The following is a 71,289-nucleotide window of genomic DNA, read 5'->3' on the forward strand; positions in this document are numbered from 1 at the left end:
TATGAGAAACATATGTTATTTGAACATCAAAGCATGTAAACCTATTCTAGGAGACGCCAGGACTACAAATATGATGCTGAAAAGGAGTATATGGGGCTCTTTAAATGTATACTTTTCACACAACAGTGTCATTTGAACCATCACTAGCGTGTTTTCAAGTATTATCTTACTTAGTAATGGTGGGTAACATGTGTTAGATGGATCCCGCTGCTTTTTTTTACTATGAATATGAAAAAAGACAAACAGTCAAGACATTTTTCATCCTTTATTAAACATCCAAGAATTGCTGGATATTTGCAAGTTGTTATTATTTTTAGGTTAATCATTCTGTGGAAGATCACGTAAATCAATTGGACATACAAAAAATCATATAATTTTTTTCTTCAAGCATAATTAAGTTTATAGGATTCATAGGGACCAATAACTATACAAAATCTATATATAACTACACATTGTTTAGTATATAATAATTGGTCATCTGGGCTACTAACATTTGCAGTCCACCACTTACTAAATTTAAGGATTTCAAAGAACTTCACACTTACATGTAAGCTATTTATCCATTTACATGGGAGAGTTAAGGTGTGAATGGGCCTGTTTGTGCTGTTAAGGATTTACATTATGATGCCATGAACTATATATGTATCATGATATAGAAACTGGATGCTAAAGTATCCTATGTTTAAAAGGTGTCCACCTTTTTAGATCAACAAAAAAAACCCCACACTCCACTCTGACCCCAAGTCTGATAAAATGTGTCGTATGTTGATAACATTCCTTATTATGCTGTTATATACTGAAATCATATGCTACAATAAAACAATACAAAGAGAGGCTACTACTTGATTTTTGAAACTTACTGTAAGAATATTGTTTATTTGATAACAATGTGTTATTGTGTACTGTCTAACGCTGTGGTTAGACAACACATTTTTAAAGAAATTTCAAAGTAATGCCATTTTTAAGGTAAGGTTTATTATGAATAATAATCATATGTGAAAACACATAACATTTGTATTGTGCCTTCTTCTTATTATTATGATTTGCACAAGTTAAATTGATCAATTAAATAGTGTCTTAGTCATACACAGAATTTCATTAACATTAAGGAGCAGCCATAGCTTATTACATTTTAAAGCCTAATCTAAACCAGGAATATACCACTTAAATTATGTTAGTAAATAAAGCAATAAATAATTCTTACTTCTCTATTTAAATGTCATACAGACTTCTATCTTTATTTAATATGCAAATCTGCTGGTGAGAAGGGCGTCCAGTTAATCTACAGCCACCCACTAATCTCTAACTTGTCGTGGGGGCTGTGTATTGAAGAATGGTCCTCTTGTTTAGAGGATTAGTGAAGGACTCTGGATACAGAGGTCACACATGACTGTACAGAACATGACAAGAGTGGCATACACACACTGAAGTCATACAATCCTTGACATGAATCCTCTGCTAGCTGTGATATTACTTTCTTTATAGGACTGTTAAATCAACCCTGAAACTAATAGAAATTTTGGGCATCTTGAATGACGTCTATTTACAGAAAGCATTTCTTAGGGTAAACTCAAATAAAATTAATCCCCTAGTTAATGAGAGAAATGACATTACATTTCCCATTGACTCGAGAAAACCAAAAAATCCCAATCCCAAAGAAATCCTGTGTTTGTTACAGAAGTGGTCAAGTCCAATGTTTTTTGTTGCATTTACATAGTAGTAGTAGTAGTAGTAGTTCACTTAGTAGTCCCTTCCAAGAGGAATTGTTTGAACATTTTGTTAACTTTTAACAATATAACAATTCACTTTTTCGGTTGACAAAATCCTTTACAAAACACAACTGCAGAAACAAATGACAGCAAATTCAGGACAGATGTTTACCAGGGACAATGGCTACCACTGTTTCAGACACGACGCATGCATACACACCCAGACAGAAACATCTAGGTATCTAGATGTTGCTGAAGCCACCAGGACACTAAGTGTGTGTAATTATTCATGCTTAGTTTATTTGGACTTGTTCTCAATTTGAGGCACATCAATCTTTTCCCCAGTGAGGAACTGCCAGATGCCTCCTCTGTAGTTCTCATTTCCCAAAGCGTACAGGAAGACATTGAAGGTGGGAGAGGTCTTAGCCAGGATAGGAGCCATCTGTAGAGACAGGTGCATGCATGACAAGGTTGTTAGTACTTAAAAGACCTCAATATTCAGATGCAGATACTCATGAAAATGAGCTAAAGATATGTATATGATTATATCAATATTCTAATTATTCTGATGGTTTTTGTTTGTAGAAAAATGAGAAATGACGGCATGAATTGCTGTCTGCTACAGTGTCTTTTTTTAATACTACCACTGGGGGTGGCAAAGTCAAAAATCTTCATATTTGTTTTAACATTTAAGATATTTTTCTGTATATATTAACTGTATGTGTATGTATGTCCAACATGTGCAGGTTATATGATCTGCATTTCAAAATATATACATTATGTTTTGGAGAGCTTTTGTGAGCATGTATGTGCTGGCTGTCCTTACCATCCTGAGCTTGGGGGACACCAGGTTGGCATTCTCCACAGCGGCGTAGAAAGCCAGGATGCCATAGGGGCACCAGCAGAACAGCAAAGTCTTAAGAGGAGTGTTGGGGTTGAACTACAGAGGGTAAAGGTTAGAGAGAGGCAGAGCAGGAGGGATACACATGAATGATTAGTAACAATCAACCATAAGGAGTGAAGGAGACATAAATGCTGTGTGTCATGAGATCCAGTCACACGCCTGGGATAATGTCTGTCTGTGTAAAGATCATACCTGCTCAGCTATGAAAGGGAAATAGCTAGCGTGTAAAGGGGCAGTTTGCTGTAATCCAGTGGTCAAAACAGACATTTAACAGGTTCGCCTCTTAGCTTGTTTCAACTCGGCATGGAGCTATAGGATGGTTACACTAAGTGAAATATTCACACCCACAACTCCTTGTTTTTATGGCTGCATTTTTCATGAAATGGAAATATTATAGTTGTCTTGTGTAATCATTGTATACACATTTGGCATTTCTGGAAACTTTGGCACCTCTACTTCAACTTAAAATCAAGTAGGGTTTAAACAAAGACACTGGACAATTGTATCCCTCCAGGTTTTTATGGCATACATTGTATGACTATACATTACATTCATTACATAATTACATTGCACAGCATAGTGTCTCTGCAGCTTTTGTGTGTGTAATGAAAGAGTCTCCAGAAACTCAGATGACTGTGAGTAATAGGGTTTTGCAACATAAAGTGAGGCAACCTGATTCAGCCCCTGAGGAACTCCACTATTGGACTACCATTCACAGATACATTGTTCTTTTCAATGCACACCAGCTACTGTCCACATTCCCAACTAAAGCACCCGGTCTTCACCCCTTGGCAATGACCTATATATGTCACAGCCCGCATGCTACCCATGCTTTTTTGTCACTCTGAATAAGGACCACGTGAGAAAGTTGTGCTTACACTAGAAAAAGATTAAATAGAGAATTTCCTCTTCCATTGGGCAGTAGTGGATGAAGTGTTCAGATTCTTTGTTTTAGAAAAAGTACTAACACCATTCTACACTCTGAAATACTCTGTTACAAGTCAAAGTTGCATAGAAAATGTTACTTAAAAAGTATGTGACTATAATCAGGAAAATGTACTTAAAGGTGCAATATGCAATACTGACAGCTAGTGTTTAAAATAGTTACTGCAGTACAAATTCAAAATACTGGAGAGTGTCGTCTCCCCCGCCCCTTCCTCCCCAGACTTGAAGTTCACGGAAGTTGCCAGGCTGAGACCGGAGCATCCACAACAATGTTGCTAGACGCTTGTCTCACATAGCCAGACATTACATCACAGCACAGTGGAGTAGCTAACGTTAGATGCTGGCTATATTGTCATAAAAGCCTGTGCTCACGCGGAGCTCTGTACCCAACTGACAGACACATTTAATAACACAAAATAACACTACCTTGCCATCCACTCCACCCGACTGAACACACTTTATTGGCTTAGAATTACAGCAACAATCGCTAAACACACTGCAAACTCACAGTCCTCTCTTTCCGATTTACAGCCCCCCCTCTCTTGGCTTTAAATAACTCACCGTTGTCGGCTATGGCCGCTGAACAGGCTACACGTTGTAAACAGTCTTGGCGTGGCCATAGTAGGAACATTTTTTTGGCAGTGTCAGTTAAAGTACCTAAAATGTGTACTTAAGTCTAGGGTTGCACGATATGAGGATAATATCTAATTGGGATTATTTTGACCTATATTGCGATATGATTCACAATATTGGAGGGGAATGATCATTTTTGTATCATTATTCTCATTTTCATTGAAAAATATTAAAATAAAAAAATTAAAAATGATTATAGTGTGATTTTTGCGAGGATTTAGTCTGTAGGATAGGATTTTCAGGCTGGGACGTCTCTGTAGCACCACAATACTTAATACGGAATGGTTTGACACATATTTTGCCTTTAACAAATATTGCGCCCTTCTGCAATTTGAATATTGTACTAGTCCATATTGCGATTTCGATAATGTTGCGATTAATTATGCAGCCCTACTAAGTCCTGTACTTGAAAATGTACTTAATGTACTAAATGTACTTAGTAACATTCCACCACTGCCAATGCGTAGCTTCAAAGTAGGAATAATTGCATATTGGTAAGGATTTGTGCAGTAGTTTTCTCTGTTACTTAAGACCGCCAGTGTTGGGTTTCACAGTTAGTTCTGAATTTCTCTGCATCAAGCATGTTAATTCATTTGGGTTTGGAGCAACTGAAGTAAAACAGAGCCAGTCTGTCTCTGTGTTGGTTTGAAAACATAACATTGCTATGTTAACTTGAATTGGAAATCTCTGTGTATCACTTTACACTAATCCCATGAGTATTTAGTTATTTTCACTTACTCTGGGGTTTCCAGTCTTCTTGAATTTCTGTGCAATGGACTGGTAAGAGGACATGACAACAAACACCTGGATGGCCATGTTGAAGATGGCCATGGGGATCAAGTAGGACACATAGTTTCTGTGGAGAGAAAAATGTACAAAAGGCTGTAAATGTAATATAAACTACTCCCTGTGAGTGATAGATAATGTAATCTGTATTTAGTGTGTTTGTGTGTGTGTGTGTTTTTGTGTACTGTATTACCTGTCTCCCTTGCTGTAGTCCAGAGTGCAGCATGTCCTAAGGGGCTCGTAGTCGTACTCTCCCCAGCCAATGAGGGGCATGGCAGACCAGAAAGCAGTGAAGAGCCAGATAAATACAGTCAGAGTGATGGCGCTGCTCCACTGCAGTTTTGTCCCTGATAAGAACAGGTTCAAAACATTCACCATTACTACTTCTAACACCTCGAACAAAGGTCACACTACTGCAGACCATTGTGGACCAGCTGGCCTCTTCAGAATAGCAGGTCTTAAGATCAGCTGGAGACCAAGAACCTGCTTAGTGTATACTTAGATGGCAATGCATTGATTATTGTAAGAGCAGCTGTGGATTCTCAACATGTGAGTTTGTCTGTGTGTTTGTGTGTGTGTGTGAGAGAGAGAGAGAGAGAGAGAGAGAGAGAGAGAGAGAGAGAGAGAGAGAGAGAGCCTGTGCTCTGTATGGGAGGAAAATTAGAATCCATTTGGTTGTAATTGTGCTTCACCTATCAGGGACAGAAGCAGGTGTTGACTTACTTGTGCAGTACTGGTGGTATCTGTCCCAGGCGATGGCGGCTATGAAGTGGAGGCTGGCGAGAGCTGTCACGAAGCCATGAAAACCATGAGTCTGGCATCCTTGAGAGCCATAAGGCCAGTACCTGGAGACAGTGGGTGATTTCATAAATGTATTCCTTTATTCACGTTAAAGAAATTAGTAAAATTGAGCTCACTTCAGCAGGATGTGCTAAAACAGATTATGTCCTTGAACAAACTAAAACTGATAGAAGCCCTGAATGATCAAGCAATTCATCAATGTACTAGTAGTAATAGTAGGCTACATATAATCCCTAGACTCATGAACAATGAGAGCAGCATCTCTCATCTCGTGATTACAGCTTGAAAACCCCAAGCACATGATGACCCTCGCAGTGCAGCCTATTGACCCCTGTTCTCTGCATCCCTGGTTGTTCGTGCCTGTATCGATAGCCAGGTAGGCTATTATCTGTTCATTTCTCACATTTAATTTGGTCACATTTGGTCAAACCTTGATCATTACGAAAGGGGTGGTTAGGCTGCATCACTAACCTCAGGAAGCTGGAGAAAGCGGCGATGGTGGCGTTCATAGAGATCCCCATATCAGCCATCGCTAAGCTGAACACTAAGAAATTGCTTGGGGTCCTCAGCTCTCTCACTTTGAGGAAAGCAACGATTGTCACCGCATTTAAAATGAAGCCCAGCAGACCTTTGGTGGAAGACAAATAAACAATCGTGAATGAAGGAAGTGTACGGCGATGAATTTGAATCAGTGCGCACAGCGATGCTGATTGCGCCACATGCAGCACCGTGACATTTCATAAACATGCTCCTTTCAAACATCGCAGTCATGTCTTTGTTTACAGACTATACGTGAAGGTTAATTGCAAGCTTAAAGAGACTATGAGGAAGGAGAAGGAGCTACTGCCTCCTACAACATAGCCATACTGTCATTGACCGGGAGCGTCAGGTCCTGTCATCTAGGTTAAAGCGGGTGCTGTCTTGTGCCTCGCAGTGTTTTTGACTTAGATCCAACACAAAACAAAAACACTCACCCTCCACAAGCAGACACGATCCTAGGGAGAACACATCAAAGTCGGAGAAGCCCTCCGGTAAAGGGTAAGACGAGACCATCCTGAAGTCGTACTGACACAATAAAGTGCAGCTGTTCCAGACTTTTCACTCCACTCAGTTCGCTCGTTTACGATGTGCCTTAATGTGGCCGAAGGGAGCCCGCTTTTATAGGGACATTTCACGTGAAAAGCATGCACTTTATTGTGTAAAGCCCTCGAATCTCTGTCGCCCCAATCCGTGCAGGAATGTCTTAATGAACGTAACCACACAAACTGCAAAAAAAACCTTAATGCCACCGCAACCAGTAAAGCCCTCAATTAGTTACACAACAAGCCTTTGTGTCTCTGGGTCCCAGTGATGATGCAGCCGTTGTTGATATCAAAGGACGAGGCGACGCGTGTGATGCAGCCCACAGCTCTGCATCGCTCTAAGGAGACAACAGGTGTCTGCAGAGCTCCAGCCAATCATTACTACACTCACATTTAAGAGGAAAACGAAGCCCTCCAAATACAACATCAAAGAAATTCCCTCCATTAACAGCAACAATAATAACCCTATTATTCTTAGACTTCCATGTTCTTGCCAAAGGCAAGGGTGTTTGAGTCACGTTACATCCAGTGGCTATAGAGCGTTACAAATGTACATGTGAATTAAGTGTAAAGAAATGTGGTGTCTAATCTCCGTGCAAAATATTCGACTTTATCATTTCCAGATGTCCAGCACACCAATGCATTTCATCTTATGCACAGTTTATATTAAAATGAAATGTATGTGATGCTTTTCAATTCATTAACCCTGCTCATTCGCTGGTTGATGACACAAAGTGATTATTGTGACACTCCAGATGATCCATGTGAGTACTGTTGATCTGTATCTGAATCCTTTGTCCCATATGGCAGGACTCTGTTTTGAAGTGTGGATGTGAAACTGGACAGTCAGCGTTTGTTTTGTGGATATTTTTAGTAGGGAATACAACTTTTGATAGGCACACTGACCTCAAGAGATTAAACCAATATGACATCTGTCTGAAATAATAGACAAAACCAAATTGCCCTTTTGGATCTGCAGACACAACATGTGTCAACAGAAGATTGATTCAGTCTGGAGTTTCCTGTGTGATAAGGGAAATATGTGGCATACAATAAAAGCCTGTATTCCAATTCAGCTGTAGCAGTAGATGACATGACATCCAGCCATCATCCCCTGCCTTCAATAGATTGGTCATGCTTCAGTTGCTAAATCATTTGCAGCTTTTCATACCGTAGGGATAGAGGGGACACAAGACTGCCATTGTGTGGCTAAAGTCTTTCTCAGTTTAGGGATTATAAAATCAGAAATCTTAGTAAATATAGGTGTAAATGAGTTAAAAGTGCAAAACCATTATGGGAATGCAAATGGTCAAGATCCAAAAAGGTACAGTATACATATATATTCATAGATTTTTAATTTTATGACACTTTCTATCCTACTGAAAACAAATGGCTCCCAACAGAACATGAGTTTAAGTGTGCAGTTGTCACATTTCTGCATGCTCCTGGCTTTTTCCCCTCCAAATTTCCCATCTTAAAAAATGGTCTCACTAAAAACTGAAAACACTTCAATGCTTTAACAAATTAATACCTTTTCCAAATAAAGACGATCGCAAATGTAAATAAATGCTGACACAAATAAGTACATACAATAGCATTTGGATGTTTTTGATGACTTTTTCTGCTGAAAGTGTGCACTAAAGCAAACTCTAAAGTTTCATCTGACAACTCTTGCTTCATTTAAACTTGTCATTGTGTACTAAAACCTTTGACCTGGCTCTGTGGTTAAATTCTTTGGTTCTTGCTGCCAAGTTTTCCAAACACATTCAAGGCCTGTGTTTCACCATCTCTTCAGTTCAGAGTCAGCACACTTTGCAGTGCCAGCCAAGTGTAACACTGAACTTCCAGAGTGATTAAATACAAAGGGGGACACAAGGAACACGTGCCAAACAACACATGGATTTACCTTCATTGCAAAACAAAAGCTTTACAATTGGAGGTATTTTCCTCGAGTAGTATTGGACTCCAAATGGGTTACTGAGGTGAAACCTAAAGGCCATTGTGAGTCACTTTCATTCAAACTGATTAAACATACACGTTTTACTACTGAAGTCTTTCTCTTTATTCTGACCAGTTGTGTTTGTTCAGAAAATACTACTTTGTTTCCTGTTGATGGATAGTTTACATGTGCAATTTATGTGCAGGTACATAGCTGTGATAAAGTGGGGTGGGGATTGCCAAAAAGGGGAAAAACTTTAAGGATATGTATTTTTTTCTGTGATAAGAGACATTTTGCAGTGAAATGATTTAATTCACTGTTACAAGTTTTTCATCAGTGGTTCAGGCCCCACCAGCAGGGTCATTTCCTTTTCTCTTATTTTGCATGAAAAAAGGGATCTGTCTATTATTGTTTAGTTTAAGTCAAAGTCTCTGTATCTGCTTTCCAACTACAGTGATATTAGTTGTTTTGTGATACAAATATAAAAGTTCTTCAAATAAAATAAGGATGGCACATTACATTTGTTTAAGTGAGTAGCTGTTGAGTGCAAAGGCCCCAAGGAGCCTCAAGGTATAGGGGCCACCTTGTGGTAAAACATGTGCTGTCCACTTATAGATTAACTGTCACTACAGAGCTCAAATGAACAAGCAACATTTGAGGGAAAGAAAAATCCAAACATCAGCGGATTATGACCATTTCGGAAGTGTTTTTCTGTGATAATAAATAGGGACGTCTCTGCGCAGCCTATCGGATTCCGGGATGCAATACGCATCCAAATGAAAAGAACGCCAGTCCTTTCGCTAATCCTTGACTATCCTTTTTATCTCGGGACTCATATCAGTCGGATCACTATGGGACAGCGAAGCGGTGGGACAAAGCCATGCGGATGATATTCCTGTAAATGAGAGAAAAAAGCAAGTCTGTTTGACTTAAACTGGGCGCATGTAGGCAAGCTGCGTATGCGTAAAACTGGGCCAAAATGTTCCTCGTCCTGCTCATGGGGCTCTACGTGGCCACAGGTGAACTTCTCTCCACAGTGAGCTCCTGCCCGTCGCAGTGCAGCTGTTTTTACCACAACCTGAGTGATGGATCAAAGGCCAGGTAAGCAAGATGTTTAAAATGAAAATGATTTTATATCAAAAACACACTATAATGTGCTCTGGTTTGTGCGCACAGACGCATCTTTTCAGACGGACAGGTCGAGTCCTCAAATGAGGACAGCATAGGTAAACACGTGTACAAAAGATAATTTAGGGAGTGCATGTCGGTCCAATTTTATTTAATGCAGGATTATCTCTCAAAGGCACTTTCAACCTCCTCATGTATGCTTTTTATGTGAGTTAGGATAGATTGGGAAATCAGTATTTTTTTCAGAATTATTAGCCATACCATTGTTGGTGCTTGTGAACTTACCATCTTTTTTTGTATCCTCTACAAAACATTATTTAATCTTAGACTTTAATGCTAATTTATATATATCTAATATATATAATATTTACTTTGTGAAAAAATTTTCCTTAAATGCGTAATTTGTGAAGGATGATTTGGAGGTAAAACACAAATTCACCAATGATGTCTCCCTTTTAGGAGCGTGATTTGCAATGATCCCGAGATATCTCTTGTGCCTGTCGGGTTTCCTGTTGACTCGTCCAAGCTGCGGATTGAGAAGACAGCCATCCAGCGGATACAAAGCGAAGCCTTCAACTACCTCTCCAGTCTGGAATTCCTGTGGATGTCTTTCAACACGCTGTCCGCTTTGAGCCCGGACAGTTTCCGGGGACTGCTTAACCTGGAAGAGCTTCGTCTGGACGGGAATGCCCTCGCCGCCTTTCCCTGGGAATGTCTCATGGATATGCCCAGTCTCAGACTTCTCGATTTGCACAACAACCAGCTCACCTCGCTGCCAGCGGAGGCCACCACTTACATCAAGAACCTCACCTACCTGGATCTGTCCAGCAACAGCCTGCTTACCCTGCCGGCAGAGGTGCTGTCCACCTGGCTGGCGGCGAAACCAGTGCAAGGGCCAGAGAGCTCCAAAATGATACTTGGTAAGGACTTTAACCAAACCTTAACGTGGTTTATGTCTGCCTCAATTCAAAATACCAAAAGCGCGCTGTTAAACTCTGTGCGTCAATGGAAAGTGTGTTAATGAATTATGCTCAAAGTAACATTCTTGAACAGCGGCGGGACAAAACAGTTGCTAAGCAACACATACTTTATTATATAGTAGAGGATGGTCGGTAGTATTTAATAAAAAAATGCCCCATTTTGCTTTGGAAAACCAAAGACCAAACCATTTGTTTTAATGCACCCTATTTAGCATTTATAGACAGTATCTACACATTACAAATACAGTATACTATGAGGTAGTTCTAAGAAGTTATAATTGCAGAGTAATACTGTACATTTATAAACACTTATATCTATCTATCTATCTATCTATCTATCTATCTATCTATCTATCTATCTATCTATCTATCTGTGAATTAAAAAGTTCATTTTACACTTGCTTATCTTCTGTGACCCATTCTCATAGTCAGAACAGAGGACAGCTGTTCCAAGGTCAGCTCTAAAGGCTGATGCTTTTGGCAAGGACAGGGGGGTGAAATGGCAGCTAAACCTGACCTTGATCACTGGACCATCATCATCATCATCATCATCTTCATTGCCGTGGTCATGGTCATGGTGTAGTTTATGAATTAAATGTTAATCCTCTTACAGGATTAACATCCACACCAGCCATCTGCAGGCTGGTCTATCACTTTGCACACAGCTGGACGTTCATCTTACTCCTGTAGCCTCACTTGTACCCTCACCCTCAGGTCTCCATGACAACCCCTGGGTGTGTGACTGTCGGCTCTATGACCTGATCCAGTTCCAGAAGTCTCCGACTCTTTCAGTGGCATTCATTGACACAAGGCTCCGGTGTTCAGCTCCGGAGAGTGTGTCAGGCGTCTTGTTCAGTGATGCAGAGCTGCGCCGCTGTCAGCTCCCACGTATCCACACAGCTGTGGCACGAGTCCGGAGCGCTGTTGGGAACAATGTGCTGCTCCGCTGTGGGACCATCGGAGTCCCAATCCCAGACCTGACATGGCGCAAGGCGGATGGGCGACTCCTTAATGGAAGAGGTGAGTCAGCAGGTCTTTGAATGTCAGGGTCTTTCTCTGTGTTGTGTCTGAAATAAGATGCTTTACTTTGCACTGTGTGCTGCTGTTAATTAAACAGAAAGCTGGAGATAGTCAGGTTTTAAGTCTGACTGACAGCTGTGGCTACAACAGTGAACTATGCAACACTGCTGATGATCATTGCAACATTGCATAATCACCTGCTTGGCATCAATAAAAGGGGATATTTCTCAGATGCCACATAGTTTATATATTTTAAATATTTTTATTATTATTTTTCATATGTTTTCCTGTTGTAACCATTGTGTAATGTCCATATTCTCCTCTCTCTGCCGCCATAGTCCAGCAGGAAACCTCAAAGGAGGGAATCACCTGGTCCATCCTCAGTGTCCCAGCTGTGTCCTATCGGGATTCAGGGAAATACATCTGCAAGGCCACTAACTATGCGGGGAACGCTGAAGCTGTCATTTCTCTCGTTGTCTCTAACTCACCAAAACCAGAGGTGAACCAAACCAGCAACGACAAGAAAGCCAAAGTCAAGAAACCCAACCCGATGGGAAAAGCTGCCTACCAGGAGAAACTGGTGGCCAGATATGTGGTTCCAACCTCCACCCCTTCATCTCTGCCTGCCCTAGATCCAGGCCTACCACCTGGTCTTGGTCCTGATCCTGGACTAGTCAGTTACAGTTTGGCTGACAGAGCCACCCCGTGGCCTGCCACCTCCTCCAACGCAGATGCACTGTTGGATCTGGAGAAGACTAATCTAAGCAACCTGGCGGCCAACACGTCGTCGCTGCAGCAGGACCCGGACAGGGTGGTCCGCTCTGTAAAGGTGGTGGGGGACACAGACAATACAATTTATTTAAACTGGAGAGCCCCTAAGGCCAAGAACACAACTGCATTTAGTGTGCTGTATGCTGTTTTTGGAGAGAGGGACATGAGGAAGATCAATGTTGGGGCGGGGCAGAACCGTGTAACCATCGATGGGCTGGTGCCAAGGACCAAGTACATTGCCTGTGTGTGTGTGAGGGGCCTGATCCCCAAGAAGGAGCAGTGTGTCATATTTTCCACTGATGAAGCAGCCAGTGCCACTGGGACCCAGAGGCTGATTAATGTGATTGTGATCACAGTGGCCTGTATCATTGCGGTCCCGCTCACTGTCATCGTATGCTGTGGGGCTCTGAAGAGACGCATTCAGAAGTACTGGGGAAAGAAATCCAAGGACATCCAAGATTCATATGTGACCTTTGAAACACTGTCGCCTGGCACGAAGGCCAAAGGGCTTGAGGGCGAGTATTTGAACAGACTGAACCCAGAGGAATCCAACAGGCTGCTGTCAGCCCGCTCCAGCCTGGACTCTGAGGCCACAACTAAGATAGAGGGACAGCCTAACGAGTACTTCTGCTGACGTCATGCTCCAGCTCCAGCTTCTTCTCCACGCCATCTTCCTCGCTCTCACCCACATCCACATCCACGTCCCAGTCCGACCCCTAATACCCATTCACATCCCCATCCTCACCCCCATCCCCATCTCCATCCACATTCGTATCCTCATCACTGCCCGTACTCTCACCCTCAGCAACATCCTGACGTCAGTCCCCCTCCCACGCGCACACCGTGGGATTCCCCCCCACCTGTCCCTCCTCGCTGGATCATGACACCAACTCCACCACCACAAAGATCCAATTTCTATCAAAGGACTTTTGCACGCTGCACTATAATGGAAATATCAGTTTAGAGGAATATTTAACATTTTAATTAACTTGTTTTTCCCAGATATTTGTAGATTATCTCATGTTTCTTACAGATAGAGTGAAACTCACTTCACTGTCGTACATGTATCCATGCATTAATAGTAAGACAACATTTAAACACACTCATGCTTTTATGTCTAAAAGAATGTTTTTATCAGCCTGGAAGAGATAACATGTCAAATGCTGAAAGAGCATAACAATTACTGTAAACTATATTTAATCTTAATCTGCATGTCCCAGCGAAGAAACCTCTGCAACCTGATCAGACTTAAAGGAAACTCAAAGGTCAATACTCCATTGTCTATATCCTATATGCATGTGTATAATTTGTATATACTTTATGGATGATGTACACTTACATATACAGTTAAGTCTGTGCCTCTGTATATATCTGTCATATGTTCTCAGAGAAGATATACACATAGGCATGGTTCAACACTCTGGTGTATGGAGAAAAGCTGGAGCTGGAGAGAAGTACAGAAAGGACTGAACTATGACACAATGTAAATAGATTGGAAATGATGCAAAATGAAATGTTAGATGATTTCTATTCCAAGCAATGAGACATACTGAAATATCTTTATGTACCTGTTTCGTGCCACCTAGAGGCATCATTACCCCATTAAATGTAGATCTATTCATTCCAATATTATTTGAAAATAGTTGAATAAACTTTTATATATACATATCCAGTTAGCAGTACTGTGTGTTCTTATATCTGTACTTTCACTTCACCATGTTGATCGATTTTGGGTTTCCATTCAGCAATTTGAAAAGAGTAATACAGATTATACCCTTTTTATACTCTTAATGTGGCTGGTTTGATAGTAGTTGACTAAACTTATTTACAGTAATGAGTTCACGATTAGCCAACTTAGTGTCTGTCTCAGGTGGTCTAAGACTTAATGATAAGTCACTGTTTATAAAAAAAAGTTTGCAAGTTATAATGGCTTTATTAATGTTAATAAATAATTTACTAATGCTTTATAAATCAGTTATAAGCGATGATAAGAACAACATTTGGGTTGCCAGTTTGTACAAAATTCCTCCAGATTTTCCAGCAGGACATTTTTCTTTTTAGCTCTTTAATTCACTGGTAAGACCCTCTGTCAGTTATTTTATGAAAACAACATGCAGAGAATCTAGACCAAAACTGATTTATTAACGTGTTAACTTGTATAGCCACAGACTTGATGAATGATTAGAGAGTAAAACGCACAACTATGTATTAATGGATTGCCAACTTTTATAACTGCTTCATTACCAAATAGGAAGGGTAAATACCAGTCAGAGGGATTGTTCACAAACTGGCAACCAACAAACGTGTTCTTATTAATGGCCTATAAGTGAACTATAAAGCCTTAGTAAATGATTGGTTAAGTTACACACATTCATAAAGGTTGACTAATCAGAAAGTGGTACCGACTTAAACATATAGTTTAAGTCGGTACCAGACCAGGTATCAGACCTTTTGACACTGTCCACTGTTAATCATGTCTCTACCAAGAATTAGATGCCACTTGTTCAGTGCGCGGTACGTCAGGGATTAAGCGTAATAGGCTTCTCTCGTCTGACGCACTCGACATGTCTTGAGCACGAATGTAGCCCTCAATTTTAGGAATTTTCGCGGACTATGGACATAATTTGTTACCTGCTAGTTATAGTTTTGCTCAACATCCAGGCGTATGAAACGTATTCTCAATGTTTAAGCGGGTGCAGCTGTGTAGAAGACCGTCATGGAAGGTAAGACCTGATTTCATGTAGTTCGAGCTTCACCAAGGCAGAGATATTGTTAATCTAACTGTGTCAGTGGGTGACGGTACATTAAGACATATGTGAAAAGTACGTTGTTTATAAAAGTAAAAAAACTGGGGCTGGATTGAATTCTGTATCTCTAATTCGTGGTCCTAGTATATTGTTTTTATAAAACATCAGGCTGCACAGTAACCAAATGTTCATTTAAACTCTTCCCTATAACCATAGGTCGCTCATATGTATGGAGGAGAACGCGTTCGGGGCCATACCAGACAACCTTCCAGATGATATGACCAAAATACGAATAGAAAAATCTCACTTCACTGAAATATCCAGAGGGGCATTCTCAAACACGCCCGCCTTGGAGAACTTGTGGTTGAACTTTAATGATATCACAGTGATAAACTCAAAGGCTCTGGAGGGTTTGGGTAACTTAACCGAGCTCCGTCTGCAAGGTAACAAGCTCCGTTCAGTACCATGGACAGCGTTCGAGGACGCGCCGGCCCTCAAGATCCTGGACCTGAAGCACAACCAGCTGGACGTCCTGCCGGAGCATGCGTTAAAATTTTTGCCAGGTCTGACTTACTTAGATTTATCCTTCAATCGGCTTACGGTCATATCGAAGGAAGTCTTCATAAACTGGCCTCTCTACCAAAAACTACAGAGCACGGAGGAGCGAGACGCGACCGCTTTCGGGCCGAACGTCGTCCTGGCGCTGCACGACAACGCGTGGCTCTGCGACTGCCGCCTGAAGGGCTTCGTGGAATTCATCAGGTCCCTGCGCCCCCCGATTATACTGATGAACTCCTACTTGACCTGCTCAGGGCCGGACTTTAAAGCGGGCAAGTTCTTCCATGAGGTAGAGCTGCAGGCGTGCGTAAAGCCCATCGTCACCACCCCTTTCTCCAACCTCAGTCTGCCTCAGGGCGCAAACATCACCCTGCGCTGCCTCGCCAAGGCCAGGCCAGACCCCGCGGTGTGGTGGACATATGGCCTGAAGATAATCAGAGGATTTCATGGTAAGAGTGTGATATCCACGATATGTCACCCACACGCCTAGCTCGAGTGATATCTTGTGGTAAATTAGATACTTAAACGCATTTTAATCGCAGACCTATAACCCCTCCTCAAGATGAGGAGAGCTAAATCTGGATATTGGACCGCTGCGAAATAATCACCACTGATTCTGACAATCTGCACAACACCATCAGTGTTGACTAAAAGTGTTGGAGATTATAGTGAACTAGGCTACCTAATATCAGCCGTGTCGGGCTACTGTGTAACTAAGTTGACTTAACCTTTAGAGTTAACCTGCTTACTGCAGATCATGACAGCAAGTAATCATAAACAAATTTATAGCAACCAGGCTGCTGCTGCTGTATCCTGCTACTATACCACCACTCCATCTATCTCATCATTTTGGACAGAAACCAGAGGTGGGTAGAGTAGCTGTCACTAAGTAAGAGTAAAAACAAGTAAAAATACTTTTGTACGGATTTGTACCATATCATACATTTTCATAATAGAAGTAAAAGTAGCCATCAAATCAATGAGTTAAACACTAGAATAATAAGGCATCTTTTATAAAGGGTTTATAAATTGTAGCTACTGGCTTGATAAGATAACAGATAAATAAACCTTTATTGTCATTGCACCATTGCACAGAGACCCATGCAATGAAATTGTGAGCACCTAGTCAGGGAGCCAAGAGCCACTGCGACCGTGCACGCTGCCATCATACTGGTTAATTAAAATAAATAATGTCTTAATGTTTATAGTTCTGTTATAGGCCAATGCTACTAAATATTATCCCAAAAAGTAACATATTACAATGTCCTTATATTCTGACATAATCCCCCAAACATGAAAAAAATAGCCAAATGACAAACATTTTCTAGTTTTAATTTCTCAATTGTGCATATTTGCTTTTTTTCTTTGTCTTATTTTATGATAAATTGAATATCTTTAGGTTCTGGACTGTTCAGAAAAAAGCAATTTGTTCACATCATCTCAGAATTACACAAATTGTGAGATGTGGCATCGTTTTCTATTTTCTGACATTTTAGTGATCAAAGAAAATAATTGACAGATAAATTGATAATGAAAATAATTGTTACTTTCAGCCCTACAATTTGCACCTATCTTAAAGCTGTTGATGTCTTGTATATGTCTGTGCCTCTATTTTTTTGTGTGTCTCTGTATGCGTGTAGGGGTCAGATTTTCTTTTTAATGGGCACAAGTATCTTAAAGGTCCCATGACATGCTGCTTTTTGGATGCTTTTATATAGGCCTTAGTGGTCCCCTAATACTGTATCTGAAGTCTCTTTCCCGAAATTCAGCCTTGGTGCAGAATCACAGCCACTAGAGCCAGTCCCACAATGAGCTTTCCTTAGTATGTGCCATTTCTGTCTGTAGCTTTAAATGCTATTGAAGAGGAGAGAGGGGGGGCAAGGTGGAGGGTGGGGGTGTGGCCTTGACCAACTGCCACTTTGCTTGTTTGCAAGCCATGATGTCTCTCTCTCTCATGGGTGGGCCAAATTCTCTGGGCGGGCAAAGCAGAGAAAGGGGAGGTAACCTTGCTCCTTATGACCTCATAAGGAGGAGATTCCAGATCAGCCCATCTGAGCTTTCATTTTCTCAAAGGCAGAGCAGGATACCCAGGGCTCGGTTTACACCTATCGCCATTTCTAGCCACTGGGGGACCATAGGCAGGCTGAGGGAACTCATATTAATTAAAAAACCTCATAAAGTGAAATTTTCATGCCATGGGAACTTTAATTAATTGACTTCTTTTTCCACCTCAGATTATATTCTGAGGAAAAAGTTATCTGAATAATTTGTGTTCAACTTGTGATGTGTGGAAATATCTTAAGATAATTAATGAGTTTTCCCATACTGACTTTTATTGTCTAAGCTCGCATGTCTTTTCAAATAACATTGGATATCCCTGTTTTACTCTTAGAGTCTCAGGAAAGAGTGGGCGAAGACACCATCAGATCGCTCCTGGTGATCCCCTTCCTTCACGCAGCTGACCGTGGTATCTACACCTGTACTGCCGTCAACTTCATTGGAAACTACTCTGTCAGCATCCTCCTGGACGTCCAATCTCCTGAAGGCTCCCAGTCATCACTCCTCCCTGGCAACCCAGCTCCACCACCTGCTGCCAGTAGTGAAAATGTCTACATTGACATCCGCATCGCCAAACAGACAGTACGTGGTATCATCATTGAGTGGTACGCTGCCTTGGACCGCCCAGCTGAAACATGGTTCACAATCCACTTTGGCGACGTAGGTACTGATAAGAAAGAAATGGTCTACATCGGCCCTGGGATTCACTCTTACTCCGTCTCTGATCTGATGCCTGCTACCAAATATGAAATCTGTGTAACCCTTAAGAACCAGATACCGCGTCCAGGCCAGTGCATTGTGTTTGTAACAGGAAGTGACATTACTGAGATGGAACAGAGGGAGAAGCTGATTCATATAGTGGTGATAGTTTTAGCCATGGTGCTTGCTGTGCCTATAGGTATGTTTGCCTGCACCACTGACACTAAGTTTGCCTGCCTGGAGGGTATCATGGAGTCCTGGAAGAACCGGCAGAGGGAAAGAAGCTCCCCCCGGGTGGAGCGGGAGAGGCAGGGCACCTTCGACAGCCTGCAGGCCACCAGCGACGAGGGCCTAGTTAATAAAGATTCCAGTGAAGACAGGAAGGTGAGGAGGAGGTCAGAGGACAGACAACATAAAGGCAAAGCCGACCACAGTAAACAAACAGCTGAACTATATTAAATTATTTGTGAAACCAACAAGGGAAAACATGAAACTGACCTTATAATAGACCAGTGTTTCATCTTTTATTAGTTCTTTTTGTAAAATATAATAGAAAACTTTAGTACTCATATGAGTACAATATTCAGAAGAATGACCATGTTGTCTGCCTTGGTTTTAATCTCATCTCTTCCTCTGTTCTAGGCCAGGGAGTTTGATGCAAAGATGTGAATGATGACCATTATGTCAAGAGTGTAATTCAAGGATTTGCACCACTGTTTGCAGTTTATTTTCCTGTCTGAAATATGACATGTTTGTCTTGTTATCATGATATGTTTAAATGTCAATTATCACTCATTCTAAACTGCTGCTTTATATGAAGCCTTTGTGATTGATTTAAATGTAGGAGCAATTGTGAGCAACAATTGCTTCTGATGAGTATATTTTTTACCAAGTCTTTCAGTAGTAAGTGCATAATTTATCTTTATGTAATTCTTTGTTAGCAATTTAATGTTGTTTTATGTTTTTATCTATTTATCAGACTAATTTCTTTTTGGCTCAACATTGTCAATTCAGTTGACATATTTGTACTGTAACATAATACTGGATCTGGAACAACAAGAAAATATCTTAAACCAGATGGTGATTATGTGAAATAATAATGTGATTGTGTCAGAAGATTTATTTAAATGATTTTAAAAACTAGTATTTTAAACTACTATACGCTATGTTGCTAATATGTGTTGAGTTATTTTATTGCTCTTTGAAAGAGCAAGAAGACACATATTATCTATCAGTGGATTTGGGTAAATAGACAATATAAAATCTTTCATTACAGCTTTTCATTTAAAATGGAATTGTGCATGTGTGTGTGTGTGTGTGTGTGTGTGTGTGCGTGTGTGTGTGTGGTATGTGTACAGTCATACACACATGACATTTACCTTTGGCATAGTTCTTTTGAAGCAGCATTATGAGTCACAAAACGTCAAACTGTCTTTTATGTAGTTCATAGTAAAAAGGTAACACTAAAATTGGCTTTGAATTAAATAGTTAATAATTAAACTGTGCATTTTATGTCAATCTTTTTCCAATTTGATGATGGGGGACAAAATCCACAGTTTTTGTTACAAAAATGCATTCCAAACTTTATTTAAAGCTTGAATGAGGCTCAGCAGTTGAGTTAGTCAATATCACGTGAATAGTTTGTGACAGTGTTTTTAGTACAAAAATGCTCTCTTTTTGTTACTGTCCCTCCACTGCAGCTCAGCAAGGAAACACTGTCAGGGGAAACACAAAGAAAATATTTCATAGTATGATTGTAACTTTGGAAGATAACCACTTGATTTGATTAACTCAGGATGTTGAAGCCTCATATTAACATACATTTTTGAACAGAATGAGGACTGTGGATTTTGTTCTTCATCACTTACATTGAAAATGCATTAGAAAGAGATTTCTTAAAGCAACACCAAAGATTCTTTTGTACCTTAAAATAATGTTTCCAAAATCATTTCAGTGGTTCATCAACTTGTAACAGGGTGAACAGTACTTCTGCATTCATTTTGTGGCCCTCTATCGGCTATAACCGCACTATGCAAGTTTGCCAGATCGGGTAGCAGATCTGTGGTTCGAATGAGACATACGACAGCGGTAATGGACAATTCTGCTTCCAACCTGTAGGGGGACCGAAGAGGAAAAGTGCTTTGGTGTTGCTTTAATGGCCAGTATGAACAGGAGGAATGATTACAGCAAATAAAACCAGTTTCATATGGGCACCTGACAATTGATTTAAGACTAGTCTTGCATTGCCAGACCTATCTCAACAGCGCAATACATACTGAAAGAGGAAAAAAAACACTCTGGGTTGTTTGCATTTCTTTAAACCAATCACAATCGTCTGGGCTGCGCTAAGTTCCAGACGCAGCGATGATGGGGCTCTGCAAAATATTCTCTGGAAGGAACTTGTTTTGGTGGAACAGTTGCACCCCACAAAAGAAAACCACACATGCCAAATATTAATAAGAAAATGTTAAATGAAGTTAACTGTCCACACAATACAGTAACGCAAGCTATATAAATTAGCTGGATACACGGTTAAACATAAGTTTCTCTTAACAGTGTATAGAGCTCAACAGTGTGATTCCGGAAGTAAAAATTCCATTCATTTCTCCATAAGGATTTTGATCAGCCATAACGTCTTAACCATCCAAGGTAGACTTACCACGAGCTCAGAGGTTGTGAAACAAAAGTTTCTGCTTATGAAGAAGATAGAAGTTCATATGAAATCAACCTTATTTTAAGAAAAAACATGTTTTATTCACGATCCTTTGAAAAAATACTACACTACCCACAATCCTAAGCGTAACAGCGACGTCTCTGATTGGTGGAACTCGCTGTTACCATTGAACTGTTTACCTCCCCCCCGAACCTGCAACGGCTAGAGCGAACTTCTATCATTGAAGTTTGTGATAGTTTCTGTACAGTCTTGTACCTTTGCCTTTTTGCCATTTTCAAAATGTTATTTTGCACCGAATCAAATGTTTTATGGTCAAATTATTAAAACTCAAGCAGTTAATGAAACATCAATTGAGATATTGAATGGGGAAAACACTTCCCAAACCAGAGCCGTTAAAAAAGTGGGCGATCACTGTTGATCTCTATTGCCATGTGTATTTCTTTCACAGCAATTCCATCATCCAATCTGTCCCAAAACGTCCTAGTTAGATTGTAAATGCCGTAAACATATTCTTTGTTAATCTTTACAATCATTCACCAAAAGATCCAAGCAGGCCTGCCTTATTGCATGATTCAAATTTTCTTCAAAACCTGCCATTTTCAGCGTGTAGCTTTGTAGCTTGAAGTTTTTTGTTGTTTCCCGTAACAAAGGGACTTTGAGAACGACACCACAGTCAGGCTTTATCCTGGAAATGTACTTTTGTTGATCCAGACTAATTTAAGATAGACTTGAAAAATTGTGAACCTGTCCTTTAAAGGCTTAAAAAACCCTATAGCATATAGTATGTCTGTTTGCAGGGATTTGCAAGGACTGAAAATTGTCAACACTGGAAAGTTTCCCTTTTGCAGGCAAAGGACTGAATTTGATTATCACAGTTAGTTACCACTGAAGTGACTGAAGTCATTTGATGCAGTCATATTTCTATACAAACTGTAACTGTAAAGTTCCATTAACATGTGTTTAATCCTCTCTGCGTCACTGCACATGTACGTCACTTTTCCACGTCTCCCACTTCTGCGAACACAACACATGGCAGGCAATGTGTCCCACATGATCTGTGGCGACCAACACAGACAGATGGCATCTCGGATATGCCTCGGTCAATGGCATTGTTCATTTGACATAATACTCAAACGCTGGCATCCTCTCCAATATCCCCTCCTGCAGTCACTTTATGATCAGATCACACAAGCCCCTTCCTCCATCCGTCTCCTGTGATGCAAACAGTTCATCTCTGCTGGGCTATTGACTTAAGATCAGGGTTTTAAACGACTGGCTGAGATTGGCAGCTCTCATTTTCTGGAGCACAGACACATCTGCTTTCTTGCCTGTTCAGGCGTGTTCATATGATTTGCGGGTGGGGGATTGATGCTGCTTTTTGTTGTAATCCTTATGCACTCTGTATGACACAAGACAATAGGAATTCATTCATCAACTCAATTTCAGCTATTTCAGCACAGATCACACATGAATTTCATCTTTATTTGGATATATCTTATTTTCTCTTACATAATGCTGCATGAAGCAGCATACTATTTAAACACTACGCTACATAAAATCTGCTAATCTCCTTTGCAGTAACATTCAAAGATAAGGAGTTAATGCTGTAGCCTACATATGGTGTCTTTCTTAGTTTTCTTATCCATAAAAGCAAATATTTAATTTACCTTTTAACACCTCTGTTGCTTCAAACACATACCGGGGTTTTTGAACCCTGTGTGTGTCTTTCATTCTAAAGCATCAATGCTCTTTGCAACTTTTAACTCTATAATCCTCAGTAATCCCAGCTGCCTCTTACATGGCATAATGCATGGTCATTTGGGCTGCTGCTCCTCATATTCCCTCATTTCATTTTAGAGCATTAGCAGCATGCGACACTGAAAAGTTTTTGCCTTTACGTGACAATTTGGATTTAAAATTTGGGATTTGTTCCTCAAGAATTGTTGGGACTATACTGGCCTGAAAAAGCAGCACATCACACATTTGTATGTATAATATGACTGAGTTCAGGAGGCAGTTTGTACTTTGTCAAATAAAAAAAATAATCCCCAGAGTCTGCTCTGCATCATCATAACATGTGAAATGTGCCAGCAGAGGCTGCAGAAAGTCCAATGCTAGTCACACACATCTTGTCATTCCAAACTAAATCAGGGCAGATGGACTTTTGGTTTTCAGCCAATGATGCAATGTTGTACAAAGATGAACAAGTTGGTCCTTGGATTAGAGAGGGTAATCTGCAAATTTCATGTTTTATGTAATTTTGAAATAATGTGCATGTTTGCCACTGATGTCTACACAAATACCCAGTGAGTGGTTTAGTGTAACTTCATAATTGGTAGTGCTCACATTGATATTGCAGCTAAGAGGAGCAAAAGGGGCTTGTATCAGGATGATATATTACATATTTTCAGAACATCTGGTGATGTTTTACTAAAAACAACAGCAAATGTAATACACATCGTATTCTAACTCCCATCATATGCATATTTGTGTTGTTCTACATTACTATTATTCAGTGTTTGGATCCACTGCTTTGTTCTTCATATTGCTCTGAAGTTTACAATACTGAGGATTTGGGAACAGTGATCTCAAACCTTGTTTTACACCCTCTTTATCTTTCACCCAAGTTCCGCAGCTTCTCCTTCTGTCGCCAGAAGGGGGCATTAGAGTACATTTGCAGGCTCATTAAGTTGGCCGAGTTGGCCTTAAAGTGTAACTCTCGCCAAAATGCAACCTAGGGTGTTAAGTTTCGTTTAAAAGCATAATTAGGACGGAAGTGCCACTTTTAAGATTTACCGTATTCTTGTTTTTCGGTCAAATGGCCTTTTGAATGGTAGTGCTAGGGGCCCTACTATGCCCGCATCAAAATCACTATTTTTAAAACACTAGAATATATAGAAAGAATCGATCTCCGAATGTGAATGAACGGATTCCATAGAAGGAAATGTCATTCCTATATGAGGCTCCTTTTTCAACTACAAGGTCAATATTGTTTTTCACTAACGACAAAACAACAAATTATCCGTGCATTTATATTGAACTTTTTTTACTGAAGTACACAGGTGTAGATATTTCCAGATTAATATTTGATGTAGCATTTGATCATTATACAAAAGATGATGCACTGTTATAAATCAAACTGCCTAAAAGTAAAGCAGATCAGCTTCACCTTGTAGTACTGATTCAGTAATTACATCAGTAAATATGTAATTTACCATGTAATAAAATTACTGGGGCCACTTAACATGCAGTTATGAGTACTTTTGATACTTGCTACTGACACATCTGTGCTTGTAATAGAGTATTTTCATAGTGTGGTATTGCTGAATGCTTCTTTCACCACTGTTGAAATTACAAATTAAGTAACTTTTATTGGTAGTCAAATGTGTCTTTTGACAGCAAAAGTTTTTTTTGACAAAAGACACCAATTGAAACAGAAAAACCACCACATATAAAAGTAGTAAACAAATGAGACGCAGTCCTTGAAATCAGAAATTAAACATATCGTGACTGCTTTACACCTGCGTAAACGGATTAAAGGTCTTCCTAACGTTATAGCTTTGGTTCCCTTCCCTCAGGCTGATCTCTTTAGTCAGTTCAAGTGTCATGAAATCTCTTGTAAGGAGCTTGGTTGGATCCCAAATAAACAGTCTCGCTTGTTGAAATCTGAATGACTTCATTCTTCCCGACAAGGGATCTGGGGTGAGGAACTTTAAGCCACTAGTGTGTCAACAAAGTGTTCAAAGGGTGGGATTTATCTGTAACAGAATGACACAGAAACTTGAAACAAACAATGAATGGTCGTGGATTGAAAACATGGTCTGAATGATGATACACATGAAGGGAATATCTTTCCCCATCACATTAAAATTACATCATTGATACACAAGGAATTTAGCTGTATCAGTGTATCTGAAAACACACACACACACACACACACACACACACACACACACACACACTTGATTGAGTTTCAAAGTTCATTCTTGTCCTTGGAAACATCAGTCGACAAAACAATCTCACCTCAAGGACCATTTAGCGGCTATTCTGGAGCTTTTGATTAGATCACGCCATCTTCATCATTTTCAAATGAAGTCTGCCCACTTGTGTTTTTATTTTTTTATTTGTCTATGCAACAACATGGATGAAAAAAAGAACGTATGGTGATATTGAACATCTACATTTCCATGACAACTTGGCAGATTGGATCTGCTGATAAAGATCATGAAAGCTCCAGGGCAGCTACTAAATGGACCTTCAAGTGTGACTGTTTTGCCAAGCACTATTAGTGTTTCAGCATCTTCTTCTGCTCCAGTTTCATCTTGAGCTCTGAAACCAGCGCTAAGTTCACAGTGTCCTGTCTGTTCATAAATGGCTTCTTTCTAGGTTTGGGTGCCACTGTTGCTGAGACGGTAGGTACCGCCCACTGCCTTTCACCTGGGATGTAAGTAGGTGGTGGAGGGGGAAGAGATGGGGCACACGGCGGCAGAGGCCAGTGTCTCACAACATTGGTCACATTGTTGTTATAGTTGACATTATCCACGATGACCTCTGGCTCCGGCTCTTCCTCTTCCACTCTGAATTTCTCTCCGGCAGTTTCTGGTGTCTTGAAGGGGTTTTTGAAGTTCCAGGTTTGCTGTTTCCGTGCCCTCCTCCTCACGCGGCGGTTGGGCAGGATCCTGTTGGACTTTTTGTTGCGCATGAATGTTGCAGTGGAGATGATGACTGTGACTATGACCATGAGACTAATGACACCAGCAAGCATGCCTAGGATTTGCAAAGGCTTGTTTCTATTCTGCATCAAAAATGATCCCAAAGGCCCCCCACTGAGTTGGGTCTGTAAAAGAGCACAGGGAGAATTCATCCATGGGACTGAAGTCATAGTCTGTCACACAAAGATTAACTTCCAAATATTGTCCCGCATATGTACTGTAGTACTGCATGTATTCATCATTAGGCCAAAAATTTCATGTGAGGTGCAAAATAAAAAACTCTTTAAAATCCAGGTATAAGTTACTGCAAATAATACTGTTTGTATAAAAAGATAATATTTTTAGATGTCTTGCAAATTAAACCTACTGAGCATACTTCAATTCATGGTTATACTGTTTTATATTTTGTCAAGACAAGATCAGAGAGGTTGATTGGGAAACCTATAGCTGAGACCATCCAGCATCTGAGAATGAATATATGGATTGGTGTGAAAATGAAAAAAAAAACAGAACTAATTTGGTTATTTTGGTTCTGGTTGTGGTGTCATAATGTTAGTACTAAATCAAAACATTGGGAAAAAGCATAGAGAAATTGTGCTCCTGTACTCTTTTACAGACACTTGTTCTACATCAGAATTCTACAAATTATTGGTACCACAGAGTAAAAACAACAGTAGGCTACAGCTGTGCTGATGATCTCAAGGCAAGCTTCACTTATGGCACAGGCCTCCTTATAATCTTTCTGATCTTGCCCTGAGATTGTACACGGGACTTTTTCACAGAGTTCCAGTATATAAAAGTTGAAATGAAGATTGTCAGTGAAATGGCGAAGGTGACAAAGGTCAAACAAATCCCAAACACAGCCCCTGGACGTTTCCTTAGGCCCAAGAAGTGTGAGACAAATCTGGATTTTATCTGAAAAACATGACAATTGCATTTGTGTGAGATTCAGATTTTTTTCTGACTACAAATAGTGAATTGCTACTTAAGCAAACAACTGGTGAACCTGCTATTCTGGGCTGTGATGAAATGGGTTATTCTTCAGAAAAGCTGCACCTCCATATATAAATTGATCAGATGTTTCAACACTTGATTATTTGCTTGCATTACAGTCCGTTGATAGAAAAATATCATTAATTGGAATATGGAGGGAATGCGGGGTCACACTATCAACTCTATCAACTAATGGTTGCAACTTTGCACATTCTAGTTTTAATGTATTTGAAGTGTATAACTTTAGAAAAAATTGTATTATTAATGATAATGTATCACACAGTATATAGAAATGCCCCCGTCATATGGGTTTGACTGACATATTGCTACACATCTACTTTGTTGCAACTTACAGCTTCAGTGATGTCTATCTTGATGACCGCAGTGGTGCTGAAGGACGGCTGGCCTCGGTCCCTGGCCTGCACCACTAGCGACCAGGTGCAGTCTCTCTGCTTGGTGATGTTCTGAATGATGGCCATTGACTTGATGTAGGACTTGAGCATGATCTCCCCCGTGTCAGCATTAATGTCAAAGATGTTGTTGTCTGGCTCCGCTTTCATGATGGCATACTCAATGACATTGTTGGGTACTTCTGCATCGTCGTCTACAGCCTGTGTAGATGCATTTCATTGAAAAATGTAATGGTATTGAGTTTATTGTTGAGTTTCACTTTATCCGAGTAGTAGTAAGTATAATAATAGTAAATCATGAAGGAGCAAATACCTCTATTTTCACTGGTGCTCCAATCACCATAGTCTTCTCGAGGAAGTTGTCATTGAATGCAGGTGGGTGGTCATTCAGGTCCAACACAGTCACAAAGACCTCAGCCAGGCTGTACTTCCCCTCTGCGTCCTCTGCCTTCACATAGAAGTTATACTTGGACCTCACCTCCGCGTCCAGGCTCGCCCACGGCTGGGTGTAGATGATCCCAGACACAGGCTGGATCAGGAATCTGTAAATGTGATGGGAATTTATTAATTAAATAAACAGATTTACCATATGCATGCGATTGAGAGCCACATTTTTCCACACAGTCTTGAACATTGTGTAAACGTGTGTAAACCTTTATTTTCTTCTTAGGCTTACTGAGAATGTGTACACTCTATTTTCAGATCTGAGCATTTTGCTCACGACTACCTTTGTGGAGGGATGAGTTTCACACTCTGGGGTTTACTACAGAGGCTTGGTACTTTAGATTTACTATTATTTTGGCTACTGATAGCCCTTACCTAAAATACTTTAAGAGAGACAATTAGGAGTGTACAAAGTTACCTTTTCCTAGCTGAGCAAACAGAAAAAGATTATATTACTCCCCGGATGACATCATTATTTGAAAGTTCATGACTGGTTCTTCAAACCAGTTATACTGTACATGTTGCACTTGATGCAATAGTTTATGATGATACCACAGCCAATTAACTTTAGTCATGAAAGACTGAAGTGTTAACATACAGAGGAAGAATGGAATTAGATTGTTTCTCTGACTGACTTGTTTAGTCACCCTACAGTGACTTTGTCAGAAGCAAAGAACAGTCTATTTTCTCCTCCAATCCCATTAAAGGATTAACAAAGACAGAGGGCAGCAGGCAAAGATCAGGAGTGCATGGTCCTGTGTACGCTGAAGTATTCTGCAAGATATTGTAAAAAAGTGTAAAGTCAGAAATATAAATACATAATAATTTTGCAGACACAGTACCAATAAATGTAACCATTTACTGCTTCATTACAAATTTCAAAGAGGCATTTTGGGGTACTCTGAAGTGACACAGTTTCAAAATGGTTTTGACCAAACAAGCATGCACTAACACTAAGTGTTTCAAATCTCTCTCCTCTGCTTACTTTGGAAATCCTTTTCCTGGATGCCATGTGACTTCACATATCTCCTCTAATTCATCGCTACAAAGCTCAACATCTGTATTGAAAGGTCCAAAAATACTCTACTACTACCTACAATTTCATCGTACACAGCAGCAAGTGGTTTCATGGGAACAGCAATGAGAGATTAAACATGTCCCTACTAACATACACCTGTCTGTTTACGTTGGAGCTGCACATTACAGGTTCATGTTTCCTTTGCTTTTACTGTTTCCAAATCCAGGTATTTTGGTCCTCTAAGGCATGCAGATAGAAATGTGTTTAAACTTTATACAAAATGCAGGTGATAAAGATCACACACGCAGTATCTGTAGTGACATGAAAGGAAAAGGCAAGTTCTGGTCATAGGCCTACTGTGTGTTATTAAGAAAGAAAAGTGACCACTGAGCCTTTTTCTCAGAGGTTAAACTTCTAACTCGAAATCTAATAAAAATTGAGTTGAGAGAAAATACCTGCAAATCTCTGAGGGACTACAGTGCTTAGGTGCAATAAACAGAACAATATGAAAGACAAGTCCGCTGTCATATTTCTGTAGAGCTTACAGGCAGATGTGCTTTTGCTGTAGATGGTCTACATTTACAGTAGTACATTGTTCTACAGTTAAAATACCACATTTGCCATTTAATTCAATTAATTTCCTGAGGTGAGTGTGACTTAGATGCTTTTTTTTATGAACAGTGTGGTCTGTTTTTCTACTGCTGAGAAATACTCATGGTATCAACTGCTAATAATGTTGTATAAGTGTATACGGGTTCACACTGACATAATCACTACATAAGGACCAATGAATAGACTCAGAGGGAAGGGGGGGGCAACAAAACGGTAGTCTGGTACTATGAAAACATGTTTTTGTGCAGAATAACAAATAAAATCTTACTAGTAGATTTTAAATATGTCTTATTTTAACAGCAAGATAATGCCGTTCAAGCATTGATAAGCAAATGTCAGTCATATATGAGCTAGATATCTAGAATAATAGTGTTATGAGGATGAGAGGAATTTGAAGGGGGTGCTAAGTCACCTCCTGTGAAAAGAGCCCATTTCTTTTAGTTTAAGTTCACATTCGTATACTCACAAGTCAGCTCCAGATCCGTAGATAGAGTACTTCACTTCACCCCAAGGTCCTGAGTCGGGATCTGTTGCCTGTGGATGAATAGAAAAGACAAACATGCTATGAGTTTGGTTGTGGCACTTGCATAAATTAGGTAAATTTAACGTAACTTTCACAGCAGTCGGGTAACTGCAATACCTCTGTAGGAGTTTTACTGCAATATGTGGTGTATCCCACTTACTTTAAACCTCAAAATATTGATGGTAGACTTATTTGTACCTCTTTACTAAAGCAGAAATAATAACTGTTGTCCGTCATAGGCTCAGTAAATTGAATGAATCTGTGCTGGATTGGAAGATAATGCAGGGGTCAGCTATAAAAAGACTGTTATTTTATGTCAAGGAACATCATCATGGGCATCGGCTAATCTGTCTGTCTGTCTGTCTGTCGCTGCAGGGATGCCTGGTCACTGTCTCTACGTGTCCAAGGTCACTTGTTGGCTGTTCTTTTATCTGATTGAAATTGCCTGGGATCAAGGAAATGAGCCTTTGTGGTGTTCACGCAAGGGCAGGATTTATCAGCGAGCACCCCTGTTGCTTTGAGCCTTTGCAGGGCTGATATGAACTGACAAGGGCAAAGGATGAGATAGTCCAAAATTAAGCTTTCTGTAAATGTCTAAACACTTTTCTATCTATCTATCTATCTATCTATCTATCTATCTATCTATCTATCTATTTTTTTAATGGCCCAACATGGTGCTTAAAGTGTTCATGTTATTTCTGCACATATTTCTGTGCTGCAGCTGCATGTGCTACTAAGTATTAGGGAAAAAAATCTGGGAATTTGGTGTTACACAACAAAATGAAAGTGATAGCCATCTGGCAGCTTACCTCGCCTAGCTTTTATCTACATGTTTTTGACATATTATCCCAACCCCCACCGCTCAAAAAGTCTACATTTAGGGAATTAATGGCCCTCTTGGGCATTTTGTTAAAATCAGCATTCCTCTTTAGTAGCTCATAGTGACGTACATTGTTGTTGGCATGTATTTTTAGACAGAATGAAGACTGTCTCACCGTGACTGACACCACATTGGAGCCACCGGGTGAGTTTTCTGGAATTCTGGCGATGTAGTAATCTGAGGAGAATTTGGGAGCGTTGTCGTTAGTGTCCAGGAGATGAATGACAATGTCTGCTGTGGCACTGAATCTCTCGGGTGTGTCAATCTCAACTGCAAGTAGCTAAGAGAGAAGAAAGATTCAAAATAAATTCAGTAAATGGAAAAAGAGCAACTTATGTGAGTGATATAACGCTGCCATTTGTTGAGGAAATGTGTGCATGTGTCCTCCCATTTCAGTCTGCTGTGGTGCAATGGGTTAACCTTGTATGTGAGAAAGTGGTGTTTCTCATAGTCCATCGCAGCAGAGTCTTCTACTAAGATTGTGACCTGGGCCTCATTTAGTACAGTCTGTGGGACGACTCGCAGCATCCTTCCCGGTCCGATCAGTTTCAAATTGAATTTAGCATTTGCACCCTGCAAAAGCACAACACACATCATCACATTTTTCAGAAAGTCTCATTAGTGAAAATGACAGTTATGTTACACATGCATGAACCTATTTATACTACTGTAATCTGCATTTGTTACAAAGCTATCGCACACAAGCAGACATACAGTATAATCCATGTAGTATACAGTCCATTCAATCAATATAAAAGCTTTGTATCTTTTCATTATTACAGTAATGTATGAGAGATCAATAAGATATCAGTAGCAGCAGCAATATTCTTGGTGAAACAATATGGCTCGACAAAGATAGCGTGTCCTGATGTTGTAACAGTATTATCAGAGAACACATTTGGGGAACATCAGCCATTTGGTCGAGGCTCACACAAGGAGCTGGAAACACAAAGAGGCTTGCATAAGCTGACAAATGGCACAGCTAGGGAGCACCTTTTAATTTGTGTTGGCTTACTTTCAAATTTGTGTAATTTTAAAAGGATAGTCTGTGATAATGGCAGGCTTAAAGTCATTTCACAGGCGCAGAGGCAGAATCCAGCCTGAACACAAAGTTGTGAATTACATCAGTTTCTTATTAGATGACAATGTAATTTGGTCGGAAAATGAGTGTTATTACATAATCACTGTTCCTCTCTCCTGGTTAACTGAGGCAGCTTTTAAAGGCAATCATACTATGTCAGGGCTAAAAAATGATACCTGCTCAGTAAAACATCACTAAAAATAGATATTGTTTGTGACTTTTTTAGTCATTATCATAGCAATCAGTTAATGTGTGAGAAAACATGAAAGACAATAATGGTCTCCCCACCTGATCGGAGTCATTGACAGTGATTTTCAGCCCCCGGAGTATCTCTCCCTCCGGTGGATGCTCATACATGGTCAACTCAAACATGTTCTTTGGGCCGTTCTCTCCGTAGAAAGTAGGTGGATTATTGTTCAGGTCCACCACACGGATCACCACCATGGTCACCTCATAGTCCATGAGTCTGCCTTCAGGACTTATTTCTGATGCCTGGACAAAGGGGCTAAAGGTTATACAGGAGCCTGTGGACTTTTTAATCTACCAGTTTCATCAGATCAGTTGTACTTTGTAAACTGCAACTTACCTTTACTTTAATGTTAAATATTTCTCTCTTCAGATACATGGGGAGAGTCAGCAGAGTGATACAACCACTTGTTTTATTGATGCTAAATACACCATCGTCACCTGGAGAGACAAACAACAGACAGACCAATGAGTACTTTTGCTTTATTTCAAAATTGTTATACGTTTTAAGTTAAATGCCTACCATCATCAAAGGAATAACGGATTGGATTTGGGTTTCCCGCATCGCCATCTTTGGCTACAACAGTGAATATTTCCGATCCCTGAGAAAAAGATCATCAGAAAGGTTTTGCTGTTATATCAATAGTAAAACAAAGTAGAAGTTAAAGATAACCTGAATACGTGAACGATCTGATATAAAGCTGGCTTACTATACAAAAGTATCAACTGATACTACTGATATATTTAAAGGCCTTATTTTTTTCTGCCATTAAACAACTCTAATAGTTAACTTTTAACATAATGTAACTGTGTATTTGGTTGCATCACATTGTCAAAAAAAACTAATGATATACAGACTAAGATTTTCCAAAACACTTAATGAAGCAGGACATTGTAATTTCATGAGCTATGAAGAAGGTAGCATAGGCATTAAAGCTGTGTAATATGAGACAATGCTGTGTTGTGGTATGGGCTCTTTTGTTGATTCTTATTTATACTGTGAATATAGAAATAAATTGCATTCACTACGTCTTGCTATGCTGTGATAATATAGCATGTAGCACAAAATGTGCAGTAGAAATAATAAGAACTTTACAAAATGTTTAAAGACTTGTGCTATGAATAGTTGTTATTCAAACTCAAAGGTTGTAAAAGAGTCAAAGTAGAACATCACTGAAGGTTGTTTTCATACTCACTGGCTCTGAGATTTCATAAACGTAGCCAAAATACGGTGTCCCAATAAAAAATGGCGGCGTGTCCTGTGCGTCAATCACATTGATCGTCAGGGTAGCAGAGGATGACATAAACTGCTCCTTGCCATTAAAATCACCACCACCATCCTGGAACAAAAGAAATGTGCAATTCAAATCTACATTTTAGAGACACAATGTTGAGTCAGGAGTATAGCAGGAGTGTAGTCTGGATCGATGGAAGTACATTTCCAGGATAAAGCCTGACATCTGGCGCGTGGCTCACTCACAGGATGTCCCTTAGCTTTGGGAAACAACAGCAACCTTTGAGCTAGCAAGCTACATGCTGAAAATGGCAAGTTTTGAAGAGAATTTTGATCATGCAATAAGGCAGGCATGCTTGGTTCTTTCAGTGAATGATTGTTAAGATTTACAAAGAAGATCTTTACGCCAATTACTATCTAACTGGGACGTTTTGGGACCGATTGGCGGGGATTACTACTGTGATACTACTTACTGTGTAGAAGTACACATGGCGATACACTGGTAAAAGCAAATTACATTTAACCATGTATACAGCTAATTTAAATAGTAATCATGTTACTGTATTGTGTGAACAGTTAACTTTATTTAATATTTTATGTGGCCGCGCAAATGTTCCACCAAAACAAGTTCCTTCCCAAAACTATTTTGCAGAGGCCCTGTTGCTGCGTCTGGAACGTAGCGCCACCCAAGATGGTTGCAACTGGTTTTCGTTTTTTTTCTCCTATCCTAGAATGTATGTGTGGTGTAGACATACCTTATGTCTGGCAATGCGAGACCAGCACGAGTGTAATTTTGTAAGATATTTTCTTCTATAGCTACTGTATGTTTATGCTTTGTAATGTTTATACATTTTCTAAGGAGGGCCCTGTTTGAAAATCATACAAAGAGTTCCGTCTGTTTTGAGAAAGTACTTAAAGGTGCCATATAAAGTTTTCTTGTAAACAAACAAATGTATGTTCACATTCAGTATTTCTAACTCAAAAGTATTTTGTGTGTCCTTGAGGTCTACCAAATGTGTTGAATATATTTCCTTCCTCGCATCATAGGGTAGGAACAAACCACCTATGTGGTCATTTGGTTTGGAGGACTTGTTGGTTTACATCCATGTATAATTGCCTTGTCTTGGCGTAAAATCACTGCTAGCATTATTTGCAGTCAAAAACTTTACAGGGTACATTAAAATTGAGGCCAAAAGTACAATATTGCATGACAGAAACATTTAATGAGTTTTGATGCACCCATTACCCTTGCAATGACAGTCACAAAGTGTGTCTTTGTTTTCTCATAGTCCAACATTTCTCCAGACTTGATACGAAGAACACCACTATGTCGGTCCATGGCAAACAAAGTGGACTGAGGATTCTGTAATAGAGAAAAGGACAAACGCAGGTTTTTAAAAGCACACACAGAGACACATTTCAGATCACATGAGTAAAAGCCTGTCTCTGAAACCCCTTAAACCCCATTTACAAACACTCACGTGAGATATCATGAAAAGTGGTCAGATGGCTGCATAAAAACACTTAGTATCCATTTGAATTAGGTCACATTGTCTATAAAGTCTATCTCTTTGTCCATCTGGATGTAAAGAGCCCATATGCTCAAGGACAGAGCAGGCAGGTGAAAGCTGCTGTGTCCAGATGTGCAAAGCCTCACCCATCACTGTCACCCCAGGCCAGCTGTTCTTTGGTCCTAATAGTCCAAAGTGCAACTTAACATTCTCTGCTACCCTTTGCCAAAGCAGCCTTCTAAGCCTCCAATACCTGACACAAATGTAATTGTGATTTAATCCCCACCCTCATAACCACACCAGCATATTCAGGCACATACACAGATAAGCACTGGAACCATCCAACTGATGTTAACCTTGTTATCAGTACATTTATACATTATTTCTGTGACAAGAAGATTAACATTCAAACTGGCAAGTTTAAGTTTGCATGTATTAGGAGGTATTTTCTGTGCTTATTTATATTCTGCACTAATTTATTGCAGAAGCCAAAGTGTGTGGGGTATGAATGGGCCGAGTGATACCTGGAGGAAGAAGGTGACTGAGCCCCCTGAGCCTGTGTCTTTGTCCACTGCCTCGACTTTGTAGATGCTGCTGCCAGACCCAGTTGTCTAAAACACAGAAAATAATTAAAGTCTCAACGCTTAAAAATAAATGATGCAACATATATTTTCTTTCATATTATAACTTTTCATGTTATGTGGATAGACTGACACTCCAGGTTCATAAAGCATACATATTTGGCGTAACTTACTTCCAGTACATCAATGATTGCTGGCATGTTTAGGAATTCAGGTTTTTCATCATTTGCATCCATCACAAATATTGTGACTCTTTCCACAACCTAAAAAGATGAAAGAAGAAAATAATGCACATGTTCAAGTTTGTTTTAGTTTGATTCATTATAAGGGATGGCACTACACGCCATAATCGTATTAAACCAGATGTTGATACCTTGCTTTGCCCATCTGTGATGCTGACAAGAACGTCAATAGAATCTCGTTTCTGAGTAGAGATGGAAAACGAGTTAATATAAAGACATGGTGAAAAAAAATATTATCTTAGTTTTTTAAGGTTTATATGTTAAAAACACACAAAAAGTAAAAAAAAAAAAAGTAAAAAAACCCCCAATCTACTCTAATCTCTATCTAAAGTCTATGGCCTATGTTAAGTTTACCTCTCTGTCCAGCTGTTCTACCAATGTGATGTTTCCGGATATCGGGTCGACCCTGAAGTATTCTTTGGACCCTGCATCAAAGGAAAGACCATACCTCACCTCCTGGCCCTCAGGGTCTGTGCCATTGAGACAATAGATCTGTGTACCTAAAAGAAGATGTCATAATTTAGTCAAAATAGCCTCAGTAGATAAACACCTGTATGCACATTAATTGTCCTTATTCTATATTTAAGACTTAAAGAGCACTTGATGAATGCAAAAATTTCCAAATGCAAAATTAACCAACCTTTACTGTAACCCACATATGAGGAGCGTAGTTAACCCATTGTTTGGGCAAAACTGCTGTGGATCAAACTAGGCTGAGACACACTAGCCAGCAGTATGATAAGTACCCTGACTGATGGAAGGTGTAGAGGGACAGCTGCTTCACATTTACAGCCAGCAAACTGTCCCTCACATCAACAAGTGGCACCAGCAGATGAGCATGTTAGTGGGAGTACATATACATGCCACACAACACCTGTTCATCTATCAAAGACTATTTAACAGCCTGGACTCACAGATATTGGCAACCAAAACATGCCATTTTGTTGATTGGTTTTTCCACCAGCCTATTTTAGCTGTTTACGCTGAATGTCCTACGTCAGAGGTTGAACTCACCGACAGCCGTATCCTCCGAGAGGCTGAACAGTGCCATGTTCCCATTGTAGCTGTACGGTCCATTGTCATAGAAATAGGGGGCAAAGTCTGCTTGTGCTGAGGACAGTGAAATAAAACCACCATTAAAAGCTTGAAAGTTTGATGTAATTCACTTTAAAGTGAGGCTAAAGAAGAAACCATAACACAATATTTCATTTACAAATTAAAAGTTGACTTCACAAGTTATAAAACACACCCTTAATTAATTTAGTACACTCTGGGGTTTTGCTACGACAGTCGTAATTGGTCTGGTATGACCCGTAGCTTATGGTGGCTAATGTTCGCTAATGTTAGCAAACTTAAGCTATGTTGCTCTTTTGTCTGTTGTCACTGGTGGTCACAATGGTCACTGGTCATCAAAGTTACATAGTGTTGCTGTAAAAACTAGAGTAACATAAATCAAACTGACTGTACTGTGTTTCCGCACCCTGCCTTCTCAGTCACTTTGACTGGGATTACAGGTGAGTTACGTCAACCTCCAAAAATAACTTTTCTATACATAGACCTAATCTCTAGTGGCAGAAATAATGCTGTTTTTATTCGTAATATCACAGCCATCAGAATATTGAAAACAAATGTATAAATCAAACAAATCAATCCGTATGATAGTCATACAGAGTATAAACACACATGCATATAGATAAGAGCAACTAACCAGGTTAGGCAAGAATATGAATGAATTGAAAACAGAATAGAATTAAATTATAAACTAAGAAAAAAATTACAATCATCAACCCAGAGGCTGTCAAATACATCTGAACAGCATTCACAATATGATCATGACAACATGCCAACTTCAAGCAGAGTATTAAGAAGTGAAACTCACCAAAGCATGGATGCACAAACACAAAAAACAGTGGCAAATGTAATATCTTCACATTCTTCATCCTAAAGAATGAAGTCATGAAACCGCACCATGAAGACGGCTCCGTTGAGAGTCCTGTACATGAGATGCAGCTCTCAAGGTGTTGTGTGTGACTGGAGAGGGCTAAAGACAAATGCTCACATGCTAATCCAATGTCACATCTTAAGAGTTACTTCTAGGCCCCCTCAGCCCAACTGGGCTTCTCCAACCACCAATCCATAGGAGACAGCTCTGTCTGTCTGCAGGGCAGACAAAACAAGGATATAAAACAACTTCGCAGATGATGGACAGGTATATGTTTCACATTTTTTCAGTTTTCAGTTTTCAGTGTGGATCAACAGCTTTCAGTTACCACAAATAATAAATAAACAGACAAAAGATGCTTGTGTTTGAAGGTAAAAAAAAAACTAAACTGTCAAAATATCATGACTATACAAATGTCAAATTCTACTTAGTATTCTATAGTCTGATACAAATATTTTGTTGTCAATAAATACTGTGATTACATTGAAAACCTTTCTATCAAGATGTTCATTTTTGTAAACTGATAAATTGCTAAAACTGGTTCATTGACTGGTGTATCATCACAATGTGCTATTGTAATATTTTGCCTGTGTTAACATTTGGAGAATGTTACTGTATTAACAGCCACACGGTCTATACTGAATTGTAACTAATACAAAGTGTCATGGAGAAAGTAGAGGCATTACAATTATGCAGAATTTATGCTGTTATAATGGCCAGTGTTTTATCCATAATGCATACAGTTCACTTGTTGCATTAGTTAAAAGAAAACTCCATTATTTACTCAATTAGTAATAGAATAATCACAAAACGATGTAGATGATAGCGGTGAATGATCTGATGAGATTATAATTCCTGTGTGATTCCTGTCCCTTCTGGTAGAAATCATAAAGGAAATGTGTGGCAGTTCATGACAAAAACTGAGAAATCTAAATAAATGATAATGACAAACAAGGCAGGACAACATTTTTACCATATCAGAAGATGTGACTTTTATTTTACATGCAAAGTATTGTTTTTTTTTTTGTTGCATCTTTCTTTATTTTTTAATGTATTTCTTTATTGCCATGTTTACCATGTCAGCTGTTTGATGAATATCTTTAATTAAAAAAAGCACTGATTAACTTAATGTCTTTCTGGGACTTTTTGAATGGTATTTTGGGCACTGAAGCTGGTTAATCTTCTTGTTTGATAATCTTCTTGTTTGATAATCTAAAGCCACCCAGAGGTAAACTCTCTTAAGCAAATGTTGTATAATAAGAAGAAAGGTCCAAGGCACAATTCTTGCAAAAAGTTAAAAAACTCTTCTACTAAATGTTGTATTATATTAACCCAGTGGTCCTGCATTTGATTAGGATCATCTTTCTACAAACATTAACCCACAGATAGGTTACTGTATGTCTTCAAGTTTGAGTTAGTTACATTTTTTCTTTATATCTTTTTCATTAATTCAGACAAAAGGTGGGTGAAGGCAGCTCAAAGTGCCCTTAAATGGCCCAGTTCCTTCCTTCTTAAACATACTACTTAAAAAATCCAAAATTATTGTTTTACTACCTACAATGTTTAAAAATGTCTTGCAAGTAAATAGGCATTCTTCATTTTTTAGAGATACTTTAAAAAAAAACCATTAGAATTAATAATACTTTGCTATTCCTATTGAAAAAATAATAAGTCAACAACTGTATGGGGCCTATGCACACCATTAAAACATGTTGCGTGCTAGAGGATTTATACACATGAAAAATCCTTTTACTTTCCATTGTCAGACTGAAAGTAAATCTACTTTATTATCTGAGTGGTGCTGGTAGAATGTAAAGTATGTAGCGTGAGCTCAGTGGCTGCTTGGCGCACAAATTGTGCTTTCAGAAAACTGCAAGTTGGGACACAGTCACAGGGAGAAAAAGAGCGACACACACATACAGAATAAAAACCACCCATTTTCATTTTAAGGAAAATTAGTTTATGATTTAAGATCAGTGACCTGTATGTACAGTGAGACCTTTCAGGTTTGAAACAAAGGCCATAATGTTTCCAGACAACAACGTATTAAAAGCACATCAGTGATTTGTATGCCCTTTGATCAGAATATGGATAACTTTCACAAAATGGCCACACAATATATTGACTAGAAAAGATCACCTGTCAGGTTACTTCTGTATGTTGGTGGTCAAAGCCGTGGCTGCAGGTTTAATTCTCATGGTCCTGGCAGATGGCAGGCCTAAAGATTAACCCACTGTGCTCTAATCTCTCCTCATCTTGTAATGCACAGAGCCTGTCTGTGGTCGCAGGCTCCATCAGACATAAATGTAAAACACAATTAGCACACACAATGTTGTTTCAAGCAGAATCGAATGGTGGATATGTTGCATATAGTGAGCAACATTATGTGAGTTCACAAATACATGATCTTTTTATCATGACATAGTGAACATGACCTAAAATGTTTAAACACTCAGATGTGTGCCATTGTATATATTAAATATATATTAATACCTGCCCCTGAAGCTTAAATGTGCAAGTGTCTTTGCAAGGATCACTGCAAAATATCATACGGAAGAAAAGCTCACTGCTCATCTGTAACCATCTTCTTAGTTTCTAATCCTGTGACTTCAATCACAGCAGCACATGCTGACCTCTTTGTTCCTGTTGGGGACGGAGTGACGAGGCTGCCCGTAGGGAAATTTCAGGGAGATGCTCATCACTTGATCTGGATTATTGTCATCAACAGACAAGGCCAAACTATGCCCAAATAAACTCTGTGTATCCTGAAATAAAAGTATCATTATAGATCAGCCACTGACACAAATGTACAATGTCTCGAATCATGTTGTTCCCTTGACCAGATGGGCCACTTCAGTTATTGTCCTACTCTAAAAAGGAAATCGCCATTAAAAGGTTTAGGATCCACATGAAAACAAACAAAATTCAAGGAATGAAGAGCTGCAAAGCATGAAACATAGTAGATACTGATGTATTTCCTTCTTTCCTACATCATAAGACGACTAGCCTTTATAAAAGGGCAGAGGTCATCTTTCTCTTGGACAAAAACACAGCAAGGAAGTCCTGCTACAACATCAACAACCAGTTCAACGTCATCAAGCATGCAGCTCAACGTCTCAGGTCAGCCGGCACCAGTCTGCTGATTGTTCTTAGAATTTAATCCAAACATGGTGAACCTGCTTTTAGCTATGTGTGCTATAAATACATGGGACAAACTTCTAGGAGATCTCAGACTTTCTTAAACATGGATTTGATTTATACACTCTGCAATCTGCACTCTAAATGTGATTCTTTCACTTATTCAATTTATTTATATTAATACTTTTGCTTTTGTTTTATTGTCCCACCCCCTTTTTATTGTTTATCTCAGTGACTGACGTAAAGAACTTTTCATTAACCTGTGTATGAATTGTGCATTATAAATATAAATAATCCTCGTCTTGTTTGTGAGAGTTCTCAGTCATCCAGGTCATAGTTATCTAGGGAAGGGTTAAACATTCTTCGGAGCACCTTCAACCAACTCCAGTTGCCCTTGAGTTTAGCTTTCCTTGCCTTTTGTGCAAGAAAAAAAAAAGTATGCCCTATGCCTCGGGTGGTGTGTGACATAAAAAAAAATGTATTCAGGCACTCAAGTGGATGGTTAAAGATAGAAAGAAATCAAGCAAGCAAGCAAGTAATGTGACTTGAATTAAACAAAAATCTATTTTGTACCATATGTAATCAGTTATTTTAACGTACTAAAATAATAGCTGAAACATTTAACTGTATTTTATCTCCAAATGACATGGAATTGTTATATGAGAAAATGTTTGCAACATTTGGGTTTGCTGTGTGGTTATGTGGTTGAAGTTTAGAGCACGTTTTTGGCCATTAATCAAGACGCGATGTTGACAGAGTTGAAAAAGCTGCAAGTAGAATTAGTTTGGCTCCAGTCCTGTTCATGTCTCTGAAACGTCAGGGCCCGTACAAATGTCAATCATCACTATGACATCAAGAACATTTTGGATTACAAGAATCCCAAATATAACCTACCAAAAATACACCCATCATATATATGAAAAGCATCATTATATCAATCATTTATCAATCATATAAGTTATCAGTTAAATATTTGTTTTTGGTGTGGTAAAAACAAAAAAGTGTTAAAAACACGTAAAAAAAACTTTTAAAAATCTGATTTACCAGGTCAAAACTAGAAAGCGAAACTTTGAATAATTTGAAGTCTACGGTGCTTGTGTCACTACAGGATCATTCTGTCTGCTAGAGCACTTGCTGTCAAGATACCCTATTCAGCTTTACCATTTTGGATTATTATTGATAATCTCTAATGCGGTTTGCCAAGGGCAGAGGTTCGCTTTTAGTCCTGGTCCACTCTAAAACTAGGTCACTCCTTTAATCTCTCCATGTAGAGTATACTGTAGGTTAACAGCCTTTTCATTTGATAAACCTCAGAGAGTGCTCACAGAGTGAATACAGAGTCATGAATCATGCAAAATTCAAAAGATAATTACACACTACTTCTGCAGGAATCATCATTGATTGAAAAGACTACTAGCAGCTGTCTATTGAGGTGGTACGATTATTTATGAACATATACATTATGGGTCGTATTTATTTAACTAAACCTTGAGGCCTTGGTTATCACTGGAACCTCAGCAACATGCATGATACACCTTAAAGCAAAAACAAATATGTGCAACAGTAAAAGAAATATATGCAAATCAAGTGAAAACACATAAACATGAATACAATTAAAATAAATAAAAGTGATGTTGAAATGTGTGTATGAAACCAAATTTAAGAAGTGATTTTGTAGTTCATAAAAATGTACAAACTGAAACCCCTCCAAAAAAATGTTTATTATGGTTTATGCAATGCAATTGTAAAAATAAGGTGCATGAAATATTTTTATAGGTGAATTTGACATGATGCAGATATAGATCATGTTGGCCTTTGGTGCTAAAACTAAGCCTGTACTCTCAGGCAGGCGCTCTCTGATAAGATGCCCCAGTACTCTGCATTCTTTTACACTGCTGCCCCCAAGTGGTGAAACACTGCTAGTGGACAATAAATCAAATCAAAAACATTCCCTTTTTTTTTTTTACTTTGTGAGAGCAGTATGGAATATTTAGAAATGTATACATTTATCTAGATTTGTGGATAGGGTGAAGCAGTGATACTGAAGCAGCAACATGGAACTCAGCCATCAATCGTTTTATTGTTTACACCTTTTGTGTTAAATTCAGTGAAAAGGACCTTATAGGACTACCGTATACATTATAAAAACATTGGACAAATCAGATAACTTCATGGTTCTTAAAGATCACCATGTTTTGGGAATAGTTGTGTCAACGTGAAGCAGGTCATAACATGTCCTTTAAATTCTAATACTGTAATGTGGAAGGTAATGGAGGCAATGATAGAAAATGGTTGCTTTTTATTATTATTCAGGGCATCGCTGTACTCGGGGCCCACTTGACCACCTTGTTAGTTTAGACCTTACAGTATTTTATATTTATATGTAGGACTTGTGGTGGAAGTTTTTCGATGCAGCAGGTGTAGATGTTTTAAAAATAGAAGGTGAAACAAAATAAGGACAGTCGAAGACTAAACCAAGTTAGGTTTTTTGTATTTTATTAAGTATATTTGCAAATATAGGAGGAACACATTTCACAGAAGGCACGCAGCACAGGTGTGGAAAAGCTCTTCAAATGAGTGAACATAAACACTGAACTTAAATACATCTTTAGAGTGACAGCACACACGCACTTGGCTTATTATGACTCTACATTTCTCACAGACAATCTGATACACATGAAGACAATAAAAAAACACAAGAGACATCTTGGAGCCATTTCGCCTCCTTCCCCCTGTACGACTTTCACCCCCCCCCAGTTGCATCTCAACTGGCATGGGAAAACTAAATGTATCAGGAGAGATAGTTTTAGGGTGACCTTGTAGCCCCGATTCTTCATGTGGGAATGAGCATTGTGAGAGAAAGCTAATAGAGAAGAAAATAAGACAAAAATATAAAGAATCATGCTTAAATGTAAATTTGCCATTACAGACTGCATATTGTTTACTGTCATATTTTTAATTATGTATTTTTTTCTCCTGCTTTTATTACTTGCACTCGGGCCTGAGTTCTCGTTCCCTTTCATGTATATCTATCCTTATCCATGTCTACCAGCAAAACTAGCCTATTAAGATTAAGATGGACAGCAATTTGTACAGTGCAAGCTAAACTGTGTTGCTCTGTCTATGCTCTGAAGATATATATATGGATATCTGAAGCAGATTATGTGACTTCAGCTTCATTTTCCCTGCATGAGATCAATAAACATTGTATTATCTTATCACAATGACTCCTAAATTAACAGGGTAGCCTATTGTCTGTTAAACTTGACAACATTTAGGTTGTGACATTCCCAACATGCAATTAAATGTGATTTAAATGACTAAAACAGTGTACAAAGTGGAATGGACTCTATATTCAGGGGGCACTTCCTAAAACAAGGGGGGTCTTTATACATAATTGCAGGGTGTTTTGGGATCACGTGACTTCGTCTACACAGGATGTCCCACGCGAGGAGAGCAGTGACGTGAAGCGTGGCTACAGTCCGCTCCCTCGCGCAGAGGCATCCATCCAGTACATGGGGAAAGTTGGAGGAAAAGTTTCGAAGCGATGATATTTAAACACAAAAATAATTTTAAAGCGAATTAATGGTTTTATCCGTCGGGCTGTCGTGAGATTCTTCAATTAGACGACCGCTGTAGCACAGAGGTTTAAAAAAAAAAAACTCAATGTGAAATCAGAATTTACATAGTTATAACACCATTATTTTCGCTTGCCGTCCGTTTCGCTCTCCTTAATGTAGATGTTTGCGCAAGACGCCCGTGCCTCCGCGCTGCCTCTCATTCATCCGGCAGAGGAGAGAATCGAGCCCGCGTCCGAGGATACAATGAAGCAGTGTGTCCTTGTCCGACACAATGCAGCAAGATGCTACAAAGGGGACGAATCTGTTTTTCACAAAATCAGCGACGTTTTTACTCGATTGCAGAGAGAGACCAGCTAAAGGTTTGTAACATCCGCTACCCGAACATCAGCAACATCTTAATTTGTTCTGGCAGGGTATATAACTCCAAGCTTTTAAAAACACAACCTACAGAGCCACTGGGCACACGGTAGAGCTTGTAAACATCCTGCTGCCATGCGCGAATACGCATACATGATAAAGTCTACCACTATTCCCACTGCTGTCAAATCATAACGTGTGATGTGTAGGCCTATGTGATTCCTTAGCCTATATGATGCAGGTATACATGATGATTGTGTAAATATGGACGCTGCCGTGTAGTCCACTGTAATCAATCATTCTTTCTATTGGAGATGTAAATTGCTCATATGACCATTTTTTCCAAATTTCATTTTGAATATTTGAAAGCATCATGTCCTTATCTCAGGGCGTCAGAGATTAATAGTATGCAGAAGTATTCATTAGTCTGTATTAATTCTGGTTCAGTGGTGGGGGTGTTGGAAATAGGCTACTCCTGAATTGAATGCCCCCTCCCCCCACTGCTATAGTATTAAATTTCTCACACACACACACACACACACACACACACACACACACACACACACACACACACACACACACACACACACACACACACACACACACACACACATATGGAGTAGTCTTTATTTCCAAATGACATCCAAACTCAAATCAATCAATCACATTGAAATGATAAACAGCACCTATACAAATTTTAACGGTTTTCAGTATTTGCCTATAACAGTTAATTGTTTACACTAACACCCATGGATGAACAGCAAAGCATTTAGTGGGAATTTAGCTTTCAGTGTCTTCATGATATGCTGCTTCAAGGCTTTGAAGGCAGCCATTAATGTAATTTGTAGTGAGATGATAAACAGAGTGATGTGTGTTTCTGCTTGAGCAGATAGTCAGATTTGCCAATAATGCTCCAGTGACTCTTGAATATGTAAAAGTGCTCAGCTCAAGTGCTTCAGCCTGACAGTTTGACGGCTATGGCGTATTAAGCTCAGATAATTGGGTAATATTTACTTACAGAGCACACAATCACTCCACAAAACTGTGTCTTTTTCTGGTAATGATATGCTTTGTAGAAATTATTCACTGTCTTGACAGGTCCAAATGGCATGTGTGTGTGTGTGTGTGTGTGTGTGTGTGTGTGTGTGTGTGTGTGTGTGGATGGGGGGCGTACATAGACTACATTTCTTTTCAAGTAACATGAAATAAAGAGTCCATGGACAATCTATTTAGAATTAAGAATTTGTTGTACTGAATTATTTCAAATTATGTCAAAATGGTTAATTTGTGTGTGTGGATGGAGGGTGTATATAGATTACATTTCTTTTGCAGTAACATGAAAAAAGAGTCCATGGACAATCTATTTAGAATTAAGACATTTGTTGTACTGAATCATTTCAAATTATGTCAAAATAGTTAATTAAAGAGTCTTTCAGAGGAGCAATGTGACAGCAATGTGGGCTGGAGTAGCCACATAAATGTGTGTTGTCTTCTTAACTGATAGCCTTTAAATGCAGCAGAGTAACACAATACTCCCAAAGAATGGGAAGGATGCAAGATTTGTTTTTCAAAACTACCAGGCTCTGACTTGCTCGTGTAGCTACAAACATCAGCATCAAAGGTCAATTGCCTGTCAACATGTTGAGGCTTGTACTTTCACAGTGTGAGAAAACTGGATTCCCAGAAATGATACATGAATACGCATGAATCTACCTGTAAGATGGTGTTGAAATCACACAGTGCTGGAATCTAAATGTGCCCTGTCTCCTGCCATATGGAAGAGTTCCAGTGTTTCCTGTTAGTGAAAAACAGCCCTGTTTACATTAACTCCCTCCCTCTCATCCGTCTTCTTCTTTATTACCGACCCCAGCCCGACCAAAAAGCAACACTGACTTTTTCTGGGGGTTCAAAGAAATGAGGCAAACAAGTTTTTAAAAACTGTGTGTTGTACAAACTGCTGAACATTCCTCAGGTTTCAGATCAATGCAACTGATGAAAAAAAAAAAGGCTGAATTCAGGGTTGTCTCTCAAAGCTAAGATTGATTTATGTCTTCAGTCTAATCCAATATGTCTGTTGTATGATTTCATGGTAGTGTTGGACATAGATTTTTACTGTCTTCTTATTCAGCTTTATACTGTATTTACCCATGTTTGCACCAGGATTATAATATATACTTAGTGTCATTATAAACCAGGAATCACATCTATTTTGCATACTCTGTCTACTACTTACTGAAGTGTCTTTCTTATTGCAGAATGAAGCTTTAGCCTCTGCATGACAAGCTATGACCAACACAGATTAGACTCTAGACCTCCAGTTACAAAGCCAGGACTCAAGAATGAAGACCAAATATGCAATTGTCTTCATCTGTATCGTGGCCCTGGTCATCATCGAAAAGGAAAGCAACATCCTATCAAGGTAAAGAACAATCTTTAACTTGATTTGCTGAAGAAAATGTAGTAAGTCATAAGAACTGTATTCCTTTGGATGGAGTCATACATTACCTTCTGGGATTTAAGAAGTACCACTCTAGAAATGCATCTGTGCTGTAGCTTCGTATAAAACGCACAGACATGATAGTGGTGTCCATCTTCTCATCTAACCATCCGCAAGAAAGCAAATAAATGCATTTTTCCATAATATCAAACTATTACTTTTAAGGAATTCAGACCAAGGCAGTGATCCTCTGTATTTGTTGTTGTAGCTGAAACATACAGTAGCTCTATATAAAATATAAGACCCATCTTAGGTGTTTATACTGCTTCATCTAACTGCTAATCAAGCCTCTGTATCTCATCAGGGTCTCTGATAAGCTGATCCAGAGGCAGATTCCACATCAGACCCCACAGACTTCACTGGATTACAGCAACACAACACAAAATGGCTCCCTGACGATGCTCAAAATGCTGCTCTCTAAACTCATCGGTACAAAAGGGAATTACTCAAGTCTCTCAGAGGAGCAAGAGGAAGAAGAACTAGATGATTTAGGCAGGTACAGCTTCAGTGGTGGCCGTAAGCACATATTACTCTTGGCCACCACACGAACAGGTTCATCATTTGTGGGGGAATTTTTTAACCAGCACGGGGAGAACATGTTCTACCTGTTTGAGCCTTTATGGCACGTTGAGCGCATGCTGACCATGGCCTCAGAGGCAAATAACGGGACAGTGTTGGCAGGAATTTACCGGGATGTACTCCAGGCGCTCTTCCTGTGTGATTTCTCTCCCCTTGAGAAGTTCATCTCTCCTCTACCTCAGGACCACGTCACCCCAGCTCTTTTCCGCAGAGAGTCTAGTTTATCGCTCTGTGAAGAATCTGTCTGCAGTCCTGTAATCAAAGACGTTTTTGAAAGGTATTGTACATTCTCTAGATACTCACTGTTATTGATAAAGCTTACAATGTTGGTTGAGTCTGAATAAGGAACCAAAAATGAACTGTGATACAGTTGTAAAGAGGGGCAGTATTTTTCACTGCAAGATCCCATTTGATCCCTTTCTTTTAATGATCAGTGTTCTTCAATATAGAAACAGAGAACTTAGTTTGTGAGAAGTCAATTTTTCCTTGGAGTTTGGTACAGTGAATTGCTCTAAATACTATATAACATACTTATGTTGCTAGTTGCAGAGCTGTAGCTCATTCGGAATGCTATGTCATTACTATTGAGAATAAAGCATTGTACCATAGTTGATGAAATTATCAAATATTGACTCAGAATTCAAATAAGCTTCTCCAATGTACACCTAGCTTGTTATGTTTTGCAAAACGAGACACTTGAAGACATCACCTTAGGATTTAGGAAAGATAAAAATGTAATCAATAAATCCAGAAAATAATTATCAGGTTAATTGATAATGAAAATTATTAATTGCAGCCCTATAATCAACACAATGTTAAGTTTGGTGATTAGATTTTGCTCACCAAAATGCCCCTTAGAAGTCATAGTTGACTTCACTCCTTAAGTTTTTATCTCCATGAGCTTTGATCTTATTTCGAAGAATCATTGATCATCTTTTGTATTCATGATTCAGCCAGGAGAGTTGTATGCCCATACAAGCTTTGTAAGTGCTCCGGACTGTTCCAGCTGTTCTAAGGAACCCTAGACGCCTGAAATAATTCTTCCCTCTTTGCAACTCTATGAAAAATATGATTTCATATAAAAACTGTACAATTCTTGTCTTAGGTATCACTGTAAGACTCGTCGCTGTGGGCCGCTGAACTTGACCCTTGCATCTGAATCCTGCCTTTCCAAGCAACACCATGCCATTAAGACTGTCCGTGTGCGCCAGCTGGACACATTGCAGCCTTTGTTGGAGGATCCACGCCTGGATGTGAGAGTGATCCAGCTCGTCCGAGATCCACGGGCCATCTTAGCATCACGCATGGTGGCTTTCTCTTCGAAGTACCAGACTTGGAAGGCCTGGGCGCAGGACGGCCAGGTGCCCGAAGATGACGAGGAGGTGAAGAGGCTCAGAGGAAACTGCGACCAGATAAGGATGTCTGCAGAGGTGGGACTGAGCCAACCTCGTTGGCTGAGGAGACGCTACATGTTGGTGCGTTATGAGGATATTGCCCGCTACCCCATGCAGAAGGCAGAGGAGATGTACAGGTTCACAGGGATACCATTTAGTCCCCAAGCTAGGGAATGGATTCTGAGAAACACCCAGACCACACAGGGAGCTAGCGGGATTTACTCCACCCAGAAGAACTCATCAGAGCAGGCAGAGAAATGGAGATTTAGCATTCCCTTCACACTGGCTCAGGTAGTGCAGAGAGTGTGTGGACCTACCATGGAGCTATTTGGGTACAGGTTTGTGGATGATGAAAAGACACTGATGAATAGGTCCATTAGTTTGCTTGAAGAGAAACTATTCCATTAATAGAGAGGTCAAAACTGTGGCTGTAGCTGTGGATCTGCAAAACGCTGCACATGTTGGATCAGAGCCAGGAGAAGCCATTATTGCACAGACCAAAACTAGTAAGCAAAGGTGCCATAAAAGACACAAAATGTTTTACTGGTGACAGTAATATTTGGGCCATACAACAATATTCATACTCACCAATGATGTGCCTCATTGTGACAAAAGAGCCACTTGAGAAAGAGAAGTATTTATTTGTAAATGAAATAAGCATAGATGTCAAGCCTGACTTACTGTATAAGAGATTCTTATGTAAGATTGTATTGATAGTTGATCATGTTTAGATTTTCAGGGATGAACTACAGTGAAAGTGACGCATGCTTTGTTTGTGTGTGTGTGTGTCTGAAAGAGAAGATGTTTCTGTTCATAGGGTTTATGACCTGCTTAATTCTGCCTAGTTCAACCTGTATTTTGATAGATCTATACTCCACTAGGCAACTGATAGAATTACTTTATATTAGACCTGATGTGCTTTCATAGGGCTTTACATATCCGACTCAGGTGAAGTGAATTTGGCATTGCATTTTGTGTGTCTTCATGAGGAGCATTCATATCCCCACAAAAGCACGCTGTGTGAAAATACAGAATGATCTTTGATGTATTTAACCAAATGCTATTTAAATCAATTCTCAAAATACCATAAACAAAGAGGCCAATTAAGATGGATATATACAGTAATACTCATGAGGTTATATAACATGAGTAGCTAAAGAAGACTTATATTCAACTTCACATACCTACATTGTATGTCTTCAGGTGTTGCTTTTGCCAGTAGCCATAGTAGTAATGTATTTCCCAGTGCTGTCTCCTCACCTCTAACGAAACAGGCAGTTTGGGTGTTATTTCACAAAAGCGGATTCTCTACTGATTACCTTTGTGTTCATGGACACAAAATTCTTTTGCAATGACTTAATCACTTCCCAACTCATAAATGAAATCACCAGAAAAGATGTCTAAAATTCTAAATACTCACCCTTTAAAGTTATTAGTCGTGAGATGTATGTGTGTGGATGGTTTTGGTGAAAAACTAATATATAAGATGTATGTAACTGTGTTAATGTGGCCTATGACTTTAAGTGAAACCCAGGTGCTGTTTCGTTAACTGTCACTCTTGATGGTATATAAAGGTATCCACTGTGGCTCTAGTTCAATGGTAGCATTGTGTTCAGCTTGGCTGAGGCACTGCTGAAACTGCTTTGCTGCTGATGGAAAGGGATATGCATTAGAGGTACATATAGTAGGGGGCTTATACTAACTTAGTGTTTAAAATATAAATATGAATACATTATGACTCACAGGCCGTGAGTTGTCCGGACTCACTACTGAAGCATTAAAGTAAAAAGGGAACACTGTAAAAGTGCAGCTGAAAAAATGGGTGTAGTCAGTTTATGCATTCAACTGATGCAGATACCCAGAGTGGCAATACAGTTCCTAAATATGTGTATGAATGTAAAAAGTTCAACCTTCATAGACAACTGATGCTATTGTCAACTTGAATTAATGTTTTACTGGTGGAAAGTCTCAATTGTTGTCAAAGCAAGTCTCAGTTCAAGTCTCAGTTCCTTGAGGAAAAGTCACAGTTTAGTCACAACTCTCCATCAGCTAACTGCAAGTTAAGTGCAAGTCTTTCAGGTCTCTGAATGGCTATGAAATGGTATTTGAATTTTTTTCTTCCAAAGCTGTCAGTAGCGACCTTTGCATAGCTGAGACCAAGTCCTGTCAATGCATAGGCCTAATAATTAAGTATTCAAGTATTGTGGCTGTGCAGAGCTTGATTTTACCAGGTCTTGAAACCTGAGACATTAATATTTTGCTTCTTCAGGGAGTAAAGCCCTCATTTTTGTGACTAAAATTTGACTTAAAGTGCTCATATTGTGCTTTTGGCTTTTCCCCTTTTCTTTATTGTGTTATATATCTTTTTTGTGCACATTATAGGTTTACAAAGTGAAAAAGCCCGAAGTCCACCCCAAAGGGACTTACCATCTTCCAGAGAAAACACTGTTCACAAACTGCTCCAAACAGCTCTATTGTAGTCCAGCATTTACTTCCATGACGAACGTGCGTCACTTTGTAACACACGTTATAATGCTCGCCTAGCTGCTAGCATGGCACTCCCTCATGAATGCTCTGCAACTGACAAGCTAGCTGTACTTACTGCGCATGGGCGACTCCCAACAAAGATGGTACAGAAGTGAGATGCCTCACTCTGTAGCTAAAACAGAGAGCTCAACACACAGGGTGAAAAGAGGAGCTGCAGCAATGTGCAGTACAACAAAAATATAGTGTTTTCTGAAAATTAAACCACATAAACCTATTCTGGTACAACCTCAAATACAATTATGAACCTGAAAATGAGCATAATATGAGCACTTTAAGTCAGTCTACAGCTCTGGTAAACAAACATAAACAGTTGAATAGGTTGTCAAAGTTATGAGTCTCTTCATAAACTTGATGTGAGTGTTTACAGTTACAACTAAGTTACTATCATATATTGTTATTCTTGCCGAAGAAACCAAGGGCCAAAGCACAGATTATGCTTAAGCAACTAGAAATGTATCACACACATGTAAATGTTAGAGTTTCTTCTATTGAAATGGTAATTAAAATGATTTTGTTGTTGTGCTTTGAAGCTATGAAGTATTTTCTTAAATGTGTAAATGCTTCTTGTGTCAAACATTAGATGATTATTTTCAGCAGTTCAAGGATCCAAAATAAAACCAGCAGTTGCTCTCCATTTTTCATGTAACTAGTGTTGCAATGTAGTAGTAGTAATGTAGTAGTAGTAACTAGTAATATTAATTCCTAAAGTTTTTTTTTCAGTGGTATGAAAATCTAGTCAACCGTCCACGATAAGTGTCCAGCAGAGGAAATGAGCAGTTCTAGTGGAAAAGTGTTCCTAGCACAGGCTGGGTATTCTCATTATGTTATGACATAAATGTGTGTGTGTGTGTGTGTGTGTGTTTGTATTGTATTGTATTGTATCTACAGTATCAAGTTATCCATTGTTGGCAGGGGTGGAAGTACTTGTACATTTGTGTGTTTTTAAAAATCGGCATATATATATATATATATAGTTTTTTTTTTTTTTTACTTAGCCTAGCTAGTTTTGATTTCAAGTATTTTCTTAGCTACAGAGTAAAAAAAGTCACATGAAAAAGTCATGATAAACTGTTTGACAGTTAAATATGTTAAACCAAGACACCGCTTAATTACATTAGACTCGAGTGGTTGCGGTTACATTCGGTCTCGACATACTATGTATGTACTCATACTGACCGACACTAGACTCATGCACTGGCCACGGTTACATTCGGTAGCCTGGTGCGCGGCCTCCTCGTGACAGTCTAACTACCAAGTAGCAACATTCACTTCTAACATTTAACTTAACATAATTACCAAGATAACATTACGTGTATTTGTATGTGATATAATACTTTCCCCTTGGTAATGTAGGCTATGAATTTCCATGAACACAATTCTAAAATGCACGAGACATAAAGGCTTCTGGGATCGGTTGATAACTCAAACTTGCAGAGAACCTAGACACCCGTTTGATTACATAGACTCATGTATTAGGCACGGCTACGGTTTCGTTCAGTAGCCTGGTGCGCGGTCTCCTGGTGACAGCCTACCTACCGTGTAACAAACATTTAACTTAACATAACTACTAAGACAACATGACGTGTATTTGTATGTGATATCCATTGATAATGTAGCCTATGAATTTCTATGTACACAATCATCTAAGATGCACGAGAAATAAAGGCTTCTGGGATCGGTCGATAACTCAAACTTCCCGAGAACCTAGACACCCGTTATAGATATAGATAGTTATATATAGACTCATGCAGTACCCTCGGTTACGGTCCTTACGGTCTCGTTTAGTAGCCTGGTGCGCGGTCTCCTCGTGACAGCCTACCTTTCATGTAGCAACATTCACTTCTCTAACTTTTAACTTAAAGTGCCCATATTATGAAAAAATCACTTTTTCTGGGATTTGGGGTGTTATGTTGTGTCTGTGGTGCTTCCACACACATACAAACTTTGAAAAAAAAATCCATCCATGCTGTTTAGAGTGAGATATGGTTTCTGAATGTGTCCTGCCTTCAGTCTCTGGGTGAGCTGTTCAAAATCGGCACGGCTTGTGACGTCACAAGCCGAAACGAGCAGGCTAACCTAATTAGCTCGTAGCGTTAGCATGCTAACGCTAATGCTAACGCTAGCATGCTAACGCTAGAAACAGTCTTGACCAAGAAACAAGACAGTCGGTCTCGTTCAGTAGCCTGGTGCGTGGTCTAGGTAGCTCATTTCCTGATTGATTCTACCACCACCACTCCAGTGGAGGCGCTAATGAGCTAGATTACTACACACACAGTAGCAGAAGAATACCATCTACACACAACGGCACAAATGAGGTAAAAGAAAACAACAGGAGTGAGTCGGTTCATTGACGTATGGCACTCGATTCTCCCGGTTCAGTGACACGAGTCGGGTTAATTAACCGGCTCTTCGGTCAGTTCGTCAACACTACAGTGAGGAACGTTTACCTTCAGTGAGGTGTGTGAGGACTTTCTACTGTTGACGAGGAGCGCAGTGGGACAGAGAGGACTGGTTACATTATGCTTTGAGAATGAATGAGCAGAGATGTTGAAAAGCAGATTGAGGACTTAAGGAGGAGACTCACAAAATGCCGTTCAGACAGGTGAGTAATGTTACAACAACACGTATTGAAGTCACTCCCCAGATGGTCACCAATCACTACGGTCCGCCCTATCAACGTATCATTGTGTGTATGTGCGCTATGGCTGTGTAACAACTATTTTGCTTTGGCTGCAGTCACAAGTGGAGTTTGTAACATTAATGCAACATGTCCACGTTGCCTGCCATTATGATGTTTTATTCTGCTGTTCATCGGCTGATTTATGTGGCTTAATCTTGTTTCACCCTCCGCAGTGTAAATATAGCTTATTTTAGTCAGTGATTGTTGTGTACTTGTCTTGAGTTTTGTCTTGACATTTAACACAATTTAGTTTGTAGCCTAAATATGTTCTTTAATTTAACTACATAAATGTAACACAGTTGTCCTACTCAGAGTAGGCACTACATTTTATTTTACTTACTTTTTACTTTCATCTTTACAGTAAAGCACATTCTTACACAAGTACTTTCAATTTGACTTGAGTACATTTAAGTACTCTTTTCATCCTTTCCATCTTTTATCCTTAGACTTTTCAGTAGAAAACCTGACTCCAGATAATCATTCCTCTGTAGATTCCAAAACAAACATTTTTCCTTTCTTATCAATGTATTTTTGTAAGCACTGGAATATAGAGGCTGCGAACAACATGAATGAAATGAGGATTTGTGTGGAATTGTTTATTCAGTTGCATTCTCTCAGTGTAGCTCCACATCCAAATGCATGTGGTTACCAGGGACCCCCAAAAGGCTGAGTGGGAAGAACTAGAGGAAAAAAAGTCAGAAACAGAGAGCCCATTCAAATCTGCATTCTTTATGTCTGTTTCACGCCCTGCCTGAGAGAAAGCACTTCAGAGTTCACAGCTGTTGGTGAGTCTCTACCCTGGATCGTTTCCCTAATGCTGAATATTCCCACAGGAACATAGCAGATGTTGCTATCCTGAAAAAGAGGGAAAGTCTTCATGATAAGCCACAGACAGTGGTGAAATGTAACTAAGTACATTTACTCAACTGTACTTAAGTACAAATTTGAGGCACTTGTATTTTTCTTGAGTCTTCTTTTCATGCCACTTTCTACACTACATTTCAGAGGGAAATATTGTACTTTTTACTGCACTACATTAACGTTACTTTACAAATGAAGATGTTTGCACACAAAACACATGCAGTTTATAAAATACAATGTTTTATTATAAATATAATTTTTTTTTTTAAATACAAAAGGCCTACAAGTACACCTGAAATGATTAGTCGATTAAACACTTATTTTATTGACAGAACGGTTTTGATAGTTTCCAGTTTTCTAAAATGTAAGGATAGGGTTAATGTACTTTAGTACTTTTACTTTTAATACTTTAAGTACATTTTCCTGATGATACTTACATACTTCTACTTAAGTAATATTTTCAATGCAGGACTTTTACTTGTAACTGAGTATTTTTACAGTGTGGTATTAGTACTTTTACTTAAGTAAAGGAATTGAATACTTCTTCCACCACTGGCCACAGAGGAGCCAGGTCTGGCCCAGTCTCAAGTTTCCTTAAGGTGTTGTTTTTAACCAGTCGTGGTGCTGTAGAGCAGTAAGTTTATTAAGTGGGTCCCTTTAAGTGTTTTACCAGCTCATGCACAATGATGCACATGCAGACTTGGGGGGAGGTGATGCACTTCTACTGAATGCAAATGTGTAGATGCACGAACAGAGTACAAAATGAGAGTGAGAGACATAATTAGGGCAGTCATCAGTCATGCTAATAAGCAGAATTTAAGTACATAGACTGAATACTAAACTTATACATAGTAACCCCATTCACCCAAAAGTGTCACGTATGCTGACAAATTATGTCGTACGTATAAAGTAACAATGCACCAAAATATAAGAGGAATACAGCAAGCTTATGAAAACAGTACAGGTATCCAAAAGTATGGAGTTTTATTCCTATCTTTTTTCAAGAGTGCGTTCTTTCAATTTGATAGCATTGCTCATTCATTTAACGTTCAGATTTTGTAATAATTTCCCTCAAAACCTTGCTCTCATACTCATACTCAGCTCGCACTTGGATTTGCTGTGCTTCTGCACAAACTTTATGCTAGGACTCAGATATGTTGTTGCTTGGACAGATTTCCTGCTCTCAGCTTCAGTCCTTCTTCTCGCACTCAGGTTGCTTCTGTGCGCTTGCAAATCTTTTCTTCTCGGATTTCTCCTGCACTCTCGGATTATTTGTGTTACAACCCTGTCAAAATTCCCCAACCAATTGAATGCCAGTTGTAATGTTGGCGGGCGGGCGGCTACTCTGTAACCGGGTCTATTTACTCCCACCCTCCAATGCTGGCTTGATGTCTGTGAACTAATAGATCGACAGATGATGGACAGTATGTGTGAAAAGAGCACAGGAAACTGGATTGTATGTGTTGGTTTTTGCATCGCTGCTGTGTGTTTATCAGTTCTTCTTAATTCATATATTCTCTTTCAGTTATATTACGGTTTAGGTTTTACTATTGGCTCCGACATGTCTGAAATTAGCCAAATCCCCAGGAACATGGTTAACCAAACGAGAAAAAAATACAAAGTCGGGTCATTAAATATACACAAACTGTCCGTCATCTGTCGATCTATTAGTTTAAAAACATCATGCCAGGCTACATGCCAGCACCATATGCTATATGCTTAATTTATGTTACTCACCCTAGTAATTGTGGACGTAACTTGATATGTCCCACTACAAACCTTTCTCCCCTTTGCTAATTGGTGCAGGAAAAAGTACTTTGACCATTCTATGCACATTATTGACATATGTATTTATAATAATGTGCAGAATAGCCGCCTGCAAGGGATGTTCTAAAATAAAGCAAACGCACCCTCAACAGTGCAGGGATCATTTCATTGGTCAACACTACACCTGGCATTCTATTGGTTGGGGGATTTTGACAGGGTAAATCCGAGAGCGCAGGAGAAATCCCAGAGGAGAAGATTTGCAAGTGCACAGAAGCAGCCTGAGTGCGGGGAGAGGGACTGAAGCTGAGAGCAGGAAATCTGTCCAAGCAACAACATATCTGAGTCCTAACATAAAGTTTGAGCAGAAGCACAGCAAATCCAAGCTCGAGCTGTGGCTATTTGCATGTGAGAGCAAGGTTTTGAGAGAAATGATTACAAAATCATCAAATTAAAAGAACGCACTCTTGAATAAAGATAGTAATAAAACTCCATACAAAAACAGTTTTAAAAGGCTTTGTGAATGTTTTGCAAATGTTTGAACAAGAACAATTTTTGTTCTAGAGGATACACACATTTGTGAAAAACATTTGACTGTAAACCAATCTAAATTTGTTTACAATGAACACCCCTGACCCATGACTTTCTGACTGTAAATTGCACTTAAAATGGAGGTTGTTAGAAAGCCTCCATTGGCAAATCTGTTGTTGACGCGTTATTATGGATCCCACTTAACTTCTAGGCAAGTCCTGCCCTACGAAGCAGCTCGATTGGTTGGGGTTAGGCATTGACCTTGTGTGGTTAAAGTTAGGATAGCCGATTGTTCAGGGGATAGGACCTGAACAAATCGTGTTACGTTACCTTGTGTAAGCATGGACGCCTAGCCAATAATAGTGTGTGAATGCTATTGAAGGGCGGGTCTTGCCTAGAAGTTGCGTGGGTTCCATAATAACGCGTTGTTGACCCAAGAGCTGATGACAGGAACTGGGCGTACCCCATCATGTCCCGTCACATAATACATTTCAACTGAAAAGCCTACAAATAAGCAGCATTTAAATCATTAGACACAGAAACTGGGCTCTTCATAACCTCCTACTCTGCATGTCTGCGTTAGTTTATAAGCAATTTAATATTTTTGTCTCAGTGAGGCCCAAGAAAATGAGCTCTCAAAATAGTATGCCACATTCAGGTCAGGGTCAGGACTCACGGCTATTTTAGTGAGGTGTTGGCTCACAGGAAGACATCCGAGGAAAGAGTGCCACACACAATATGCAATCATTTAGTTTGAGTGTTTTAGGACAGGTGATTCAAATCAATGAGCTTTCAGGAATGTAGAAATAGAGTCCATAGAGAGGTTGTTCATAGCCAAGAGAGGTCACCAACATCCATATGTCTTCGTTCTAGAAACCAGCAAATACAATAAAATATGACAGAGTAAAATTCAAGATAAAGTCAATACAAAATATACTTCAGCATATGATATTTAGCTTAATTATCCACATGTAGGATACAGTATTACAAAATAGTTATGTCATGTAATCATGCACAAACTGAATTTGACTTGACTTTAAGCACATCATTGGGACCATCTCTGAGGAAAGCTAGGTGAGATTTTGATACAGCAAGAGGGAAGACTGATGATTTCAACAAGCTTTTCATTTATTTGGCAAAAAAAAGAGAATGTGTATTACTATCTACAGGAACTTATGTGCCTTTTTAGCACACAAAGATTGAAATAATACAGAATATCAATTGAAATAACTTGCATTTATCAAACTGCCAACTTCAGTGTAGCTCTTACAAAAATTGTATCCTTTAAAAGAAAAAGAGAGGAACTCTTAAAGCTCCGTCTTTTGAATAAGTCAGAATACGTTAAACATAAAAGAGTTGCGATTTTCTTTTGTATAGTTCTTTAAAATTAAAAAGGAAACTTGTTTTGAGGAGAATAAAAGTACTCTAGGGTGAGTTTTCCTGGTAACCTTACCAAAAAGGCTCAGGATGCTGCAAATGTTGGTATAATATGAAAATGGCTGGTGGATCTAAGACAAAAAATAATAATTTATGAATGAATCAAATTTGAACATGTCTGTCAGTGGCTTGTTGATCTTTACATTGTTAGTTAATTTCCTATCCTGGCCTGGGCTGGGACACACATTCATACGGTTTGATAAAGTACTTATTGGACTTTAACTTATCATTGCACTTACAATAACGAGCGTAGCTGTTCTCAATTTAGGTCATCCTGTACGTCTCATCTCCATTTTTTCCTGCATCTACCGTGTGTGATTGTGTCTCGGGGGGAACTGAGCAGCCCCACCCGCTGCAGAGAGCCGACAGGATTGAAACAGCAGTCGCTTCAGCGGCTTAAGAGTGAAAAAACGCAGCGTACATTGATGTTAAAATGTATACAGGTTGGCAGGATGGTCTAAAATGTCGCTGTACGTTTTGTTGGTAACTTGTCCACACCTCTTCTTTCGCGTGAAAGGGAAACACACTGTCTGAGGTCACATACGAGCACCTGACGGGCACAAGGCTATATTGCGCATGCGTTGAACCGTGCAACGCACACACGCTCCGAACCGAGACAAGCAGACCGAACGGTTCAGATGTTTTTTCATGAACTGTGCCACCCCTACACAGAAATGCTATTTTAAGGCAGATTTATGCTTCTGCGGGGAGCTTTATGCAGATCTTTCGCCGTAGCCTATGTCAGTGGCCTGATGTTTATACTTGTGCGCTGGTGTCTGCGTCGTTCTAGTGTATCTCTTTAAGACAATATCAGGGCTGGCATGTGTGTATGCGTGGGGAGTGTGTGGTAGAGCGAGTGAGAGAGTGACGGTGATTAGCTGCGGAGCGAGTACCGACTCTGGAGGCATAGTGGGAGAAACAAAGTATCTCCTCTGTGCTTTCTGACTATGGTCGGAAAGCTGTAGCAGGGAAATTAACCCTCTCCTCGATTTCATGTTGTTTATGGAGAAGAACATCGGAAATGAGTACAGGAAAATATAACCCTACCAAGCCATGGCCAAGCGGACCAAGCACAGTTGGTGCGGTCTGCGTTGCTGCAACGTGTAGTTCAATTTTGAGAGGTGCACATCAGGCTATGGCATAGGGTCCGTATCTCTACATATGTATGTACGTACGTACCCATGGCATCGGTTTAACGCAGGAGCATAAATTGGCCTTAAGTCTAGAGGCTACAGAAATGTACAGATTATTGACGGTGTGGAGGAATCCAAAATAAACCGATACTTTAACTTTCTCTCAGACAAAAGAAACAAACATTCTATCATCTTTACTACAAAATATTTCAAACTGTTGTAGTATGACTGAAGTATGTGTCTTAAACACTGACACACACTTTAGTCTGACAGATTCCTTATTTTGTTGGAATCTCCCTTGGTTGTCTTATCGCTTAAACTAATCAGCTGACTTGGTTCCTCAGGTTGAATCTTCCTAATGTTTTCCTGCTCTAGTACCGGATGTCAATTATAGATGTAATGATCTGCTGAATGCAATCACACATACAGATCTCTTCAACCATCCTGGACAGAAAATCACTTTTTGTAGAACAGTTTCCTGTTTGTCGATGGATTACTTATTTGATTACTTATTTGATTTGACTTGTACATGAGGAAAAGTTTTTGTTGACAAGACAAAAAAGTTGAGTGTTCGATAACTGAACACCGTGTATAAAATGTGCAGTTACTGCATAAGTATAGCACCTTTTATTTAGAAGAATATTTAGATGGACGTTTCCTTAACAAGTCAGGAGTAAAGCTGTTCACCTCAAACCTACTTAACATCCCCTACCCTTCCCTCTGCCAAGGACACGACACAAGAGGAATCTAAACAAAAGGGAAGACATACCACAACACAGCAGAGACAGCCGGAGGAGAGATCTGACCATGGGAGAGGTTAGAGCCCAGACAAGGAATCTCACCCCCCTCTACCCCCCTCACCGACATCAATGGCTTTGAAGAGCCAGCTCCTTTACCGCTCCATACCCTATCCATGCCACCGCTCTCCACTCACAGTTTTCCCCTCCTTTGCCCTTTTGGAGTTCACTGACTAGATGAAAGAGCTTGTCAATGCTGGAACCAAACCTACCCCGCCCCCTTGGCGGTAAAATGCCAGGCTCCTCTGCCCCCTTCCACAATGGCAGAACCTTGGTCTTCCCAGCCTGATAAGGATGTTTGTGTACAAAATGCAGCAAGCTCTAATTGCTATGTGCCGGGTCCAGGCTGCACAGCTAGCGGCACTCATGACTCTTTCCAGGATAAGCCAGGGTACCTGTGTACCAAAAGCTATCTCAATTTATGTTGTGATATCGAAAAAGAATGGTGAATCCGCTAAGAAACAAGAAGCACTCAACTGCAAATTTAGCAAATTTCAGCCACAGCCTGTCCCAAAAACAGGGCTGATAATGCTTTTAATACACTAACACTATCTGTATTAACCATCAGGTCTTTGGCAGGAAAATCTTTTTTTTATCATTGATTTCATTATTAAGCACAATCTTGATGTTATGTTTTTAACTGAAACTTGGTTAGACCAAAATAACATTGCAGCTGTTCTTATGGAGTCAACCCTTCCCAACTTCAGTTTTATGAGTGAGACTAGAGCGAATAAGAAAGGAGGTGGAGTTGCCATTTTGTTTGACTCACTCTAATGCAAGCAGATATCTTATGGAAATGTTGCTTCTTTTAAATACAGTATGTGGCTCTTCAGCTGAATTCCTCCTCTCGAGTTTTGTTCCTAAATCTCTACAGGCCACCTAAATACTGTGCAACCTTCTTTGATGAAATGCTGTCCATAATCTGTATTGATTTTGACTAGGAGATTTTAACATTCATGTTGACAACCCCCAGGGCAGAGGGACTGGGTTTTGTTCCTGATAATTAATGGACTGACTCAGCATGTTACCAAGCCCACACACGTTAAGGTACAATTTGGCACTGCTTGCTCCAAGGGTGACACTGGTTTAGACTGTCATGCCATTACTGTACTGCACACAGATGCACACAGTGTCTTGTGTACACATATATTCAATGACTCTACTTGTACTGTGTAAGAGAAGGGAGGGGCTAAGGAAAGAGGAACACCCCCCCCTCGAGCTTTTCTGGCTCTCATTCATGTTCCTCCTCACTTAAACATCCCCTGTCCCACCTCAGTCTTCTCACAGTAGGTGATTTCGACAGGTAATTATTGTTTTTTGGAAAGGTTTCTTGATTGCAGTCTACCCAAAATGGAATGTTTTTGTGTGTATTTTTGGGTGGGTGTCTGCTTTGTGACTTTTTTTCTGGGATTATGACATCCACTTTCTATCCTAAATTATGCAGTGTCCAACAATCTCTATGCTACTCCAGTCCAGTTCTCCACCCCTTGAGCAAACACACACACACACACACACACACACACACACACGCAAACACACATACACTCTGCACCCCTACCTTTCTTGAAGCACACTCCATCTCCTCTTACTGGCTGCCCCTCTCTGGAAGGTAAATAAATCCTGTGGTTGGGGTGAAACACTGAGTGCCCTCATTCGTCGCCTCTGGAGTCTCTCTGCCTGAAAGAGGCCTTGTGTTTGCCTCTGTAAGGTGGCTCCACTCAGCCACAAGCTGGCCATGCACAGATAGGCTGCTCTGTGGAAAACCCCCCAAAAAGCATAAAGCTAAATCCATTCACTTTATCTCATGCATTAAAACATATATAGATACCTATGTAGATACCAATGTAGATACCTTCAGTGACATTTTCAGGATAAACGATCAACAAAAAGCTAGGATATGTTTGTATAGTGCCATATGCTGATATGTTGCATTTCTTTCCTGAGTCCTGCAGAGGGCAGTAAAACCCACAGGATTATCAAGAGTCACATGTTCCGTGTCTGTGTGTACACAGAACCCATGACTGTGTACAGTAGGTGTCTGTGTGTGCACACAGGCGTGCATAAATGCATATATGTATGTTCTATATGCATGTGAGCATATGTGCATTTGCATGTGTGTGGGGCCTCTCTCAGGTGATTGCTCATATGTGCAGCGGTAATTGTTGTGATGTTTTATCTTCTTCATTACAGGAAGTTTTCCTGCAGCTCGACACAAAGCAGAAAATGACTCCGGCTTTATGCCTGTTTTTCTTCAACCTATTGTTGTTGTCCCGAGAGCTCAATTGGATGGAAGTGTGAAAGATGTCTGCATCAAAGAGGGTGCAGGCCAGCACCCTCTTTGATGGAACCTAATCTGCAAATAATGACAGGCAGGGCTGGACTTAACACACATGTCCCCTTACTTACTTATCTTACCATCTTACCATATATACCATTATCTTACTTATCTTACCATCTTATCTTGGATGGTATAGAGCAATCCCTCATGAGGTTCAACGTACAACATAACACCTACCCAGCAGATAAAGGCTAGTTGGAATTACCATGGGACTCTCGGATGAAATGAGCGAATGAGGGTCTAAAGACATATTAATGTTTAACATGTTATGTTCTATTATAAGGAGGAAGAGTGGAAAGGAGGGGATTGTAGTGCACAAGTATGAAGTGTACATCAATAGATGAGTTTCCTTCGGTCTTTAAGCTGATTCAGAACTGTTTATACACCAATAACAATAAAATGATACATTCTGCACATAAATGTAAGCATTTTGTAATTTTGAGATGATAGCTAGAATCATCATCACACACACACACACACACACACACACACACACACACACACACACACACACCTATTAACTGACAGGTGGGCAGCCCTTGAGGGAAAATTCTTCCAGACTCACCTGTACTATTGTTTCCTCTACTCTTCCTGTGTGAGGAGCCTGTGTTGTTTGAATACAATGGGGTCAGGGAAATCACAGCACCTGTCAGACAAGACACTCCATCATTGTGACAGAGAGGGAAGTGAAAACAAACGGCACAAACCATCACTACCAACTAACCCAATTTTTTTATTTACTCACTGCTTTTATGCACACAGCAAATTGTGCATGCCTCAATTTGCAGAGTAAATGTCCTGGATATGTTGTATTTGTTCTTTTTAAAAGACTTAAATAATAATGACAGTTTTAAAATGTTATTTTGTCAAACCTGAAATGTATGTGTAACAACGTGTGTAATTAAGTCTGAGTCTATCTACAGTACATCTGACTGAATACAGTACATCTGACATGAAATACTTTGCTTAACACGACCAGGGTTTAAAACCTGACCAAACTTTAGACAAACCCATAAAAAAGCTGTATGGGTGCAATAAAAAAATCTGTTATTTGTATTCGGTATTGTAGTATGTTCAAATAAAGATTAGATTAAGATAAAAAAGAAATACATATCCATGTAAACATTACTTATACATGTATGTACAGGTGACTTTAATTGAAATAAAAAATAAATAATATGATAGCGGTAAACATATTTTAACTATACCACATATGTTGAACTGACTTGAGACACTCAGTATCAGTTTTTTTTTATCATTAATGCAAAAAGTGTAATTATGAAGTCCTGCCAAATTCAGGTTTGTTTTCTGTGTTGATGTTATATTAATTTGTACCAAATTGTTGGTTAGCATGAGTTGCTGCATACATTATGCCTTTTTTATTTAGATTCTATCAAACAATATTTGAATATTGTACTTTTTGTTGAGAATAATCCTAATTCTACCCCCAACATGTAAAAGACTGCAAAGAACACATAACTGATAATGCAAAATGGATAGCAGCAGAAATTGATATCAAATGATATTGTGCCATCTACTAAGTAATACTAAGCCCTCCTATTCACTCCTTAATCTCCCAGTGAACTTCACAGAAGCAGCCAGGGTTATGTTAGACTGACATGAAACAAAAGGTAACAGTGTGCAGCTGAATGTCTTCCAGACGCCGAGCCCCATAGGAAGGGTCTATCTGAAGTGCCAGAGTTGGGGATTAAAACTCACTCTGGGAATGTCAGCTTTGTCAGACAATACAATCCCGTCACTGCCACCACTATCTTCGTTAAACTCTTACCATGCCACCTCCAAAACGGTGGCTTTTATCCAGCTATTGCAGCCTTATCTTGACATGATTTGGGGAATGATTATTATGTCTCATGCTTAGCAATCAAGTTTCATAAAGTCGCCTGTGGTATTGATCATCCATTTGTCCGAACCTCAATTGGCATACAAAAAAATAGGCTGCTAGTCCAACTTCTCGAGTTACATGAGCTATGATTAGCAATTTCTACCATTATGTATCCCTCCTTGCATCATTTATGCCCTTCATTCTTTTTAAATGTCCCCTGGAGAGAACACGAGAGGGGAATCCAACCCTGCTCCAACAAAACCAAGAGGGCTAGTCTTGTGGTGGGAGGGAAAAAATAATGTTGCATTTTTAATCGTCCAAACATTGGATGATTTATAATTGATGAGGGCATGATGATCGTAGGTGCTGGTTTGCCCCTCCACCATCAAGGAAATGAAATGGTGTGGAAAGTGTTGTCATTAGGCCGTCAGGGATCGGGTGCTCTCCTGATCTAGAGACCAAGTGTGACAAAGCAGCAGAGAGGAGATCCCATACACTGACCAAAGTGGAGCAAGCATTTTCCCTTCCCTCAGTTGAGTCTGCCATTGTCCGGCTGTGGTATTCTGCTGAGAGACGGCAGGGTTTGTCATTGGAGAGGCCTGCTCTGGTTCACTGTGGGATGGGTTAACATGACAATTTGTTTGGGTAAAATAATAAAGTGGTAAATGCATTATTATACATGATGACAAAGGAATCTAAAATATTTCATGTGTATTGAGGGCACAGGGTTATGGGGAGGCAGCTTAGAAATGGCTATGTTTTCCTCCAAATAATTCTTAATCGCTGTGTTTTCATCTCCAGGCAGGACAGTAATGACCAATTCTGAGTGACTGGCCATGGGAATGAGCACAGCTTAAATCCCCTCCATCCCTGATGGTCTGATTCCTACACACACACACACACACACACACACACACACACACACACACACACACACACACACGCACGCACGCACGCACGCACGCACGCACACACGCACGCACACACACACACACACACACACACACACACACACACACACACACACACACACACACACACACCCTCCCTCTCTCAGGGTTACAGAGTTGAGTCTGCTTTATGGTGTAGCCACCCTTTGATTCACCGCTCAATGAAACTTGTGACTGTTTTAATTAAGGGAAAAATACACTGACAGTGTAGCACACGGAAATCCGCCGCCATGCACATAAAGGGCGCTAATGCTTTTCTTCCTGTCGACGCAAGGCTGGCCCCCTTTTGTCAGACTGACCATTCACTTCTCAGTCATTTTCTTTCCCTCTCTTTCTTCTGTTCTTAAGTACAGCATCGCATGAGGTCTGTAGCTAATGACAGGAAAAACATATTCAGGGTGCAGCCAGGTGAGAGAGCTTCATGTGACCAGTTGGGATTGACGTTTTGTAAAAACACACACATTTCTTACTTTGTTTTCTGCCCTGTTTGTAACTACTGCCACAAGGGATTATTTATGGCAGCCAATACGAACAACAGGGACTACTTCACCCTCTTTTGTTGTTTGGTGTGCCTCAGGGCAGGAGGAGTTTATCTCTGCTAACCTATAGGAAATAACTAACTGTCTGAATGAAAGAGAATTTCATACCTTCTTTCAATCCAGTAAGGGTCAGTTTGTGTACTATTTAAACGTTCCACTCTTTGGACAGTATAGTTAAGTAATGTAAAAGATTTGTACTCTCTGGTCATCAACCAGCATCCAAACCGACAGCTGTCTGTGGGTTCCCATGTTAGTCACAGAGCTACAGTTCTCTGTCGTTGTGGTATTTTGACAGATGTTTCACAGAGGTTTGTGTATGCTGGTGTATGACAAGTCCTCTTCCTCTGGGGATCAATGTCTGTCCTGTTCTCTCCCCGATTTGATGTTTATCTGCTGGTGATCAATCACACTGTTGACATTCTGAGGGTTAGTGTTACCATCCCCACTGCCTCTGAGTAGGCGTCTGTAGATTGAATACACAGGACAGGTGATAACTAATAAAGATGCATATATTAATTAAATATACGCCAATATGTGCTACATAATGTCAAATATGTGCATGAATGTGTACACAACCTACCAGCTTATATCTTAAAAATCTGCTTTATTAGATCTGACGGAATATGTCAGTATATTTATTTTAGTAGTCTGTATGAATACATCTATAATGTAAATACATGTATACATACAAGTTTAAGGTTTAAGCTCTTTGTTATATAAATAATATGTTTAATGCTAAATACATTGAATGTACTGTATACAAAAGTTCAGATTAAGATGATTTTTTTATATTCCCATTAAGACCCCAGTGCTTAGATTACAGATGGAATTCTACCACAACTGTTCACTTAAAAAAGAGAAGAAAAAAAGCATTAATACTGTACAGGCCAAATTTCTAGTATCCCCAGCCCAAAATAAAGCCTCTCCACACTTAAGAGAAATGATTGATGATGACTCCCTACTCACAGCAAATGAGCCCAAGTCAGGATTTTCCTTCTTAATGCAGGTGTCAGTAATCCTCCTTTGCCTCTTCAAGTGATGTTTTTAGCCTGAGGAAATGCTTGACCAGATTCCTCCCTTACTGCGTAGAAACAGTGTAATCTCTCAATCCTTGACACAGCAAATAAACACTGCACAGAAAGAGAGCCCGGCAACTTTATCTCTTACTTCCTTCCACATTGTCTCGTTGACAAGTTTCAGGGGAACCTCAGCGATGAGAGAAAAGAGAAGACATATTTCTTAGGTAACAAGCCCAAAGGGGCTGTGGCTGGGGATTGAAGGTTAAGTGCATGTACTAATACTCACAAAAAGGAACTTAACACCTTAGGATATAATGACATTGCATACACTTCCTCTTTGCCTTCCATTTGGTGCCATCTCTTCCTCAAGAGAGGAAAACATGCAACCCTATCCTGATACATAATATGAGAAGATAAGATTCTGAAATAAGAAAATATAAATAAGTTGCTTGACTGAATAACGTGGGGATTATACATTTTATTGTAATTTCTATCAAAGTAATGCATATACTTTGTTAATGTAATAAATAGTCAAATTAAAAACAACTATCTTAGAGAGTAAGGTAAGCCACCCTGAGAAGAATTTTATTTTGGGCTTCTTTTTTATCTATGATGTCACTCACATTTGACCTAATTGGAGGTTAATGTATTTTAACCTCTCATAAATTATTCCTTTTCAGACACCTGAACTCCCACTCCTTCAGTTCACACCCTTCATCTTAATTGGATAGGACACCTTTTTTCCCAGGAGATAACCGTACCATGGCTTCAAACATTCAGGTGCAGGCCTTTTCTTTGATTTTCTTCTATACAGTGTCTCAGTTGGCAGTATATTGTATTAGTAGATGTCAGAGATCATCCCAGATCAAATTGGGTAAAAAGATATGATAGTCCAAAGACAGCAAATATGTTGTCTTGCTAGAAAGATAGATATTTTTATTTGTCCCTGTGGGGAAATTGGTTTGCAGCATAGTCACAAAGGCTTTTCAGCATCACAAAATCGCCAACAGACATACTCAACACATACCGATATGATAATGTCACCAATAGATATACTGTGTAAAAGAAACAGCAGCAAACTACACCCTCTTTGTTAACTTTATTTAGATTCGAAGTGCCACATGGTGCATCTTTGTTATAATCCTATATTATAATATAATCTACAGTCCACTTTAAACACACTTAAATGAATGTCAAGAATTCAAATATGCTTTGTGTGTGCAGCACCTTGTTCCCCACAACAAGTCCTAAAACATACCTTGCATATGGAAGGCCTTTTCTCGATTCACAAAACATAATATAGAAAAACCACCATGCTCTCCTAATTATCTGAGATGGTAAAAAGGATGGCAACAAGCTCTTCCATGATCATCACAGAATTGGCATTGTTTCTCCTAAAATTAAAATTAAACAAATACCTGTTTCCCTTTGTTAAGATCTCTTAGTGGCCTTCAGGGAGGCTGAGCAGTTTTATTTATTCATAGTTAATATTTTCACATTTTCATTCAGGATTAATTATAATTCAGTCTAGACCAGAATATCAGTTTACCTGTTTTCATGCTTTCTGTTTTAATACAATTGGACAATCATGGTGAAAAAATGTAGTTCCAATGCACAGCTTGAGTTCAGATCTGAAAGGTCCTCTAGGTTAGTTGTTAAGCACTTCATTCTAGGAGTATGTGGTCATTCAACTATTGTATACACCCACATCTCTGAAATGCATTTTTGTGTATGCACAATATATATCTATTTATATATATATATATATTTGCACACTGTTGTGAAGACTTGAAAATAAATGGTACCACTTGATCATCTACTCAGCCTACTAAACACCCAAAATAATTTCGTTCCTCATGCCAAGAGACAGTTTCTGTCATAAATGTTTACAGCATCCACAGTATGTCTGCTCCAGCTCTAAATGCTGACGTTTTGCACCCTGACCTGATGCTTTGCAACTTTTAAACACCTCGTCTCCTGTTCTACTTTCAAACATATCCTTAATCCTAAAAAAAAAAAAAAAAAAAATCATCTCATTTTAAATGTGGCACCATGCTGAGATTTTGTACTGCTGAAAAATTCTCAGGTAATTTAATAAAATTTTCAAAACAAATTTTCAATCTTTCTAATGAAACTCATACATGCAAAGATTAGGACATTAACAGAAAGAGGTTGGAGTTAAAATATATTTCATGTTAATTATAATTTATAAAATAAAGGAGATTATTTCACAATTAGATCAAATTGTATTACTTTCCTCATTACATTCCTGATTTATTTTATTAATGGGAGGTTATTCTTTTTTTTTTTAAATTGCAATGCTAATAACAGTTAATTTCAGGTAAGCATGAAAACAATTTGAATCACTGGGATGCTATATAAAGTGACAAAGGGGGAAATAAAAAATCTCTCTCTGATGCCCAGGGGGCAGTATTGGCTGTACATAATCCAACTAAAACTGCAATACTGCATATTAACCTTTGTAGTTGTATGGGTATAATGCTTAAATATTTCCCCAAGAGTCATATAAAAACAGTTGTTCAGCTGGGTGTTGACTTAAGTACAAATTGAACTGTGAGAAGAGGTGTGTAACAAGCCTGAGGAGATTTTTGCTTTGGTCTTTTTATGTACAACCTGTAAACAAGATTGTTTACCTCTGCTGCTAAGCAAACAGATTGGAGTTCAACAAACAAAGCATAAAGCAGGTTTGATAGAGACACGACAGATCCTGAGGCCCAGGATCAGCAGCACTAATGGGATTAGATCTGCCACGCACACACCAAACACCAGGCTGGGAGCTGGCAGGAGAGCTCAAAACCTACTCTTTCACTAAAAGTAAAAAAATTCCATCATTGTGACTGACATGAAAATGTATTAATATTTCAATTTAAATTGGAAATAGTCATAGAAATATATGTTATTCGTAATATAAAATTCTCCTTTTTAATTCCACCCCTAAGGGGCAGCAGAGGCCTGCATTTACCAGAGGCAGGTCATCTTTGAGCAACGACTGTCAAGTGGGACCCTCTTGTTTCCACGAACAAGAAAACAGCAGTAAGGAACAAAGGACCAAAGTTTAACAGACATGCCAACTAAAAATCATAGTAAGCCTGTATTACCAGTTTTAGTAGGGACATGTTTGTAGTATTTGCCTTTTTTGTTGATTAGCTGATTCATTTCCCTATAGCATATTACGTTTTACAGGAGGAACAAAAAGGGTAAGTTTTAAGGGAGGAACAAATCCTCTTTTTTCTTTGACACACACACACACACACACACACACACACACACACACACACACACACACACACACACACACACACACACACACACACACATTTCGGTGAGGTCGTTTTCCTTCTTTCAGCAAACAGGTTGATATGGTGAGACAGGGCTGCTGGGTGGGCTCCACTGCAGAAGTGGAGGGCCCTCGGTTCAAGG

General features: G+C 39.4%; 5 protein-coding genes across 9 annotated transcripts; 3 read left to right on the forward strand and 2 right to left on the reverse strand.

The window, feature by feature from the left end:
- Positions 1-1,982: 1,982 nt before the first annotated feature.
- On the reverse strand, positions 1,983-7,147 carry rgra (retinal G protein coupled receptor a). Its single transcript, XM_031306076.2, has 7 exons — positions 6,753-7,147; positions 6,250-6,406; positions 5,701-5,822; positions 5,171-5,324; positions 4,930-5,047; positions 2,536-2,649; positions 1,983-2,151 (listed from the first exon to the last, which is right to left on the reverse strand). Exons 1-7 carry the CDS (start codon positions 6,829-6,831, stop codon positions 2,008-2,010), a joined length of 888 nt encoding a protein of 295 aa, XP_031161936.1. The 5' UTR covers positions 6,832-7,147; the 3' UTR covers positions 1,983-2,007.
- A 2,347-nt stretch (positions 7,148-9,494) lies between these two features.
- lrit1a (leucine-rich repeat, immunoglobulin-like and transmembrane domains 1a) lies at positions 9,495-14,370 on the forward strand. The gene is made up of 4 exons (XM_031306087.2): positions 9,495-9,900; positions 10,387-10,847; positions 11,622-11,927; positions 12,266-14,370. The coding sequence occupies exons 1-4, from the start codon at positions 9,779-9,781 to the stop codon at positions 13,330-13,332; spliced, it is 1,956 nt and encodes a 651-aa protein (XP_031161947.1). The 5' UTR covers positions 9,495-9,778; the 3' UTR covers positions 13,333-14,370.
- A 794-nt stretch (positions 14,371-15,164) lies between these two features.
- lrit2 (leucine-rich repeat, immunoglobulin-like and transmembrane domains 2) lies at positions 15,165-19,850 on the forward strand. 2 transcript variants are annotated; one of them, XM_031306110.2, is made up of 4 exons: positions 15,165-15,421; positions 15,662-16,452; positions 18,396-19,144; positions 19,403-19,849. In XM_031306110.2, the coding sequence occupies exons 1-4, from the start codon at positions 15,312-15,314 to the stop codon at positions 19,427-19,429; spliced, it is 1,677 nt and encodes a 558-aa protein (XP_031161970.1). In that variant the 5' UTR covers positions 15,165-15,311; the 3' UTR covers positions 19,430-19,849. The 2 variants fall into 2 exon arrangements, with proteins under 2 accessions (XP_031161970.1, XP_031161962.1); XM_031306102.2 differs by having other exon boundaries at positions 18,396-19,850.
- Positions 19,851-24,779: 4,929 nt separating this feature from the next.
- cdhr1a (cadherin-related family member 1a) lies at positions 24,780-38,051 on the reverse strand. Of its 3 annotated transcripts, XR_004895220.1 has the most exons (18): positions 37,801-38,051; positions 36,936-37,031; positions 36,276-36,421; positions 36,053-36,103; positions 35,853-35,942; positions 35,623-35,709; positions 34,834-34,950; positions 33,550-33,693; positions 32,877-32,955; positions 32,694-32,794; positions 32,396-32,599; positions 31,447-31,599; positions 31,142-31,306; positions 30,090-30,157; positions 27,863-28,091; positions 27,493-27,750; positions 25,653-26,271; positions 24,780-25,614 (listed from the first exon to the last, which is right to left on the reverse strand). XR_004895220.1 is itself a non-coding variant. In XM_031306121.2 (17 exons), the coding sequence occupies exons 1-17, from the start codon at positions 37,877-37,879 to the stop codon at positions 25,720-25,722; spliced, it is 2,619 nt and encodes an 872-aa protein (XP_031161981.1). In that variant the 5' UTR covers positions 37,880-38,051; the 3' UTR covers positions 24,780-25,719. The 3 variants fall into 3 exon arrangements, 2 of the variants coding, with proteins under 2 accessions (XP_031161981.1, XP_031161986.1); XM_031306121.2 differs by having other exon boundaries at positions 24,780-26,271; XM_031306126.2 differs by lacking the exon at positions 24,780-25,614 and having other exon boundaries at positions 26,014-27,061.
- A 6,427-nt stretch (positions 38,052-44,478) lies between these two features.
- On the forward strand, positions 44,479-52,485 carry chst3a (carbohydrate (chondroitin 6) sulfotransferase 3a). Of its 2 annotated transcripts, none has more exons than XM_031306138.2 (5): positions 44,479-44,941; positions 47,195-47,358; positions 47,741-48,292; positions 49,121-51,719; positions 52,233-52,485. In XM_031306138.2, exons 2-4 carry the CDS (start codon positions 47,279-47,281, stop codon positions 49,815-49,817), a joined length of 1,329 nt encoding a protein of 442 aa, XP_031161998.1. In that variant the 5' UTR covers positions 44,479-44,941; positions 47,195-47,278; the 3' UTR covers positions 49,818-51,719; positions 52,233-52,485. The 2 variants fall into 2 exon arrangements, with proteins under 2 accessions (XP_031161998.1, XP_031162008.1); XM_031306148.2 differs by having other exon boundaries at positions 52,237-52,485.
- Positions 52,486-71,289: the final 18,804 nt, after the last annotated feature.

The sequence above is a fragment of the Sander lucioperca genome, chromosome 15 (genome assembly GCF_008315115.2).
Source record: "Sander lucioperca isolate FBNREF2018 chromosome 15, SLUC_FBN_1.2, whole genome shotgun sequence".
In the NCBI taxonomy this organism is placed as follows: Eukaryota; Metazoa; Chordata; class Actinopteri; order Perciformes; family Percidae; genus Sander; species Sander lucioperca.

Bases quoted from the DNA above. Each gene is read 5' to 3' on its own strand.
- rgra (XM_031306076.2), bottom strand. From the start codon at position 6,831: ATGGTCTCGTCTTACCCTTTACCGGAGGGCTTCTCCGACTTTGATGTG. The intron at 5,325-5,700 runs GTAAGTCAACAC...TGTTCTTATCAG, and splicing joins ATACCACCAGTACTGCACAA to GGACAAAACTGCAGTGGAGC. The intron at 5,048-5,170 runs GTAATACAGTAC...TTCTCTCCACAG, and splicing joins GACTACAGCAAGGGAGACAG to AAACTATGTGTCCTACTTGA.
- lrit1a (XM_031306087.2), top strand. From the start codon at position 9,779: ATGTTCCTCGTCCTGCTCATGGGGCTCTACGTGGCCACAGGTGAACTT. The intron at 10,848-11,621 runs GTAAGGACTTTA...CCTCACCCTCAG, and splicing joins GAGCTCCAAAATGATACTTG to GTCTCCATGACAACCCCTGG. The intron at 11,928-12,265 runs GTGAGTCAGCAG...CTGCCGCCATAG, and splicing joins GCGACTCCTTAATGGAAGAG to TCCAGCAGGAAACCTCAAAG.
- lrit2 (XM_031306102.2), top strand. From the start codon at position 15,312: ATGGACATAATTTGTTACCTGCTAGTTATAGTTTTGCTCAACATCCAG. The intron at 15,422-15,661 runs GTAAGACCTGAT...CTATAACCATAG, and splicing joins GTAGAAGACCGTCATGGAAG to GTCGCTCATATGTATGGAGG. The intron at 16,453-18,395 runs GTAAGAGTGTGA...TTTTACTCTTAG, and splicing joins GATAATCAGAGGATTTCATG to AGTCTCAGGAAAGAGTGGGC.
- cdhr1a (XM_031306121.2), bottom strand. From the start codon at position 37,879: ATGACTTCATTCTTTAGGATGAAGAATGTGAAGATATTACATTTGCCA. The intron at 35,710-35,852 runs GTAAGTTACGCC...TCTGTGTTTTAG, and splicing joins CAATCATTGATGTACTGGAA to ACAACTGGGTCTGGCAGCAG. The intron at 27,751-27,862 runs GTATTTGCTCCT...GCATCTACACAG, and splicing joins GAGCACCAGTGAAAATAGAG to GCTGTAGACGACGATGCAGA.
- chst3a (XM_031306138.2), top strand. From the start codon at position 47,279: ATGAAGACCAAATATGCAATTGTCTTCATCTGTATCGTGGCCCTGGTC. The intron at 47,359-47,740 runs GTAAAGAACAAT...GTATCTCATCAG, and splicing joins GAAAGCAACATCCTATCAAG to GGTCTCTGATAAGCTGATCC. The intron at 48,293-49,120 runs GTATTGTACATT...TTCTTGTCTTAG, and splicing joins ATCAAAGACGTTTTTGAAAG to GTATCACTGTAAGACTCGTC.